Genomic DNA, 72,089 nt, shown 5'->3' with positions numbered 1-72,089 from the left:
TTTTGGATTATATGATTTTTTGTTTTATATATAAATCATTGCCTAAAATATGACAATAGCTGCAGAGAAAAATAAAGCACATTTCTCAAAATCAGCAATGCTGCAGTCAACATAAAATGAGTTCATATCCAGTGAAATCAAAGGGAATTATGCCTATGGTAATAATTTAGGCTACATTAATTGTGATGTTTTTTTCTACCTCATTCTTTTCAGTTGCAAACTTACATTATTTTGTCTCATCCCCTAAATAAATCTGATGTGTCAGTTGTGATTCTTGACAAGTTTGCTAATTATTTTTGAAACGTTGTAGAGTCTGATTAGCTTTTATTAGGATGTGTGTTGTAAACTGGATTGAGCCTGTGCAGTAGATGTGATATATTTATATTTTGTGAAAGCACTTAACAGTTTTCCACATAACATATTGGTACACTATATTCTTGTACTAGAGGGAAGTGAAGGGGAAAGGTTGGTATATGGAGAGATAACTGGGCTTAGTGGTTCTGTCCTACATCACTGTAGTCATGAGTTTGATTCCCAACTGTGACCTTATCTGTGCAGAGTTTGTTAGTGATGATGAAGAAAAAATAGAGCCTGCAGAGCATGGTGATGATCATGTAAGGCTTGATCCAAACTTTGAAGCTTCCTGTTCGTCTTCTCAACCAATTTTACTTACCATAGGAAAACTCAATGACCTTGTTTGAGATTTGAACCTATCTAAAAGGTAAGCATAACTTTTAGGCTTCAGATTGAAAGGTTGGAATCTCCTCCAGAAAAAAAACAAAAGTATGTGGGTTTTAGATAAAGGCATAGTTACTTTAACAATTTCTTTTCCTTTGAAGATGGAATGTGTTTTGCAATTCTGTTAACTCTGTTATGAAGCACTTGGTCACAAGTACAAAACAGAAAATTGGCATATATTTATCAACTCTTCTAAAGTTAGCTTTAAAGCTGTGCTTCTCCAAAATGGAAATAATTTGCCATCAGTACCACAAGCATGAAGATCCTGCTGGATAAAATCAAGTATGAATAATACAAATGGAATTTCTTTTTAACATTTTGGTGGGTGGGGGGGCCCAAGAACAATTTCATTTTGTACTATTTTACTTTATGACCTTGCTCCATTGTCTTGTCTAAAATGTCTATTGATCCTGCTATCTATCTAGTGAGTCCACTAGACAGACTCCAATTTGGAGTCAATATTTGCAGCCAGTCCATTAAAGGGGCTGCCAATATAGAGAACTGAGGATAAATATCCCATATTAGCCTGCCAGTCTTGTAAAGGAGCACAACTGATTTTTTTTGTACAAGGGACTGGAGCATTGTCTGGGACCCATACTTTATTAACCTGGAACTTTAGGCAACCACTACCCACAATGTATCCCAAATATTTTGTCTCTCTTTTTTTCAAGGCACATTTTTTAGATTAGCTATTAAACGTTCCTGTCGCAGCAACTGAAGAATAGCATGAATACGATTAAGATATGTATTCCAGTGTTCACTATAGATGAAGATGTCATCAAAATAATTTGCAGCATAATTTTGGTGAGGCCATAGGACTTGAAGTGAAGTCAAAATGGCATAGTCTCAAATAAATGCAAACCTAAGGGAGTATAAAATGTTGTTTAGTGCTTGGACTCATCAGTCAACGTGATCTGCTAATAGCATTTTGTAAGATTGAGTGTACAATGGCATGGGGCAAACATTGAATTTTGAAAACCATATTCATCTAATAGAAAAATCCACACAAAAGTGTTTACTTCCGTGAGATTATGGGACTAGTACAATGGGTATACATAATAAACTAGTGGATTCATCTAGGACACCGAAGTATAGCATGTCATGTACTTCCTTTATCATCTGATCTTGTGTCCTTCTAGGAAGTCTGTATGGCCTTGGGTGGACCACCACACTTGGTGGAAGTCACAATTTCATGTTGAATCCATTTAGCCTACCCTGGCATATGGAGTACACATCTGGAAACTCAGCCACAAGAATCTTTAAGAAGCCTTCTTGCTTCACAGTTAAACTTGGTTCTAATGGATCCTCATGCACTGACTCAGGGATTAGTAATACATAAGGTCCAAGATTAATGTCAGTCTCTCAGGGTGTATAAATAACGTTTCCAGCTCTTTCTAGGCTTTTTACAAATGTATATTGTAAATCTGTTTCCCTTTACGAGTGTCACAAGGTAGGGGATTAACATCCCCTACCTTGTGGACCAAAAGGTTCTTGCCATTTAGTCAACCAGTTTAGTTCCCCTCTGTGGCTAACAGCAAAACCTAATTGCCTGGCGCAAAGACATGAGTAATGCGAGTATATTGCCACTCTTTTGCCTCTTATAAATTTAATAAATTTGTTTTAGGCAGTTGATCAACTAAAACAGTGATTACTCATATTCACAACATATTGTAAGATGTACTCTCCCTCTACCAGCTGTTGCTCCCAAGACTCTTGAAAGAGTTTGTGGATACGGTTTTCTCCAATAAAGGAGTTCAAATGGCTAAAAGCCAGTTGAGGTCTGAGACATTTTGCGTACGACAAACAAAAAGTAGGTGAAAAGTTCATCCCACCACTTCTCAATTACAATAAATAATTTCATCATTAATTTTAAAATGCAATTAAACTGTTCAACTAGACCATCTGTCTACGTATGTTATACAGACATTCTCATCAAAGTTACTTTTAAGAAATCCAGGACCTTTTGTATCAACCGAGTCATAAAATTATTACCTTGGTCAGTGAGGGCCACCTTTGGCAAGCCCACCTTGGAAAATTATTCAATTAATTTAGATGTAACCTGTTTGGCCATGGCAACCCATAATGGGAAAACCTACAGAAATAAGGCTACAGCAACCAAAGTTAATTTAAAACAACTAGGTCCTGCTAGGTTCACTTCTAGGAACACCAACAATGGGGTTGAGAACCAGTAGAGCAGGGGCTGGATATTTCATAGCCAGTCTTTGACCATCATTGCCTACTACACAAAATCTAGCAACCTCTGCATAGATAACTGGTTAAAAATCCTTGCCATGATCCTATCCACAGTTTTATCCCACCCCAGGTGTCCACCCCAAGAAACTGAGTGGGCCAAAGTCAACAACTGTGTAGGGAACAGTGAGGAATTACAGATATAAGGATTAACAAACAACATAATTGTGGTAAAGGAAGCATAATTCTAACTGCATTGTAAATAGCCCTGCTATTACAGAGTTAATGTACTAACTCAATGTGGCCCTGCGGACCGAAGAGCTACAAGATAACATTGACACCTCTGTCAGCTTCAAAGGCCACCTGGGTTGAAGTATATCCTGGCATACGGAGTGGCTTTTGGCCGGTAAAGATACGTTAGAGAGACTTTAGTAAGCCGTTCACAGATTGTGGTCTTACACAAGGATGATGGCTTGCTATATTTTATATAGTCAAAAATAGTAATCCGCTTAGTGATTGATGTGTTTTTTTTCTTAATATTCTTACACCTAACAAAAGTTTTCTTACCCCTATAATAACCACAGAAAAAAAGAGGTTATTCTACCGCACCAACTGGAGAATTAGATCCCAGCACTAGTACATATATATTATAATAATAATGTGATAAGTAAATAAACTTGTTTCGCTGGGGTGCTACCTAGAAACATAATCATGTTATAATTGAAAGGAAAAAAAGAACAGAAGTTTCTTTTGATTAGGTGCACTCAATCCTCTGAACTTAACCACTTAGTTGAACAATTTCTAGTACCATCTTTAAAACGTAACTTTTATTGACATATATTAAAAAGCGAAATATAAAGTAAAAATTGTGCTCATAGATAAAAATGTGATTAAAATGATCTGGATGCACACGTTACAGCTGGATGCATATAATTTAATACTTGGAGGAATTGGCAAATGCAAATGCAGTTTATACCCCTATATATCCAGAGTTAGAAGGGGACCATCAGGCAGTTAGCAATTCACACCCCATAAACCGTTGTACCCTGTATGTCAGTGTGCCAATATTTTCAAGCTAGACATATAGGACACGAATTGCGAGAGTGCATATAGAGCTGTATACCGTATAGGAGCATGGAAGCAGTGTGAATTGTCTGCTTAATGTTATAATCATTAAGGAGCCAAGTGGCAATTAGACCACCTCAAGTTTAAGTTATCAGATATCATAGAATCGTTATAACAGATCTATGTAACTGCGGGTCATCTATACAACTGACCCTTGATTATATCTGCAGGTTTGCCAAATTTAAACCTCTATACCATATGGTCTATGTAATAAGACCATATAGGTATAATATTAGTGTGCATCCAGATCTTTTTAATCACATTTTTATCTATGAGCACAATTTTACTTTATATGTCGCTTTTTAATATATGTCAATAAAAGTTACGTTTTAAAGATGGTACTAGAACTTGTTCAACTAAGTGGTTAAGTTCAGAGGATTGAGTGCACCTAATCAAAAGAAACTTCTGTTCTTTTTTCCTTTCCACTATAATAACCACACAAGACACTTGTTTGGAAAAATAAAAGGTCAGAAATGTATTGAAACGTTAAATTTACTTAATTGGTGGGAAAAAATAAGCAGACCAATTAGCCTTAGACCACACCTATAAGCTGCAAACTTTGAACCAAATATTAGGACACTACTTGGCGTTAGAGGCAAAACTACCCCATTGGGCTCATTAGCTGAGGCCCGCCAGCCCAAGTGGAGTCCCATAACCTCAAAGGGGTATTCATGGAGAGTGCCTAACATGCCACTCAAATGTGTTCAAGTGGCTGCTGATCGGACTGCTTTCTTCCACAGCTAGGTTCACATACCCCAGGAACCTAAGCCCTCCACCAACTGACCTCTCATTGCCAAACAAGAGAGTGAAAAATCTGCTTAACAAAATATGATTCTCCCACATCCGACAAGTACACACCATCTGCCCTATAGAACTGCGTGAAACGGCCCTTGATTTCAGGATAACTGATAACTTCACCACCTAGATCCATGAATATTTTCCTCACTGCTCTATTAACTTTTGAGCTAGCCTTTTCCTCATGAACCAGTTTAACAGCTCTTCTCAATTTAATTCTAAGGATGATATGCGACCAAATGAAGTATACTGCTGGCCAATGCGATTTAATGACCTCCACATTTGCTTTAATATGGGCAATGAGGTCCAAACCTTTCAATTTACCAAAGTCACCCCCCCCAAATGAAATATCAGAATGTCTGGGTTGCCAAACTTGACCTTGCTATTAAAAATAATCTTTAAAAATGACGCCCAACATAACCCTCTAAAGCCTAACCATCTAACTAAAATCACACAGGGAAAAATGCTCGAGTCACGAGCAGGGCCACTTTTACTTGCCCAAAATACAAATGAATGGCTAACCATCCAAACAATCTTGACATTCCGCCAAGGACCTGTAACATGGTGAGAGGAGACATAAAACAACAACCAATACGAAAAACATATATACAGGATGACCCATGCAAAGGAACAATGGAAAACCTTGGGGTGCCACCAGCCAATCAGGCCCCCATTAGAGGAAAAATAATGGAAAATGCCTCATTTTAACAAGACAAGCGACGCATGCCATGGGTCATCCTCGCAATTAGCATTGACAGTAAGCTTAGTGCGCTATAGACGGCCTAATATAACTTTTGAAACACTTCAACTTTCATCTACCCAAAGCCTTGATATTTTGCTCAGAGACTCCCTCCTCAGCCGCTACTGTAGCCACGCCTATTCTAAAAGAATGAGTCCCATAATCTGCACTACTCAGACCAAGTTTACACACAAAATTCTTAAAAATAGCAGAAAACTGAAACTTCATCAAAGGATAACCATCATAGTGCCTAAGCCAATTACTACCAGGGGACAAACCCATATCCTGATACAACATGGCTAATTGCACAGGGCATACTTCAAGATCCTGACTGCGTTGTAAAGTGATCCACCGCCCTTTACCTAGCAGGTCAGTCTTAGACCTATGAATCTTACAATATATGCTATCGCCCTTGACGATAACATTTTTATATAGTAACCCCGAACCAATAGCCAATTAAGACAAAGCCACCAACTCACTTATTCTGAAAGCTCAGAAAAAGGCCATTAAGCAAGCTACATGAAACAAGGATGTTTCAAACCCATCAGTAGCAACTTCCGACACAGCATCCAACAAATTAGCTAACATTCCTCTATAAATTGGCCTCCTTCTATCTTCTACCATTGGCAAAAACCTAGCCCAACCCTTTATTGCCTTGCCAACTAGAAAAATCTCAGTGACATCACAAAAACCCTTAAGCTGCAAGAAAAATAAAATGCCTGAGAGGGCCGTCAACATATATGCTCTAGATTTTCCCGCTGTAAAACAATGCCAAATGAAAGACAGAATGCACTGTTCATCAGTCTTCCTTGATAAACAAAACCCTTCCCAAGCTGACCAGGCCTCCTTATATTTCTTCAAGGTACCCGGGGCTACCACATTTTTTTGCAAAGTCTTCTATACTGGACTTACAACCTGCCAGACATAATCAGGGCATGAAACACCAACATCATTAGCATCAGGGACTAGAGAAAAAAACTTCCATCAATCAAATCGGGACAAAGCCAGAGCACCAAATTATCACCCGCTATTCTGCCTAGAGAGCTTTCACTGGTATCCCTAGCATGGCGGCGGGCACCGCCCAACTTCCTCTCCAGCAGCCTTATTAACTTTTCATCCCCACTTATTGATCTCCTGGGAACCTCACTCTCAGAAGAAGAGGAGCCTGACTCCGAGCTACCACCACAAATATTGCTGCAATGCTCTTCGGCTACAACCAACCCTCTGCGATCACCACCAACCACTTGCGACAAAGATCCTTGAGCAGGTGTGGATTTAACTTCCGTATTAGAAGCACGCCTGCTCCAGCGTCTTGATGCCATCTGCCCAGTCGAACCTGCAGAGGAGTTAACAGAAATCGAGCTCCCAGGACCAGGAGCGGCACTCCAAGAAACAACTGGCCATGTTGAGGTAGCCAATAAAGGATTGAATTCTGACAGTTTGATCCGGCAACTGCAGGCTGAGCCAGTTGCTGAACCATACAAGTTAAAATTGATGCAACCGTGTAGGAAGTAACCAGTGGAGCCGCCAGGGTGGACGCATAACCCAACCCAGGACCTGCATCACCAGCAGCCAACTGCACGGTGCCATTGGCCCATGATACTGATGGGGTGAAAGCAGCTGCCTGCCTTACATCTGACCCCATTAACACTAAAGGGGATATAGCTGTTGAAGAAGGAGCACTTAAGTTTTATAACGTATTGCTTTGATATGTAGGAACATCAAAATAGGGGCCATAGGCAGAGAGAGGGGGATAGCAAGGAGGAAAACCAAAAGGTTGTCCCAGAAATGGGCAAGGTAAAGAGTGGGCACTCTGATTAAACGGCAAACAACCTGAACTAACATTCTGCCAGGGATATGCAGGCTATGAGAACGAGGGATAAGACACACCAGTAAAAGCCTGGCCTGTAAACCAGGGTGTAATGCTACGAGAAAGAGGGGCCCATGATGTAACTGATGGGGATGCATGAAAAGCATTGCTCTGCATAGGTTTTCTAGCTAACGTAGAGGGAAGAACCTGGGTGTTAGAAGAGAGAACTATACGGACTGATGCACCAAAAATTGTAGCTGATGATAGATTAGGGTGCATGGGGGTGGGGGGTGAGAATAAAAACTTGAAAGCAACTGAGAGAGGGGTGTTCCCATACTGGGGAGCAAGGAGATTTTTCACTACTGGCAAAGGAGGGAGGGTAGGTGCGGGCAGAGAGTTAACAGACTAGTTGTAAAGGTCGTGCAACAGTAGCTATGGATACTGAAGGAATATGTGCTGAATTTAATAGAACCATGTCAGATGTATGCACAGCAGGCACAGTGGAGGAAGCACTCATATCAGAATTTAATAGAACTAATTTGGGTGGGTTGGATGGTGGGACACCAACAGCGCTGCCACCGCTGTTGCCAGGAATAGAATTTAAGGAACAAGAGATAAGTGAGCTTTGAACGCAGGCCTGATGAATCAGCATGCTCCCCCCAGGGTCATGAAGGGTATATGTATATATATATATATATATATATATATATATATATATATATATTAGGGATGAGCGCACTCGGATTTATGAAATCCGAGCCCACCCGAACGTTGCGGATCCGAGACGGATCCGAGACAGATCCGGGTATTGGCGCCAAATTCAAAAGTGAAACTGAGGCTCTGACTCATAATCCCGTTGTCGGATCTCGCGATACTCGGATCCTATAAATTCCCCGCTAGTCGCCGCCATCTTCACTCGGGCATTGATCAGGGTAGAGGGAGGGTGTGTTAGGTGGTCCTCTGTGCTGTTTAGTTCTGTGCTGTTTAGTTCTGTGCTGTTTAGTTCTGTGCTGTTTAGTGCTGTGCTGTGCAGTGCTGTGCTGTGCTGTGCTGTGCTGTGCTGTGCTGTGTTCTGCAGTATCAGTCCAGTGGTGCTGTGTGCTGTGCTCTGTCCTTCTGAGGTCAGTGGTGCTGCTGGGTCCTGTGCTGTGTCCTGTTCAGTCCAGTGGTGCTGTGTCCTGTGCTCTGTGCTTCTAAGGGCATAGTTATTTCCCCATTATTCCCAAGTTTTTAAAAAATAAAAAAAAAGTAAAAAAAAATAAAAAATTAGAAATTAAAAAAAATATATATAATTATAACCAAATGTGCAAAACCAATCCAGCAGTATAAGTCCATTGGTACTGCAATATTACCAAGTTCACACATTCTGCAGTATCAGTCCAGTGGTGCTGTGTCCTGTGCTCTGTCCTGCTGAGTTCCGTAGTGCTGCTGGGTCCTGTGCCGTGTCCTGCTCAGTCCAGTGGTGCTGTGTCCTGTGCTCTGTGCTTCTAAGGGCATAGTTATTTCCCCATTATTCCCAAGTTTTTAAAAATTAAAAAAAAGTAAAAAAAAATAAAAAAGTAAAAAAAAAAAAAATAAATATAATAATTATAACCAAATTTGCAAAACCAATCCAGCAGTATAAGTCCATTGGTACTGCAATATTACCAAGTTCACACATTCTGCAGTATCAGTCCAGTGGTGCTGTGTCCTGTGCTCTGTCCTGCTGAGTTCCGTAGTGCTGCTGGGTCCTGTGCCGTGTCCTGTTCAGTCCAGTGGGGCTGTGTCCTGTGCTCTGTGCTTCTAAGGGCATAGTTATTTCCCCATTATTCCCAAGTTTTTAAAAAATAAAAAAAAAGTAAAAAAAAATAAAAAATTTAAAAAAAAAAAAATATATAATAATTATAACCAAATTTGCAAAACCAATCCAGCAGTATAAGTCCATTGGTACTGCAATATTACCAAGTTCACACATTCTGCAGTATCAGTCCAGTGGTGCTGTGTCCTGTGCTCTGTCCTGCTGAGTTCCGTAGTGCTGCTGGGTCCTGTGCCGTGTCCTGTTCAGTCCAGTGGTGCTGTGTCCTGTGCTCTGTGCTTCTAAGGGCATAGTTTTTTCCCCACTATTCCCAAGTTTTTTAAAAATTAAAAAAAAGTAAAAAAAAATAAAAAATTTACAAAAAAAAAAAATATATAATAATTATAACCAAATTTGCAAAACCAATACAGCAGTATAAGTCCATTGGTACTGCAATATTACCAAGTTCACACATTCTGCAGTATCTTGTGCTACATATAATGGAGACCAAAAATTTGGAGGATAAAGTAGGGAAAGATCAAGACCCACTTCCTCCTAATGCTGAAGCTGCTGCCACTAGTCATGACATAGACGATGAAATGCCGTCAACGTCGTCTTCCAAGCCCGATGCCCAATCTCGTAGTACCGGGCATGTAAAATCCAAAAAGCCCAAGTTAAGAAAAAGTAGCAAAAAGAGAAACTTTAAATCATCTGAGGAGAAACATAAAGTTGCCAATATGCCATTTACGACACGGAGTGGCAAGGAACGGCTTAGGCCCTGGCCCGTGTTCATGACTAGTGGTTCAGCTTCACCCACGGATCTTAGCCCTCCTCCTCCTCCCCCCCCCCCTACAAAAAATTGAAGAGAGTTATGCTGTCAGCAACAAAACAGCAAACAACTCTGCCTTCTAAAGAGAAATTATCACAAATCCCCAAGGCGAGTCCAAGGGTGTTGGTGGTTGTCAAGCCTGACCTTCCCATCACTGTACGGGAAGAGGTGGCTCGGGAGGAGGCTATTGATGATGTAGCTGGCGCTGTGGAGGAACTTGATGATGAGGATGGTGATGTGGTTATTGTAAATGAGGCACCAGGGGGGGAAAAAGCTGATGTCCATGGGATGAAAAAGCCCATCGTCATGCCTGGTCAGAAGACCAAAAAATGCACCTCTTCGGTCTGGAGTTATTTTTATCCAAATCCAGACAACCAATGTATGGCCATATGTAGCTTATGTAAAGCTCAAATAAGCAGGGGTAAGGATCTTGCCCACCTAGGAACATCCTCCCTTATACGTCACCTGAATAACCTTCATAGTTCAGTGGTTAGTTCAGGAACTGGGGCTAGGACCCTCATCGGTACAGGGACACCTAAATCCCGTGGTCCAGTTGGATACACACCAGCAACACCCTCCTCGTCAACTTCCTCCACAATCTCCATCAGATTCAGTCCTGCAGCCCAAGTCAGCAGCCAGACTGAGTCCTCCTCAATACGGGATTCATCCGAGGAATCCTGCAGCGGTACGCCTACTACTGCCACTGCTGCTGTTGCTGCTGTTAGTCGGTCATCTTCCCAGAGGGGAAGTCGTAAGACCGCTAAGTCTTTCACAAAACAATTGACCGTCCAACAGTCGTTTGCCATGACCACAAAATACGATAGTAGTCACCCTATTGCAAAGCGTATAACTGCGGCTGTAACTGCAATGTTGGTGTTAGACGTGCGCCCGGTGTCCGCCATCAGTGGAGTGGGATTTAGAGGGTTGATGGAGGTATTGTGTCCCCGGTACCAAATCCCGTCGAGATTCCACTTCACTAGGCAGGCGATACCAAAAATGTACAGAGAAGTACGATCAAGTGTCCTCAGTGCTCTTAAAAATGCGGTTGTACCCACTGTCCACTTAACCACGGACATGTGGACAAGTGGTTCTGGGCAAACGAAGGACTATATGACTGTGACAGCCCACTGGGTAGATGTATCCCCTTCCGCAGCAACAGCAACAGCTGCATCAGTAGCAGCATCTACAAAATGGCTGCTCATGCAAAGGCAGGCAACATTGTGCATTACAGGCTTTAATAAGAGGCACAACGCTGACAACATATTAGAGAAAATGAGGGAAATTATCTCCCAGTGGCTTACCCCACTTAGACTCTCATGGGGATTTGTGGTGTCAGACAATGCCAGTAACATTGTGCGGGCATTAAATATGGGCAATTTCCAGCACGTCCCATGTTTTGCCCACACCATTAATTTGGTGGTGCAGCATTACCTCAAGAGTGACAGGGGTGTGCAGGAGATGCTTGCGGTGGGGCGCAAAATTGCTGGACACTTTCGGCATTCAGCCAGTGCCTACCGCAGACTAGAGGCACATCAAAAAAGCATGAACCTGCCCTGCCATCACCTCAAACAAGAGGTTGTGACGCGCTGGAACTCCACCCTCTATATGCTGCAGAGGATGGAGGAGCAGCAAAAGGCCATTCAGGCCTACACAGCCACCTACGACATAGGCAAAGGAGTGGGGATGCGCCTCAGTCAAGCGCAGTGGAGACTGATTTCCGTGTTGTGCAAGGTTCTGCAGCCATTTGAACTTGCCACACGAGAAGTCAGTTCCGACACTGCCAGCTTGAGTCAGGTCATTCCCCTGATCAGGCTGTTGCAGAAGCAGCTGGAGAAAGTGAGGGAGGAGCTGGTAAGCCATTGCGATTACACCAAGCATGTAGCTCTTGTGGATGTAGCCCTTCGTACGCTTTGCCAGGATTCGAGGGTGGTCACTCTTTTAAAGTCAGAGGAATACATTCTGGCCACCGTGCTCGATCCTCGGTTTAAAGCGTATGTTGTGTCTCTGTTTCCGGCGGACACAAGTCTACAGCGGTGCAAAGACCTGCTGGTCAGGAGATTGTCCTCTGAAGAGGACCGTGACATGCCAACAGCTCCACCCTCATTTAATCCACATCTATGGCTGCGAGGAAAAAGCTCAGTTTTCCCAAAAGAGGCACTGGCGGGGATGCTGATAACATCTGGTCCGGACTGAAGGACCTGCCAACCATTGCAGACATGTCTACTCTCGCTGCATTGGATGCTGTCACAATAGAAAAAATTGTGGATGATTACTTTGCTGACACCATCCAAGTAGACATGTCAGACAGTCCATATTGTTACTGGCAGGAAAAAAAGGCAGTTTGGAAGCCCCTGTACAAACTGGCTCTATTTTACCTGAGTTGTCCCCCCTCCATTGTGTACTCGGAAAGAGTTTTTAGTGCAGCGGGGAACCTGGTCAGTGAGCGGCGAAGGAGGTTGCTTCCTCACAACGTTGAAAAAATGATGTTTATAAAAATGAATAATCAATTCCTCAATGAAGTACAGCACTGCCCTCCAGATACTACAGAGGGACCTGTGGTTGTGGAGTCCAGCGGGGACGAATTGATAATGTGTGATGAGGAGGAAGTACACACTGTAGGGGGAGAGGAATCAGAGGTTGAGGATGAGGACGACATCTTGCCTCAGTAGAGCCTGTTTAGTCTGTACAGGGAGAGATGAATAGCTTTTTTGGTGTGGGGGCCCAAACAAACCAATCATTTCAGCCAAAGTTGTTTGGTAGGCCCTGTCGCTGAAATGATTGGTTTGTTAAAGTGTGCATGTCCTATTTAAACAACATAAGGGTGGGTGTGAGGGCCCAAGGACAATTCCATCTTGGACCTTTTTTTTTTGCATTATATGACCAATCAACAGTCGTTTGCCATGTTCAAAAAGTAAAACCAAATTTAAAAAAATACAAGAAATTAAACCAAAAGTAAAATGCCGTGTCATAATTTAAAACAAGAGGTATTGACGTGCTCTAAAACTACTGTATTGTTGTTTATATTTTATAAACACTACACTTGAAAGTTTGAGTCTTTCAATAAAAAAGTAACTGTCCATTGCACGAATATTTGCAACAGGGACAATTTTAGGGTTAAGAAAGTCAACTAATAACACTTCGACGCTGTCTGTCTTTATAAACACTACACTTGGAAGTTGGAGGAGGTATTGTGGCCCCGGCACCAAATTTACTACCGGGGCCACTCCACTGTGCAGTCCATATTTAGGTGTATCAGATATTAAACAACGGTGACAGTTGATGCCCAATTTTTTAATTATATTGTGGCCTCGGTACCAAATTGTGTACCGGGGCCACCACACTACGCAGTCCAGATACTTGTTTGGTGAAATTCAGACCAGTTGAGGGTTTTATTATTATATTGTGTGGACCACTCTATCTATACCACACTACAACTCTATACCACTCTATTTCATACTTTAATTCTATTTCATACTTTAATTCTATTTCATACTTTAATTCTATTTCATACTTTAATTCTATTTCATACTTTAATTCTATTTCATACTTTAATTCTATTACTAATTACCATAAAGAGGAACAAAATAAACCAATTTTACCAAAAGTATAATATGACTTAGACTTACAAACACTACACTTGAAAGATCGTGCCTTTAAATGAAAAAGTCAGTCTTCATTGCACGACTATGTGCAACAGGGACAGTTTTTTGGGTTTACAAAGTCAAACAATAACACTTTGACCCTGTCTGTCTGGGATCTCAATGACGAATTGTCTGTACCATGTTTGGAGGAGGTATTGTGGCCCCGGTATCAAATTGGGTACCGGGGCCACCCCACTATGCAGTCCAGATACTTGTTTGGTAGAATTCTGACACGTGGAGGGTTTTTTAATTATATTGTGGCCTCGGTACCAAATTGTGTACCGGGGCCACCACACTACGCAGTCAAGATAGATAGATGCGTATTGTGTATCATAGATAAAGTACATTCAGTGGTGTGGGGCAAATTGAAAAATATTCAAAATGCACTGACATTATCAAAAACAAGAGGTTGTCACACGCTAAAACTCCAACATGTATATGATGGAGAGGATGGAGGAGCAGCCGTATGTGTAGTGTAATGCAGATCTGTTGAAGGTTTTTTATATATTTTATTGTGGTGCCCAGTGCCCACTCCTCTACGCAGTCCAGGTACATTTATTGGTGCGATTCATAAAAGTTCAGGGTTTTTAATATATTGTGGTGACCCACTCCTCTACGCAGTCCAGGTACATTTATTGGTGCGAATCATAAAAGTTCAGGGTTTTTAAGATATTGTGGTGACCCACTCCTCTACGCAGTCCAGGTACATTTATTGGTGCGAATCATAAAAGTTCAGGGTTTTTAATATATTGTGGTGACCCACTCCTCTACGCAGTCCAGGTACAATTATTGGTGCGAATCATAAAAGTTCAGGGTTTTTAATATATTGTGGTGACCCACTCCTCTACGCAGTCCAGGTACAACTATTGGTGCGAATCATAAAAGTTCAGGGTTTTTAATATATTGTGGTGACCCACTCCTCTACGCAGTCCAGGCACAATTATTGGTGCGAATCATAAAAGTTCAGGGTTTTTAATATATTGTGGTGACCCACTCCTCTACGCAGTCCAGGTACAATTATTGGTGCGAATCATAAAAGTTCAGGGTTTTTAATATATATTGTGGTGACCCACTCCTCTACGCAGTCCAGGTACATTTATTGGTGCGATTCATAAAAGTTCAGGGTTTTTAATATATTGTGGTGACCCACTCCTCTACGCAGTCCAGGTACATTTATTGGTGCGAATCATAAAAGTTCAGGGTTTTTAAGATATTGTGGTGACCCACTCCTCTACGCAGTCCAGGTACATTTATTGGTGCGAATCATAAAAGTTCAGGGTTTTTAATATATTGTGGTGACCCACTCCTCTACGCAGTCCAGGTACATTTATTGGTGCGAATCATAAAAGTTCAGGGTTTTTAATATATATTGTGGTGACCCACTCCTCTACGCAGTCCAGAAAGATACCTTGTTGCAACGTTTTGGACTAATAACTATATTGTGAGGTGTTCAGAATACACTGTAAATTAGTGGAAATGCTTGTTATTGAATGTTATTGAGGGTAATAATAGCCTAGGAGTGAAAATAAGCCCAAAAACTTGATTTTTAAACTTTTTATGTTTTTTTCAAAAAAAATCCGAATCCAAAACCTTAAATCCGAACCGAGACCTTTCGTCAAGTGTTTTGCGAGACAAATCCGAACCTCAAAAATAACGAAAATCCGGATCCAAAACACAAAACACGAGACCTCAAAAGTCGCCGGTGCACATCCCTAATATATATATATATATATATATATCTATATATATATAGATATATATAGATATATAGATATATATACACTCATATCTCATATATTTTTGCAAGTTGTGTTATGGAAGGAAGTTTAAATAATTAGAGGACTTATTATCATTGTGCATATTATTTTGTAACTTGTATGACCGTAAATGAATTTTAGTAAAATAGAGCTGAGTTTCCATGTCGAATTTCTTTTTTGGAATCATTAAAACTATATATATATATGTATATATCAAAACTGCATACAAATATATTTATGTCAGATTGCAAAGGCTTGGACAAATTACGCGTAGTCAATGAGCTAAGATTATATATCTGTGTATATAGTATATTTGTTATCACATTCACATTTAAAAACATATGGGCCAGGCATATGCACATACGTGATAAATGTGTTTATATAATATATGATTGGACTAGAATTATTTTTGCCCATTTAGTTTTATGAGCCAACCAATTGCAATCCTGATATAATAAATCTGCAGACGTGCATGTGAGACATATAAAATATATCCATGTAGATATATATTAATACTTATATGTTAATGTTATAGAGAATAAAAAGATATAAATAACGATTCCGTTTAGAGTGTTAACCCTTGGATTGCTGGTATGTGCAGAGCTCACCTGCGTGTAGCAAGGAGCATAGAATCCGAGTGTGGGAGGTGTTATCTCTATTAGCTATTAGAGCACAGAGTGTGCGCAATTGGGTAATTAAGTAATAGGTTTGCTACGAGCCCTATACGTAGCTGGTGCCAGTTGAAGAGAGGGATGGAATCATGTGCCTGTGTTGGGAAAGGGACCAGATAAATCTGTAGCCTTAGATATAGTAGAGAGTGGTAGTGAGACTGGAATCATGTGTGTTTCCTTACAGTAAACATTCAAGTCACAAGTGCACAGAGGGTGGTTTGTGACAGGTAATTGTGGTCTGGAGTGGTTTTCTGAAAAAATAAAGGTGATATATTGTTTGACTGTTTGAATATATAATTAGATATTAAATCAGGGTGTGGCAGAGGCAGCCATCCCTGACAAACTGCTTTCTAAAAGGGTTGGAAACGAAATGGGCAATTGTTGTATTATGTTTTATTATGCTTGTCCTGACGGTATAATATACAATTTTTCTAAAGGAAACAACGGTACTTGAGCTCTTTTACAATGTGCAACTTTTTCTTATCAGCAGCCACAACATTTTCAAATGCCATTTTAAGCGCAGGGTCTTTCCGGTGGACCTTTCTAAAGTTAAAGAGGGGAGAAAGGGGAACAGTTAACACCTCTTCATTAATATTATGCAAATCAACAACATCATTGCAATTAGTATAAACAGTAGATGGTACAACTCTCTCTACCACCAGAAATTCTCATGAGACCCAGTGCTTGTGGTCTTTTCTGCCTCTGAGTTTTAGGAGTTTTTACTCTGATTAAAAATAAATCAGCAAAACATTGAAGTGTCTCTCAGTGGCTGAAGAAGCACCTTTTTTCTTAAAATTTCCAAAAAGGGCAAGAAAGTCCAGCCAGTCCTGGACTATCAGGCACGGTAAACAAGGACAAACCCTCACCCTGAACATAATAGTTTTCCCTTCAATGGCTAAAGAGACCAAAGTGGTCAGATAAACCTGAGCATTCCCATGAAAACAACCAATATGGTTATAGTTATGTTGTGAAATTCTCTGTGGTGGGAGTAAGTCCTGCTGTATTAAGGTAATACTGGAACCAGAATCCACTATGCCTTTAACCTGCAACAGTACCTGTATCACCAGTGGACCTGCAATAGCAGAAGTGGTGGTGAGTGCCTCTGAAAACCAACAGTCCTTCTTTGGGCAAATTGTTTTGCTATAACCTTGGCCTCCACATGAATAAAAAACTTGAACAAGAGGTTCTGGGTCAAATAATGGAAAGAAAGCAATGGGTTTCAGAAACTACACAGCAAGACTCTTCCCTACTGATCTGGACATGGGCTGAAAGGAACCCCTGCGTGCAGGTAAATGGGTGGAGGTTACCCAGGGCCATTTCCTGCAGAGTAGACAGAACTCTGACGCCTTTAGTATCTGTTGATGTCTTCTTCTGATAGTATAGGTGAAGACTCTCCTCTCCAAGTCAGTGATGACAAGGGTTCTGTCACGCACTAGACATTCCAGATTAATTACCAGAGTCTGGTGCGCAAGCAGGGCTCCTCTGTTGGGGCTCCCATTTGCTGTTCTTCCAATGGATTTGGGTCTGAGCATGCATAGGCTGTCTGAGCCTCGCCCATTGGCAGAGGGACAACTCAATTAGCCAAACAGTCTCTGTGTCAAGCCTGCTCAAAGTGGTCAGGAAGACATCAATATCATTGTCAGTCCTCATTTTAGGAATTAAAGGAGCCATTGAAGGGTGAACAGAGACAGTTTCAAATCCATCTTTTAGCCTCCTGACCTCCTCCTGGTGAGCAGGGCTCTCCTCCCGGAAAAGCTTGTAGATTTTTGTTTAGTTTTGCCATCTGTTCCATTTAGGCCTTATGAAGCTGGTGCAGCTTCTGTATTCCTTGTACTTGCAGCTTTTTAAGTTTTGCCAATATCTGTTGTATCAACAAATCCATGCTGGCTTTCAAGTCTTCAAGGAAGAACCCTACTTGATCCAAACCTCTGACACCAACTTGTAGTGGGTTATTAACAAGTCACCAGACAAAGATCTGAGTCAGGCTCAAACACACATTAAAAGCTTAATTGTGAGGATCCACAGCATAACACAGCAATACAATAATATTGTGATATTGCTTGGAGAATCCGACCACTTTAAGCAAATTTATTTACAATATGCAGGTTCATCACAAAAATCTGTTTTTATGTTTTGCTATTGTTCTGAGCTTTGTGCAAGTTGCCATCTTAAATTTTATAAGTTACTTCAACACTGACATTTTTTGCATATATTATGAGTATTTTCTTATTTCAAATATTCTCCAAAATGTTTTTAAAAGTGTCCCCATTCACTTCTATAGAAATATATAAATAGAATGATTATAAACACATATAAACAAATGAGTATTTTTCTTTAGATACCACTTAGTTCCGAATCGAAAATGTTGCATGCATAACTTTCCACCCTCCTATATACAGCACCAGAAATAAAAATCTTAATTATTTACAAAAGAAGAAAACTAAAACTACTTTCTTGACATGACATATTAAGAGACACTTATAAAATATAATTTATGCGGCTTAATAAAGTAGAAATCAGGAAACAGTGTTTCCTTGAAATAAGACAGTAAAACATTTCTGTCTGCCTTTTTTTTCTATGAGGTATATTTGTGAAATTACATGTTCCAGTGGATCCTGGCTGTGAGGATATGCTGGTGTTTTAGTTCCACAAGCTCTCTGGTCTCCATTGGCAGCTATCGGCATCCTAACAGCTTTTATTCTGCAAGAGCAAGCTTACCCAGCAGGTAATGGCTGTCATGGCTTGCTGGGAACCTTACTTAATGTTTTAAAAACTATAACACTATATGCTGGCATCCATTGCCCACAGGTTCCAGGAGGATTGCCAGTGTTATTCAGGGGTCTGATTTCCCTAAGGAATTTCACCCTTTGCTGACCAGGCAGGGCTGGCATCACATTACAGACTGCAGGTATCCCTGTTACAGTGTGACCAGCCCAGCAAGGCAAAGCCTTTGATCCACCTCTGCTGCAAGTCCAGGCTGTAACTCTGGTGATGGTTATACATTTTTATTTATTAACTTAGTCTTGTTTTGGTTTTTTTAGAATGGCAGTCACCATCATCATCATCTTGATGCCCCCTAAGCTTTTACACTGGCTGATTCAAGATACACTTAAAGCATATCTTGATACAGTTGCATATTTATATGGTATAATGAGTTGAACGTATATTTCTATATTCGCAAATCAAAATACATTATTTTTAATCCTACATTTGGGCCTCATCATTGTGGCTTACTTGAATATTCAGATCTATGACCTTTTGACACTTATGACCAGAGATGTTCACTGACCCCCGTCTTTTGGTTTTGGTTTTAGATCTGGATTAAGTTTGTGTTTTGGTTTTGGCAAAACTGCGCTTGCATGTTTTGGTTTTGGTTTTTCCACAAGGTGGATCAGAGTTAGTCCTGCATCCAAGTTGGTAAGGCGAGATGACTCCTCCCCTATCCAGGACTCCTCAGAAGAATCCTTGAGCATTAGGCCCACTGCTGCTGCTCCTGGTGCTGGGGGTGGATCTTCAACTCAGAAGCAGACCAAGAAGAAGACTACTAGTAGTTTACAACAATTGACTGTTAAACAATCCTTTGCAAGAGGAAGCAAGTATGGCAGCTGTCACCCAGTCGCACAGCGGATCACAGGCGCCATGGCGACTATACTAGTATTAGAACTGTGACCAATATCCACCATTAATGCAGCAGGTATAAGACAGTTAATTGAGGTCCTGTGTCCCCATTACCAAATTCCATCTCAACACCATTTTACTAGACAAGCAATTCCTCATATATACCAGGAGGTTACAAAAAGGTAAATAATTGGGATACAAAATGCCATTCTACCCACTGTACACTTAACCACAGATATGGGGACAAACGGACCTGGGAACCCTAAACATTATATGACTGTGACAGCCCACTGGGTTGGTAAATCGCTTTCAGCAGCAGGAACAGCAGCAGCATCTAACAAACAGTGCCAGATCTTTCAGAGGCAGTCTACTCTGTGTATCATCTGCTTCACTAACAGGCATACTGCTGACAACCTGTTTGACAAAGGGATGTCATTGCAACATGGCTTATCCTGCTTGGACTTTCCTGAGGATATGTGATTTCTGATAACTTCACCAATATTGTTAGAGCATTATAGCAGGGGTAATTCCATCACATTCCCTGCTTTGCTCACACTATCAACCTGGTGGTACAGAACGTTTTAACAAATGACAATGACATTCCGGAGATGCTGTCTGTGTGCTGAAATATTTCGGGTCATTTTCGGGATTCTGCAACAGCCGCAAGAAGAATAGAATTTCAGGGGGAATGTACTTTAGTCCAGCACAGTAGAGAATAATTTCCGTGTTGTGCAAGGTGCTGAAACCACTCGAAGTAGTCACCTGTGAAGAGAGTGAAGACACTGTTAGCGTGAGTCAAGTGATTCCCCTAATTAGACTTTTTGAAAAGCAGCTAATGAAATTGAAGGAGGAAATGAAACAAAGCAATTCCGCTAACTATGTTGGACTTGTAGATTAAGTACTTTATTCGCTTCGCCAGGATCCAAGAGTTATCAACATCTTGAAATCGGATCATTACATTTTTGCAATTGTGCTTGCTCCTAGGTTTACAAGCTATGTCTTCTCTTTCATTCCAACTGACCCAGAACTCAAGAGATCTCTTTGAACGAAACAAGCTTTTTATTTACATTTTTGTTTCCTTGACTTAAATCCACTATGCACTTGAACATAGGATTTAGCACATGAGGTAGAGGGATTAGTATCATGATAACTCAGACTAGAGAGTGACAAGAACAATGTCACCCTTCCTGATTCTGTATGAGCTATGGCACAGTAGAATGTCACTGAAGACTTTTAAGAACACTGACAGCTCTATTATTACAATTTCTATTTCAGCACTGAACACTGCCACCTCTCCTGTTTCTGAGTGAGCTATGGCACAGTAAAATGTAATGGGGATTTTGAAGAACACTGCCAGCCCTATTATTTCTATTTCAGCAATGACAATTAGCAATAGAGAAATGAGCTCTCCTCTTTGTGTGTTACCTATATAACACAGTACAATGTGACTGCAAATTTAGAAGACCAAGACTGCCAGCCCTATTATTTCTATTTCAGCAATGACAATTAACAATGGAGCAATGGAGCACTCCTGAATGTCACTGATGTCTTTGAAGAACACTGCTTTCCCTCCTCTTTCTTTTCTACCTATGACGCTGCCCAACTGCACAAGAAACTGCTACCCCTTCTGTGTCCCTCTGTGAAATGGTGCTGGATCACTGTGGAGGGTGGTATTTATACTATTCAAAACTCATGAGATTCCACGACGTAACAATGACTTTTTGCCTCGTTTTCAATTCCGAGGGTGCGCGAAAGTACTCGGATCTGCTAAGTTTGGGTGTGTTCGGTTCTTGGGGAACCGAACCTGAGGATCTCTAGTTTCAGCACTGAACACTGCCACCTCTTCTATTTCTGGGTGAGCTATGGAACAGTAAAATGTGACTGCAGATTTTGAAGAACACAGTCAGCCCTATTATTTCTATTTCAGCAATAACAATTAGCAATTGAGCTCTCCTGTTTGTGTGTTAGCTATATAACACAGTACAATGTGACTGCAGATTCAGACCAAGACTGCCATCCCTATTATTTCTATTTCAGCAATGATATATAGCAATGGAGCAATGGAACTCTCCTGTTTCTGTGAGAGCTATAACTCAGAAGATTGTCACTGGAGACTTTGAATAACACTGCTACCACTCCTCTTTCTTTTCTAGCTATGACGCTGCCCAACTGCACTAGAGACTGCCAAGGACCGTGCTACCCCTTCTGTGTCTCTCTGCGAAATGGTGCTACTCGGCTCAGTTCTCGGATCTGCTAAGTTCAGGTGGACTTGTTTCTCGGAGAACCGAGCCTGAGTATCTCTACTTATGACTCATTATGCCTGAAGAGGCATAATGGGGAGGGAATGGGTGTTCTAAAGTAGGCAATGTACAATAAGGTGTTCGAGCAATTGCATTCACATTCAGACTAGGACCTAATAATAGATGCAATAGAAAAAGTATTTGCAGATGGTCAGTGGCAGGTGTAAGTAGCGAATGACAATAACGATGAACACCTGAAGTAGCAGAGCGCTTGTAATTAGAGGTTTGCAAATGATTTGCAGATGCTTATTGAGACTTTACTATATGCTTGGCCATAGTTTAGGATTTGCAGAACATATTGTATCAAAGATTACAAATGAAAATTGTACGCATGTAGGTAACTTGCTCCTGCTGTATTAGCTAGGTTATTCAAGTTCAAATACATTTTTCATAGCAATTGAATTCGTAACACATAAAATAAAAGGTATTTGTACATGTTCGCAAGTTGGAGGTAAGTGTTTGATGGGTGAGTCTGCTCTGTCTGCGGACGCTTCTGCTACTCATGCAGACCTGGAAGCACCTTCAAGTCTTAAGTCCTGTCCTTCTGCCCTATACCCCCTCTTTAATCCATTTTATAACTGTCAAATAAAGATAGCAATTGCATTATCCTATTCACAGAGAACCATTTTTGTTTCATGGTCTTCTAGTAACTAATAAGGCTGTCTAATGAGGTAGTCAAGAACCATTCTGTTTGGTTCCTGACTCCACAGTCTCTCTACTGTTAGATCAATGTGTAATGTATCTTCATAACTGACCTGTCTGTTACTAATAGTCTCATCTTGCATTGGCTCTATTATTGCTGCCATTAGGAAGACCTATAGGTTTTTATGTGACCTATTAGGATCTCTCCCTGTTCAAAGAAAAAAATTAAAATTATAAAGTTGCAAAAAAGTGTCAAAAATAAATAACTAAAATAATATTTGTTACTAGCCATATAACTATGCGTAAATTTGATTGGAATATACATATTTTTATATATAAACCAGAGAGAACTACATTCTGTGCTATCATAATGGGGCTAAATTAAAAGAGTAAAAGTACACAAGAGCATAAACTTAAAAATGCAGGTTTATTTACCTAATATCCCTTCTGGAACAAAGCCTAGCTATACAGCATAAAATCAACAATATAACATTTGTTTATATAGTGAAGAATGTATTGTTGAGTACAGGATTATTTATCACTCATTGATCATGTGTATTTTGTGTTTACTCTTTCAAATACTTTGCTGTGTAGTGCACTAAAAAATCCTCAAGGGTCTATTTATTATTAAACAGTCTTAGGACTAGTTTTCTATCGTTGCTTATCGCATTAATGGACAACTTCTTACTGCTGCAATTTACCAATGAGATGTAGCTCTCCAGCGATACTGATTGGCAGCGGTAAGAGGACTCTTTGCACTTTGCTAGTTAGTCTGGTTCTCTTTGTGCATGCATGAGCCCCCTTTGCTGGATCACACATGTGCAGTAAAACTGCAAGCTGGGACTTCCCGTTCCACTTTCACTAAAAATAAATATAAATCATGTTGTATAAGGATGTTTCTGAGGTGAGGGGGTCTGTGAAACAAATATATGTTGGAATAGGAGCGTTTCGCTCCATCTCCTGTGTGCCTGAATCCCTGGTGGTCTAGTGACCTGGAAGTGGAGCAGGAGGCCTAGTGTCCAATATGTGCTACTGCACATGCGCCAATACTGCAAACCCAAAGTTCGGCTTTTCGACGACACTTCCATTAATACCATTGAACGGACAGGTTGCAGCACTGTCAGCTGCATGCCCACATATAATATAGTCACTCAAAGCTAATAAAGGTGTCCCAGAGGCTCCCTATAAGCAATAGATGAGTCTGTGCTCACTGTAACAAGCTGCTGTATGGACATGCAGCATATCAAAGCACAATATCCTGGCTGCATGTATATTCCAGTGTATACTACCAAGCCTGCATCTGTATAACTGTATTACTTGATTGCTGCTGTACTACAAAGCATTACCAACTGTGAGTACCTACATAATCAAGTGTTGTTACCAAGTTCAATAAACAGCAACCTGTTTAAGTTAAAAGCATTTGTGGCCTGCATTGTTGCTAAAGAATATACACAAAAGTCCAGGAACGACTATTGAGAGATCTTCTCGCCTGTTGCCAGATACAGCAACCTAAGGTTAGTCATTGGCAATTCTACAATCCATGATTTGTTGCTGTACTAACTTGATTTTGACTCAGCACTCCTGAATGGGGAGTTAGTAGAAGAGATTTACATGGAGCCTAAACAAAGTGGTATATACAACTGGAAGAAAATATTGACAGTGATAAAAATTGAAAACATGACTATCCTATTATAAATTCGTGAAATATATAAAATGCAACACAATTTTATTACATAAAAGTAGATAACATTGTAAACATTATATATATATATATATATATATATATATATATATATATATATATATATATAGATAGATAGATATATATATATATATAGATAGATAGATATAGATAGATAGATATACACACACACACACATATGTATATATATATATATATATATATATATATATATATATATATATATAAATATATATATAAACACACATATAAATATATATATATATATATATATAGATGGATGGATGGATGGATAGATAGATATACATACATAAATAAATAAATAAACTCTATTCAGTGCACTGATTTCACCATCACTGTCTATAAATCGGCAACTAATCATTTAGAACATCAGCACAGATGTATAATTCATAAAATCGGCTGTCTGGATATATATAGTACCAACCACAAACCTTGCAGCACAATTATCAATATATCCTCTTTAAACCGTGAGCGTTTCTACAGTCTCAACATGGCTATGGTATTTCAAAGTACTCAGACAATCCTTCTATTAGATAATATTCCAAGTTGTTAAATATAAATCAAAGCTTTCTCAACTGAAAATACATATGTCCATACCAAATGTTTATGATAGCAGAAACACACCATGTATGTGAATCTTAGATATGTTTGTTGGAATCTTCCAGGCTATAATCGGGACGTATCAATCTCTTACATTCATTAGTGAACTTCCAGGTTTAGCAAGTAGATAGTAAATGCATACAAATACCATATAATGCTGCGGTACTGTCCTGGTAGATAGAATTATGTCTACACCAATTCAGTCCACACGAGTAATACTCCTACCCGCAGTGAGTGAGATGCTTCCTGTCCTGTCCTTATGCTGCAAGCTATCTATGCAGCTGCCCTGTATGCAATATTGAGTGGAAATTCAGAGCCCCCGAAAGCTGGAATACACATAATAGCTGGAATACACATAATAGGTTTCTCTTGTGGTGTTTAGAAAACCAGTGACCTCCTTCCCCTGACGTGTTTCATCACCTATAAGTGATGTCATTAGTGTATACTACAAAGCCTGCATCTGTATAACTGTATTACCTGATTGCTGCTGTACTACAAAGCATTACCAACTGTGCTCTATTCTCTTCTACCTACTACTATCACCATCCCCTTGTAGTGTTGGAAGAAGCCCTAAATCTGACAAAAATACCCATTTAGAAAGTTGACTGGATGCATAATGTAGAACATTTTGGTTTTGCACTGGTGCATCTTTATGGTCCACCGAATAGACTTTTAAATGCATGCCTACTTGATGTTCTCTGGAATTGCCTCTGCAAAACATCAGTGCACCCTGGTGTGTGGGGAATCCAAAAAATCTACCCGAGGAACTGTCGTGAACATAGAGAGCTTGCAGTTATTTAAAAGGGATAATTCATAACTGCAGTGTAAAAAGGTTATATCAAATGAATCCATTGATAAGTTTAAAGTGTAAAATTTAAAGACAGAGAGTCTGATGTAAATGTCTTTAATGGCTTTGCACATCCCAGTGTGAGAAGATAAGTATGCCACCTTTAGCAACTTCAAAGATCTGTTACTGTTAGTTTTAGACACTTGAATAGACTTTGTGGGGCGATCACAGCTGGAGATCCTGGTAGGCAGCATGTGAAAGCCTATACAGGTATATAGAAATATGAACTTCAAAGGAAAATGTTGTCATAGTTCATTTTTTGGGAAATCTGGATGGCACTCCATACTGAGGAGCAGAAATCACACCAGGATTGTGAATGACAGGTACGGGTGGTATCCGTGAACAGCTAAAATCACATATCTTTGGAAAAGGTATGTCACATTGTCATAATTCCATCATGTTTGTTATTTAAATGTGCGGGAGATTATGACCGGTTTATTAAAGGGGGAGTTATTTCTCTGGGATATAACTGTGAAGAATTACCCACAGGTCAAGACTTTGGTAATATTTGTGAGCAAAGTACAGTGACACCTAGGAGACATCCCTGCCTCCCTATTAGCATTAATAAACACTGCCCCTGTGAAGACCATCCCATTTGAGGTTGCTTAAAAACCTGTGTTTTGAGGGGGCGAATTGTCAGACTTTTTGGGGAAATCAAGTTACATTGATAAGCTGTCCATCTTCCTAGCCGATTCCCCATGGTACAGATTATGCAACTCACGTAAGTGCTATTCTGAATGTAACCCTTTTTATTTTAAACTGTTTTGCTTGTTATGTCAATATATTAATATTAATTGTTATTTATTATTTTTTTTAACTGTATGCCCTGTATTTTTGTATATTAAATCTATAATTTAATAAGTTGCGTCCTTGATACTCTGAAGAATCCATGGAATGCCAGTGTGTGATTTGTTGATACATTTGATTAACAAGCTGTGTGTGCTTGCATGTACATTTGTGTAACAGTCTGGAGTTGTGAAGAGTTAACCCTGTGTGTGCTGGTGTGGGTCTTGCTGGTTTGTGGATAACTAGAAGCCTGTGTGCCAGTGTGGGACAGTATATTGGGGTTCTATTGCCCGTACTCAATAGGTGGTGGCAAAACCTGAAGTGTGTGGGAGTGTGAGAGCGCTGTGTGAGGGGGCGATTCCGTAGGTCTATAACCTGTGTGATAGGTAGAGAGAGACTGCGGGCTGTAATCGTGTGTGACGTCATACAGCGAACACCCCAAAGTCACGGCAGCTGGGAGTGTGTTTGTGACAGGAACCTTTTGCAAAAGTGTAAACCTCACATTAAAAATCCAGCCTCCTACTACCTTAGTGCAACAGATTTCATAAAATCTTTACAAGATTTCATTATTTAAAGTATGTCCAGAAATATTCTTCTTAAAGGTGCAAAATGGAACCACTAAAGTATATGACAAGACCGGTAGCTCTGATAATGATAAAACTTTTGAGAAGTGAAAATGGCCAAGCATACCACCACAAATCAAAGAATGCCATTACAAATGTACCAGGCATATCAATAGAATCATTTACCCATCTTAAAATCTATGTACAACCTTGCAAAGGAAGGGAACACATCTATCTTTTTTCTGTAAAATTTAGCCTGAAAATGGGCAAAATGTTGTGGTCAAAAGCAGAACAAAGCAAATACTTTGAAGAACAATTTAGAAAATGTTGCTTATTTATGTTGTTGTTCTAGATAATCTGAAATAATAATCATGGCATTAATACATGATTGAATATCTCCTGTTCTTATGGTGTACTGGGGTGGACCGCTAAGCAAAAATATATAAGAAAAAAGTGAGTAAACAAATATAAAAGCATTTTTTTGATGCATCCTCCTTAATAGTGGTGCCATAGGCTACATGGGCCTGATTCATTACCGTTCTTATCTGGCAATTTTGTGCGGATCGTGCGAAAATCCACTCTGCGCATGCTCAGAACAGGGAGATAAGATCGAAAATCTGTCACTTAAGAGAAATCTTTTTTAAGTTAAGGCCGCAATCGTTTTTAACTGCACTTAAGAATCTCTCGGACCTCGTAAGAAAAAAGGGCGGGCAAAGGGTGGGGAATGGGCAGAGATCGGGCAGAGATCATACTGACTTAAGAAGAGTAGGCGTTTACCTCTGGATCCGCCGGATGGATAAGAAGCAGTACTTAGTGTTTTTCTTAAATTCATGCTTAACACGTAAGGAAGCTCGGGGTCATGTTTAAGTCCAAAAAATCTATAGCAGCGCTGAAAAACAATATTAAAGTGTTGAAAAATCATTGTTTCTTTAAAATACCCTAATCACAAATAAATACTTCATTGTCAACCGTGGCACGCTAAAGTAACACGAAATTCACGAAAACTTTCTCGTAAAGCAGAACATCACTGGCGCAAATCCTGTACCCCTAATAATTTCAACGCATATACTGCTGTCTACCACTCCTATTGAAATGCTCTGGACATTGCTAAACAAGCTTACTTCCAATCTCTCATCTATGCTCAGGCTTCTAACGTCTTTTTAACACATTTAAATCTCTTCTCAATCCTCTCACTCCACACCCTCTGACTAACATCAGTGGCCAAGATCTTGCCTCCTATTTCAAGGACAAGATTGATGAGATCAGACTTGAAGGGGTATCATCTTCCACGACTAGCAACCAGCACAATTCCTTCCCAGCATCCTCTGACACCCTCTCTTCATTTTATCCGACAAATGAAGAGGAAGTTTCTACTCTTTTTTTATCTTCCTACTCTACCTCTTGTCCTCTTGATCACATATCCTCACAAATTGGTAGGTCCTTGTTTCGTGTGCTCAATCCACCTCTAACTAAAATCTGTAATCTGTCTCTCTCTATTGGTATCTTTCCATCACTATTCAAGCACGCAGTGATTACTCCTATTCTAAAAAAACAAAATTCTGACCCAAACTCTCAAATTACTCTCTTAGCTCCCATGCCCCATCAAACTTCTTGAGAGAATTGCCTACACTCGCCTCACATATTTCCATTCTGCAAGCAACCTATTGGATTCTCTTCAATCAGGCTTTCTCTCTCAACACTCCACATAGACTGCGCTGACCAAGATTGTCAATGGTCTGATCACAGCTAAAACTAAAGGTGATTACTCTTTTCTATTTCTCCTGGATCTCTATGCTGCATTCGACACTGTTAGCCACTCTCGCCCCATACAGACTTTACAATCCCTAATTCTTCAAGACACTGCCCTATCTTGGTTCTCATCCTAAATATTTAATCACGGTTTCAGTGTTAATTTCTCTGGAACAACCTGCACTCCGCTTCCTTTATCAGTTGGAGTACCACAAGGCTCAGTCCTAGGTCCGCTGCTATTCTCTTTCTACACCATTTCTCTTGGAAAACTAATAATCTCATTTGGATTTCAGTATCATCTCTATGCAGATGATACACAAATTCATGTATCCTCTCCTGATCTCTCACCAGCTGTGTTGTCTTGCATTACTGACTGTCTTTCTGCCATTTCATCCTGGATGTCCTCTCGCCAACTCAAGCTCTATCTTTCAAAAACAGAATTAGTAATTTTCCCACCCAACAATAGAAGCTTCCTGCCTGACATTTCTATTTCTGTTGGCAACATGACCATAAATCCCACCTCGCAAGCCCGCTGACTCTGTGTAATGCTTGACTCGCAACTATCCTTTGTTCCCCACATCAACTCTATATTTACATCATGCTGCATACATCTTACAAACATTTCCAGAATACGTATATATCTTACACAAGACACTGCAAAAACTTTAATTCATGCACTTATCATCTCCTGCATTGACTAGTGTAATTCCCTCCTTACTGGTCATTCTGAAATCAGACTTGAGCCCCTACAATCTATTTTGCATGCAACGGCTAGATTGTATTTTCGTCTGCTAACTCAGTCTGTCAGTCTCTACATTGCCTGTTTCTCAAACAATCCAATAAAAAGTTCTTCTACTAACATACAAGGCCATCAACAAAATTGCACGGATTTACATCTCCTAACTTGTCTCAAAATATCTCCCAACTAGACACCTCCATTCTGCACAACATCTGCGTCTCTTTTCCACTGTCATTTCTTCCTCCCATTCTCGGTTACAGGACTTTTCTTGGGCTGCACCCACTTTATGGAATGCACTCCCTCACATCACAAGATTTTCCTCTAGTCTTTAAACCTTCAAGCGTTCTCTGAAAACCCGCATCTTCAGACAAGCTTATAATATTCCTCCACCACACTATTAATCTCCCTAGGTTACCCTATTATCACCCTCTACACAAGACAACAACCCTCTGACCAACATAGTTGTGTGACTAAGCATACAGCCCACTCAATACTTTGTAACCTTTTCATTCTAGCTGGACAAGTATTCAAATATGATGTAGCACTTACCCTTGTGTATCAAACCATTGTCCCATATATTGTAAGCTTGCGAGCAGGGCCCTCTTTCCTCTCTCTATGTATGTATTGCCCAGTATTGTTTTATTACTGTTTGTTCCCAATTGCAAAGCGCTAAGGAATCTGCTGGCGCCATATAATTAAATGTTGAGGATGATGAAGATGATGAAATATGCACAACATATATCTGCATACACTTCACTCATAACAAAAAAATTTTTTTTTATATTAATGTCAATAATTAATGTCCTAAGTTTTTTTTAAAAAAACATGGTGGATGCACAGTTGTAAGAAATTGCAATGTGAAGTGGTTGATGTGTTATATCTAATAGCCGATACCTTGTTTAATATATTTTTTTTATTACGGCTAATAATGCGCTAGTATAAATAAAAGGCATTACAGTTCAATTTGTTTAAACTATGTATATAAAATGTAAGTAGATATACCATGCGAACTCTTCCATAAGCAACAATACACCATGCCTACAAGTCATATAAGTGCTCCTTCCTTTAGCTCGTCCTCCCTTCTCTCCTCTTGCCTCAACTGGCTCCTCTTGTGCCTGGTCTGTTTACCCTCCCTTAGGATGTAAGCTCGTATGAGCAGGGCCCCCTCCCCTCCTGTCTCCATACCTGTTCTTCCGCTCCGTCTTTACTGCATATGACTGGCCGGAGTGTCTGAAGTATTGGTACTTTTTGTTCATTGTTCTGTATGGTTTCACCTTGTATAGTCTACTGTTAGTACTGTGTGATGCACTGCGGATACCTTGTGGCGCCTAACAAATAAATGATAATAATAATAATAATAGTGGCAAGCTCAAGTGTTACTGAGAAAAATTAACAAAATTGCACTCACCAGCAGTGACGAATAAGCCACAGCACTAAACTGTTGTAAAACCAATGTTTGCTTTAAATACCCATAATCACAAATAACCATGCACAACATACACCTGCATACACTTCTCTCATAACAAACATTTTTTTTTTTATTAATGTCAATAATTACACAATGTACTATTTTACCCCTAAATTCATGGTAGATGCACAGTTTTAATAAATTGCAATGTAAATTCATTGATGTATAATATAATAAGAGTAATAATAATAGTATTAATAATACTTTCCTTATGTGCTAAATACTACACTAATACTATCCCTTGCTAATTAAAAACATCTGATACTTCGGACAAAGCTCCTCTTGTGTTCCTTTCCTTGTTGATGTAGGCCCACAAGCTGCACACAGATGCTAAGGCCATGTTGGGTATTCGAACTAATGATGCCAGTGTTGTCAGACAGAAGTGCTAGCCACCAAGGTAACATTCTGATCTTAACTCCCATGTATTTATAGTAATAAGAAAGTTTGTGACGAGGGTAGCAGGTATCCCCAAACTTTAACATCCTCTCCTTCTTATGAGTGCAATGAATGAGGTGGTCTTTCCACACATTCCCTTTGACGATGTGGGCCTTTCCACCCCCCTCCCTACCCTGTGATGAAAGCACTCTAGCCCTTTGTGTGTTTGCAATTAATATTAACAATAACACATTAAATACATTTGTCCAATGTAATATAATTATATAGATGCTAATGCGAATAATTAGGTAACAACAATTCTACGCAATACTTTCCAGATTATGTTGTAACATTTCTAAAAAAAAAACTTCGCACCTCCCACTTTTCCCATTCCGCAATACGGATTTATCTTTAAGTAACAAACTGTTCGTAATCTGAGTTAAGAACTTCTTAAGTTCCATAGTTGTTCTTATCTCCATGTTGCATATTTTTATCCGTTGCGAAAGTCACTTAATTAGGGATTTATTTTCATTCGTATCTTCACTTCCGTTCCTTGTTTAATCACTACTTTCTTATCTCTCAGTTTTTTCTTACAATATTCTCAACTTCCGCACAAGATAAGATCGCTAATGAATCAGGCCCTACATCTGTAAGTCAACAGGATAAATAGAGGTATGTTTACAATACAATATTTCTGTGAAATATCACTGATAATTCTATTTAATGCTGCCAAATTGTTCCACTTTCTTCCCATGAAAGACTTATCATTGATTCATAAACAAGGTGCCAAAAGAAAGCCCATCAAAGTTTAAACAACGTCTCAGCTCAGGTTGTTTCCATGAATTTTCTACATTTCAAAAGATACCAAGAAACAATTATCTGTGAGTATGAAGCAAACATTTAAAAGCTTCTTTCATCTTCTTCTCTGAGTAGATCAAAAGGTACACAAGAGTTAAATCTTTTCAACTAAAACGGCAATGTCTGATTATTTTTTTTTATTTCTAAATTAATACACATCTGTTATTAAGGGTGTAGGCAGAATGGGAGCAATGAGCTGAGATAAAAGGTCATCGGAATTCTCATCAGTCCAATGCTGTGTGTATGATTATTAATTTTAATAAAATTAAAGCCTCATTGTGTTATTTTACTTGGTTTATAAATGCTCAAGCATTTTCAGACAATACAATATACAATAAAAAGTAAGACAGAAATATTTACATGTTAATTTACATATTGGAGCTTTCTTTCAAGATCATACCATAAATTGATGAGTTAGCTACGCAACACATCTGCCATCGTTTAACTTGATTATTATATTGCTTAAGGACTTTTTAAATATGTGCCGCAAGCCAAAGTTTAAAAATAACAAATTCGGCAGAGTATGTAATTCATATTGTTTTGATATGCACTAGTTTGGAGGACAAAACAGAGATTTTCACTTGAGTTATGAGCAAGTATAGAAGCATAAATCACCTCAGAAATCATACGTATAATAAAAAAATTATATATCTCTGAAAGCAAAAGCTGCTAAACTCAGTGAATGATGAGAATAAATAGAGCTACCCGTCATTCCATGTATATTGAAGTTTTATGTATGACAGATTTGATTGCCACTTGCACTGCTGTTTGAAGGAGGAAGATGGGATATAGCTGCATGTTTACTTTGCAGAAATCAATAGCAAACATTGGAGCCTGAGCAGACAAATGACAGAATTCGGTACCAAGAGCACGGTAGCTGGCACTTTGTTGCTGTCACATCTAATGGATGTGAGGATGCTCAGGGATTATGGAGTGTTGAAGCATTTACTCCAGCACTGTGTTTGTCTTCTGGGCAATGAAGAAGAACTATGCAGCCTGCACTATATAATGACTGCCACATATTGATATTCCATCTTGCAACATCACACTATTTGGAGAGAAGGAAACTGATATAGAGTTTACACAAAACAACACTGGGTCAGCCATAGCAGTTCTGTAACAACATTGTCTCAGAAAATGGAGATACAAAGAGCTAAAAATGAGAGCATGTGTGTGGAATTTATGTGTTTGATTTTTCACCGCTTGGGTAAGATGGTAAGATCTTTTTTTTAAAAATCTTTAAATAACAAGCAGTACAATAATTTATATTGGCACTTAGAGCAAAACATGTATAGTAACCTAACCCCACTTACCCAGAGCCGGTGCTAGGGTCCTTGGCGCCCTAGGCACACTGTGAAAATCAGCGCCCCCCCCCCCCTTTAAAAATCGGCGCCCCCTGCCGTGGGTACCCTGTTAAAATTGGCGCTTCCCTCCCCTCCCCACGTCTTTCTTTATCTTACCTGCATTAAGCTGCTCTTCTCTGCTCTGTCTTCTCCCCTCCACTCACAGACACTGTCGGGCCGTGATGATGATGTCACGCCCGACAGTCAATGAGCGGAGGGGAGGAGACAGAGCAGAGAGGAGCAGCTTAATGCAGGTAAGATTCATAGCCCCTTCCCCCCTCCCCTCCCTGTGGATTTCTCGGAAGCTGTGCAGAGCCTGGCGCCCTAGGCAATTGCCTGACCTTGCCTAATGGGAGCGCCGGGCCTGCACTTACCCTATTCATTTGGGTGCAACAAGAGTTTGAATTACTGAACTATGATTCCTGACGTCATCTGATTTAAACTGACTAGATGCCACCACTGATGACCAATAATTGGTACTCAGAAAAATTCTAGTTCTCATTTAGTGCCACTGCGTCTAACAATGTGCTTAGGAAACAGAGTTAGGCATGTGCATAAAAGTGCTTATTTGTGAGGACCGTGGTGAACTGCCATTGCACCTTTAAGCTGTGTAGTTAATATTGCCTATGTTTCCATTTGAATTTCTCTATTAATTGGATTAAAGAATTCAAAGAAGTAAAGGGACAATAGGGTTAGCTTTACTTCCAGTGTCACCACACATCTTAATGAATAGTGTTTTATGCCACTTTGAGCTGGCATTGAAATGAAGGCTTTTTGCGCAATACTACTTCTTTACCCAAGTATCTTGTATTGCTCCATTGAAATTCATGCACCATTGCTGTAGGTCATTATAGGTATGGAACACTCTGATGTCCTGTGTACCTCCAATAAAGCCATTATCTTGACTTGCCAGACACAGAGGAACAAATTATGGAATAGAGGTGCAAAGTGCAGCACAATATCACAAAACATTTTTAAAAATGGCTTTTACACTCTGCTACATCACCCTATTGTAAATGGTACAACATCTGATTTACATGCCTGAATTTTACCAGAGGCACAGAGTCCTGACAAACATCAGTAAAGTCTTTGAAGTCTACCTAATGGTTTCTACTTGGTTGCATAAAACTGAACACTTACTGAGGTTTCTTAGTAGTCATGGTAAATGCTTGTCTAGTAGCTAATTAGATTCATTGTATTTTTAATACAGATGTTCACTGACCCCTGTGTTTTGGTTTTGAATCTGTATTAACTTCGTGTTTTAGTTTTGGCAAAACCACCCTTACGTGTTTTGGTTTTGGATCTGTATTTTTTTGGCAGATATGATTTTGACAGATAGATACAATTTGCTAAAATCACATAATTTGGCTCTTTTTTTGTTCCTACATTATTATCAACCTCAATACCACTAGTTTTCCAGTCATTTCCTGTCAATTTTGAAAACCTCACAGGTCACAAATATTATTTTCATCCACTTTCAGCCAAAGACTACAGCAAGCTGGCTGGATACTAAGAGACAGAGCAATGGCTCAAACACACAGTTGAAAGCAAATCTAGGAAACATTGCCACACAGCAGTGGCAGAAAAGAAAAGTGGTGCAAGATGGTATTGTCCTTGGGCCATTCCACCCACCACTATGTTTAAAATGTTTAACAAACTCACACAGAAACAGAAGAGGTAGCAGGTACAGTTTAACAAAACAAGCACTTCAGCGACAAGGAATGCCACTTTTGTGGATGAAGTGCTTTTTTTGTTTGAGCACCCACAAAACAAGCTACCAATGAGCTTAAGGCAGGCAAGCTAACAGTGCTGTCAATGAACTCTAAGACTGCAGCAAGCTGCCTGGTTACTCTGTCGATTAGTAAGGGCATAATCACACAGCAGTTCATAGAAGATTTAGGAAACATTGCCACACAACAGTGGCAGAAAAGAAAAGTGGTGCAAGAAGAAATTGTCCTTCAGAACTTCCACTCACCTTGATTTTGGATTGACATACTATGATTGATGGGCAGCAGAGTAGACAAGGTTATAAAGTCGACAATATAATGACATTGACAGTATTTTCAAGACATCAATTGCAATGTAGACAGTATTTATAAGGTTGACAATTCAAATGTAGAAAGTATTATCCCTAACTCTAACCCTGTCCCTATCTCTAGACCTGTCCCTATCCCAAGACCTGTCCCTATCCCTGTTCCTATCCCTAGACCTGTCCCTATCCCCATCCCTATCACTAGACCTGTCACTATCCCTATCCCTAGACCTGTCCTTAATCATATCCCTAGGCCTATAATAATACTGTCCACATTTGAATAGTCTACCTAATCAAACTGTCCACCATGTGAGTTGGCGACCTCATAATACTGTTAAAACCTGAATTGCCGACTGTTACACTAGCTGATAGACCAAGGCCAAAATGTCATACAGGAAAAGATGGAATTGTTCTTGGGAAATATGTTAAAAATGTTTAACAAACTCACACAGAAACAGGAGGGGTATCAGGTACAGTTTAACAAACCAATGAACCCTAAGACTGATGGCTTTTCGCTATTCCTCCATCCTCAGAAGAATATAAAGGGTGCAATGCCACCTTGTTACCTCCTCTTGCTTCAGCTGGTGACAGGGCAAATTAAATTGTTCTTGCAGCTGCTGCAATCTAATCGACAGAGCAATGGCACAAACACAAGGCAGAGGCAGAAAAGAAATGTGGTGCAAGATGGAATTGTCCTTGGGCCCTCGCACCCACCCTTATGTTGGATCTTAAAAAGGACATGCACACTTTAACAAACCAGGCACTTCCGAGACAAGGAGTGCCACTTTGTGGCTGAAGTGCTTAGTTTGTTTGGTTAGGCATTGCAAAGCAAGTTTGTACATTGACCTCCAAATTCCCTTTTGTTTCCTCCCAGTATGTAAAGGGACTGCTTGTCATGTCTATTTGTAAGCAGTCATTAAAATAATCCTTCACCATTCTTTGGATGTTGATCAGGTGGAGTTACGAAAGAGGTGTCATGGTTTTGGTCAATTTTTGGTCAGCAACAGCTATACAATTCTTCTGAGGAATCCTGGATACTGTAGGAGTCATCTAGCCTTAGCGACTTGGATGCAGGACTAACTCTGATCGCTAGTGAGGATATTGATGAAGACGGTGTTGTGGGTGTAGATTCCAGGTGCCGGGATCTAGGTGAGAGAAGGGAGCTAGCTGATGCTGGACTGCTTGTTGTGCTATTTTTTTAGCATAAGTTTCTGACTTTCCCAAAAGCTTCCCATGAACTCGCTTCAAATGGCGTAACATGGATGAGGTTCCTAGATGGTTAATGTCCCTACCTCTACTGACTGTGGCTTTCCAAACGCTACAAATGGCAAGAAAACTGTTGTCTGGATTTGGGTAAAAATAACTCCACGCGTAAGAGGTGGATTTTTTGGTCTTATGCCCAGGCATGAAAATGGCCTTCTTCTTTTCACTGGAAAGAGCTACTTCCACTGGTGCAGGACTTACATTAACATCATCATTGTCATCATCATCCTGATTAGCGCCGTCAACTACACAAAAATATCCCCCCTAATTCTGTTACAATTCCAAAGTTGCATCCTGTTTTTTTCCAGCTCGGCTTTTACACTTAAAAGTATTTGGGCACCACTTTGAATGACAAGGTCTTGCATCGTCATTACTGACCTTACCAGAAGATGCCTCACTCACAGTTGCAGAACTAGTACTCATACTAGCAAAGACCTGATTCTTTCCTTGCCACTGCATGTTTAGAAGGGAATGTTGGCAATTTTATGTTTTTTGCAGTTAACTTTGCCTTGATTTCAGTTTTTTGGAGACTGCAGAGTGACAAGAACACTGCTACCCCTGTTTCTGTGTGACCAATGGCAAATGGCAATGTCACTGGAGACTTATATGAACACTACTACCCCTCCTGTTTATGTGTGACCAATGGCACTGAGACTGAAGAGTGACAAGAAAAATGGGACTGGAGAGGGACAAGAAAACTGATACCTGTCACTCACCGGACGGTTAGTGCCTCTGGTTTGGGACATGGGCCTCTCTCTCTCTCTTGCCGGCACCTGTTCTGCGCCACGGCCGTCCGCCATCTTGACCAAGGATTGCGCATGTGCAGAAACCACGGACTGTTGATTGACCTTGCTTGCATTGGTCAATCAATCACCTTTCACTACTTAAGGCACCTGTTACTCTATTACCGTTACCTGTTCTTGGTTCTCATTCCCTTGTGACTCCGAGGTGTTTCCGGTTTCTACTCGTGCTCTCTGTTTGCTGTAGAACATACCTGCGCCTGGACAAGCCTTCTCTCCATATCCAGGTACAACTTGCCAGCCGCAAGACCACTCCACGCTACCTTGTTACATACCTGCACCTAAACAAGCCTTCTCTCCATATCAGTGGTACAACTTGCTAGTCGCAGACCACTCTACGCTACCTCGTAACATACCTGCATCTGGACAAGTCGTCTCTCCATATCAGTGGTACAACTTGCTAGTTGCAGACCACTCTACGCTACCTGGTAACATACCTGCACCTGGACAAGTCGTCTCTCCATATCAGTGGTACAACTTGCTAGTCGCAGACCACTCTACGCTACCTGGTAACATACCTGCACCTGCACAAGTCATCGCTCCATATCAGTGGTACAACTTGCTAGTCGCAGACCACTCTACGCTACCTGGAAACATACCTGCACCTGGACAAGTCGTCTCTCCATATCAGTGGTACAACTTGCTAGTCGCAGACCACTCTACGCTACCTGGAAACATACCTGCACCTGGACAAGTCGTCTCTCCATATCAGTGGTACAACTTGCTAGTCGCAGACCACTCTACGCTACCTGGTAACATACCTGCACCTGCACAAGTCATCGCTCCATATCAGTGGTACAACTTGCTAGCCGCAGACCACTTCACGCTACCTTGTAACATACCTGCACCCGGACAAGTCTTCTCTCCATATCAGTGGTACAACTTGCCAGCCGCAGACCACTCTACGCTACCTGGTAATATACCTGCACCTGGACATGTCTTCTCTCCACATCAGTGGTGAGACTTACCGGTCACAGACCGCTCCACGCTATCCAGTATTACACCAGCATCTGCACAAGCCTTTACATTTACCAGCGGGAACATATGTCAGGAGCAGCTTACCCTACTATTTTGCATGGTACCTGTTATTAGGACTAAAGCCTATAGTGCCTCTGAAGTATAGCTGCGAGTCGCTGACTTTCCTGCTGCATTATTGATTGGTCCTTCCATAGACTTTATCCAGTTGTCATATATTGGTCTGCTGTATGCTACCTGTGTGCTAATGCACTTTGGAACGTTCTCCTCCTTTTATTACTGCTCATCAGTCTACCGTGTTACCATTGATTCCATTGTTCAGAGACTCTGCATTTATATCATTGACATTCCCTTTCCTATTCAGTTGTACAGTTCCGTATATTCATCACACTTCCCAGAGGGCCGCGACCTGCACAGTGGCAGCCGCTAAAACCATACTCCCTTGCGGGAGTTCCTGGAGAAGACCAGCCACTGTGTTAGACTCCGCGCCTCTGGTAAAGTGAAATTCCACCTGGTGAATTCTGTGTAAAACTCCTAGTGCCCGTGACAATACCCCTGTTTCCGTGTGACCAATGACACTGAGACTGGAGAGTGACAAGAACAATGTGACTGGAGACTGGAGAGTGACAAGAACACTTATACCCGTTTCTGTGTGACCAATGGCACAGAGCAATGTCACTGGAGATTTATAAGAACACTACCACCCCTCCTGTTTCTGTGTGACTAATGGTACTGAGATTGGAGAGTGACAAGAACAATGTGACTGGAGACTGGAGAGTGACAAGAACACTGCTACCCCTGTTTCTGTGTGACCAATGGCACATAGCAATGTCACTGGAGATTTATAAGAACACTACCATCCCTCCTGTTTCTGTGTGACCAGTGGCACTGAGACTGGAGAGTGACAAGAGCTATGTGACTGGAGGCTGGAGAGTGAAAAGGACACTGCCATCCATCCTCTTTCTCTATTAGCTGTGATGCTGGCCCACTACACTAGAGATTGCCAAGAACGCTGCTACCCCTTCTGTGTCTGTCTGTAAAATGGCGACATGACAATGATGTTTTGCCTCGTCTTCAGTTCCGAGGGCGCGCAAAAGTACCGACCTGGCTTGGCTCAGTACTCGTATGTGCTAAGTTCGGGTGGGCTCGATTTCCAGAAAACCGAGCCCGAGCATCTCTAATTTTTAATGGGGCTAAGATAGAAGGTCTGTAGTTCATGGGAGTACTGCTTGCTATTTAAAAGTTTACTGCAAAAATTTTTATTTAAATGGTCCATGAGCATGCCTAATAATTATAGATGTGTACAGAACCTCATGCTTTGGTTTTGGATCTTCGTGTTTTGGCCAAAAATCTTTATGTGTTTAGGTTTTGGGTCTGGTTTGAGCTATTTTTGTTCCTCCATTTCTATTTATAGCATTAACATTCCTTTAACAGTCATTTAGTTTATTTTCTTATGATCTCTTCACAACAGCCAACCCAGAACTGAAATGGTTTGAGAAAATCAATGCAGCATATAAAGTGTGGAATTCTACCTCGTTACTAACTCTTAATGGGTGTGATACATATATTCGACAGTTACATGATCAACATTTATGTGGTCGACCATACTATAGACAAGGTGTAACGGCTGACGGTACTGGCATAAACTCCAAGAACAGATATAATAGGTCTTCACTTATAGCAGTTGCCTTTCCCATAGAGCCAGATATGCTCACAGGTACCTAGATGTCCCTAGGTCTTAAACTCAGCGTAGTGGGAGCTTATGCACAGAAACCGTAGCTCAGTAGTTGGAAGAAGATATTGACGTTCAGGAGGTCAAACGGTATCAGGCAACCAACTGTGATTCCTTAAACAGGCAGAGGTCAGGGCAACAGGCAAATGAGCAGAATCCAGTAAAGAGGCAGAGGTCAGGGCAACAGGCAAACAAGCATAATCCTGTAAACAGGCAGAGGTCACAACAGGTGTCAATCATAATAAAAGGCAATCTATCCACAAGGAGCTGGTCAGCAAGAGAGGAAACAGAAGCTATAACCAGCAGAAAGGCTAAGCCCTCACTGCCTTATATACATAGGAGGACCAAACAAACAGAGGACACATGAGGAGTAATCAGTCTCAGAAGGCTGTTAATTAATTAGACCATTGTGCATGTGCTGACTGCCCTTCATGCCGGAATGCAGCGAATTAACAGCAGTGCATCCCAGCCGTCTCCAAGGTGATGGTTGGGACGCACTGTTGTTACTTTGGAGACGGCCGGGACGCAGCGGGACTGTAAACAGTAAGTCGTGGCCGCTTGAGGAACTGCCACGGCTCGTAACTCAAGATTTGAAATTTTACAATATTATTAGGTGGACAATTCAAATGTAGACAGTATTTTTAGGTTGACAATAATATCCCTAATCCTATCCATAAAATACTATCTACATTTGAATTGTCCACCTAATAATACTGTCAACCATGTGAATTGTTGACATAAATGTCAATGTAATAATACTGTCAATATTTGAATTGTTCACCTGATAATACTGTCGACCATGTGAATTGTCAACCTTATAATACTGTCGACACTTGAGATGTTTACCTAATGTTGTCAACTTTCTGAATGTTGACAAAATGAATGTCTAGCCATCGACCGCATACCCTTTTGCTTCAGTTGGTGGCATGGCAGGTAATATTTTTTGTAGCTGCTGCAATGATCTACATGGGGTCACTGAATGCTGAAAATGCCCAGAAAATTTATGGGCCACAGACAGAAACTCCTGCACCGTCCGCTCATAATTTTTATGAAATTCTGAACCACCAATTTTATTGTGTGCACAGAATGGTACATGTTTGACTAACCAGTAGCAATTCACACACTATGTTCACGCTATTATCGACAATGAGGAATCCTGGAGAGAGTCTTAGCGGGGTAAGCCAATTTGCATTTGACAGCACAACCCAAATAAAATAAAGCATTTACTTTAATAAACCAATTATATTAATTTGAATAATATTTTGGAGCTGTGTCTACATTGCAAGGTAGCAGTCCCACATTTCCCTAGCTTAGCTTATTGGGCAATCATAGGATGTGGTGGGAGCCACAAGTAGATTGATCTTTCATACAATTTTAAATAATGATTTAACTTAGTATTAAAGGAAAAGTTATTGCTGAATATGGCAATTTGTCTAAAAAAATTAATTAGCTAACATTCCATTTGTCACATGCAATGACAAGAAAAGGCTCAGACCATGTTAGATGTAGTAGAATGTCCATTGGTATTTAGAGTGCCTAACATGATCATGCATTTCCTGTGACTTTTCATGGACCACCTTCTTGCTCTGAATGTATGACTGTCACCTTAATGCATGAAAAGATCACTAAGGCAGAAGAACAAATTGGGAGTACACAGAATCCTGAGCAGAGTCTAAGGCTGGGTACACACTACAGAAATGTTCTCCCGAGGCGATATCGTTAATGATTTTACCAATGACTGAAAGTCCAGATCAGCATGTCGATCCATGTGTACACACTGTACATGTTTTACAAGATTTACCTTCAGATCTGTGCCCTTCATCTGTCATAACCATCAGCTGAAGAGATCATGACTCTAAGCACTATGAAGATCTGCCTACACTGCTGATCATGAGTGCATACACACTTCAGAATTGGCACAACATCATTCCATTGTTTATCAAGATTTTTAGTTTGCTATATTAAATCAAATCAAATGATACAATGTGTTGTGGAACGATAAAACATGATTGTGGGAGTGTACATAGTAATGCGATATTGGACCTAATACTCGTTTATCATGTGATTGGCACGTCCATGAATGCCAACAATAATGATATCAAGAGTATTATTAGGTTAAAAATTCAAATGTAGACAGTATTTTTAGGTTGACAATAATATCCCTAACACTATCCCTGATATTATCCCTAACCTTATAATACTGTCTACATTTGAAATGCTGACCTAGCAATACTGTCAACATTTGAATTGTTGATGTAAAGTTCTCGACTTTCCGAATGTCGATGAAATGAATTTTAAGCCATCGACTGCATAACTTTGGATATGTGAGGATGAGTAATGACAATGATTTAGACATATGGATGCTACTTTGGAACTTGATAATGTGCAACAGGATGAGGGAGATAATTGTGGATCCGAAAATTTTACATTGTGTTGTATTTAAACAAGACAAAGTGGAGAATGATGTATGTGCCAAACTTTGCATCATGGCACAGTGATGAGGAGAGAGGGGGGGAGCACCATGGCACAGTGAGGAATGAGAGGGGGGGGGCAGCATGGTACAGTGATGAAAGAGAGGGGGGGCACCGTGGCATAGTGATGAAGGAGAGGGGGTGGCAGTATGGCATAGTGATAAAGGAGAGGGGGGAGCACCATGGCACAGTGTGATGAAGGAAAGGGGGGCAGAATGGCACAGTGATGAAGGAGAGGGGGGAGCACCATGGCCCAGTGATAAAGGAGAGGGGGGAGCACCATGGTACAGTGATGAAGGAGAGGGGGGACAGCATGGTACAGTGATGAAGGAGAGGGGGGCACCATGGTACAATGATGAAGGAGAAGGGGGAGCACCATGGCAAAGTGATGAAGGAAAGGGGGTGCACCATGGCACAGTGATGAAGGAAAAGGGGGGCAGCATGGCACAGTGATGAAGGAGAGGAGGGGAGCACCATTGCACAGTGATGAAGGAAAAGCCGAGCAGCATGGCACAGTGATGAAGCGGGGTAAGCAGCAAGGCACAGCGTTCTGAATGGGGGCCAGGTGAATGGGGGAAAAGCAGCATGGAGGACGCAGTGTGATCATAAGGAGGTACAGCGTGGTGGTGATGACGGGGCACAGTAATGTGTGTGTGATGGCACAGGAGGCTTGTGGTAATGTGCACATGTGTATGATGGCCCAGGGGGCTTGTAGTAATCTGTGTGTGTGATGGCACAGGGGGCTTGTGGTAATTGTGTGTGTGATGGCACAGGGGGCTTGTAGTAATCTGTGTGTGTGATGGCACAGGGGGCTTGTAGTAATCTATGTGTGTGATGGCACAGGGGGCTTGTGGTAATTGTGTGTGTGATGGCACAGGGGGCTTGTGATAATTGTGTGTGTGTGTGTGTGTGTGTGTGTGTGTGATGGCACAGGTCTAATTATCAAATGTGACTATGAATCATTTAATGGCAGTGATGGTTGCAGGAAATAGGTATATTTCTGAAATGTAAATACTATTATTTATTGCTGAGGCTGTTTGGAGGCAGGGAAATAGGTTTATTTATTAAATGGGAATAGTATTATTTTAATGTTGGGGCTGGAGGAAGGCCTAATTATTACTTGTTGGTGCTATTGATTTAACGCCAAGGCTGGTTGTAATTTTCTAAATGTACCCATTTTTTTTTCCAAATAGGGCCCCCAACATTCCAAAATCTAGACAAGCCGCAAATAAGAATACAGCAGCCACAGGTGGTGAAAGTGAAAAAGGACAGATAGGAGGAAGCAAGAGAGTCTGTGAAATGTTGTGATTCTAGTGGGACAATCCCAATTTTTGGCAAGTGTTCTGCCCAAAGTAAGGGGCAGGCCAAGAGTGTGAACTCTTTATGTACACACTGCATTCTTTCTATGTTACTTGATGGTGCTAGATGTCCTGAAAGTCAGGAGTGCTGGGACATATGTCACGCTCCGGCGAGCAGTTCACTGCACCCTTGTGGCAATGATGTACACTTCAATGCAGGATTTTTTTTGTAGGAGGGTTGTCTAACTGTTTTCATCTGCTAGCCACGCACTAATGATGCATAGCCACACCCCCAATTGTATGAATGCACCCACAGAGGCGCAATTTTTTTTGCAATGCTCAACTATGGGGGTAAGGGGGCCTGAAGTTGTTGTACCAGGGCTCTGAAATCCTCTTGGCAGCCCTGATGGTCAAACAAATGACTACATGACTGTGACAGCCCACTGTATAAGTGTATTGACTTCAGTAGTAGCAGTGCCTGTAACATCATCATCATCCTCATAATCCTTTCAGCATAGTAAAGCTAGACCAAAGTGCCAGGTTATTCACAGCCAGGGCCTGATTAAGGGTTCTGGCCGCCCTAGGCTAATACGGCCGCAGCGCCCCCCCCCCCCCCCTCCTCCGAATATATAGGTGTATAGGAACACTCCTGAATATGAATGTTCAGGTGTATTCTCCAGCATTCAAATTTAGACAGATTGTGCCATTGTCTCTTACCTGTTCTTGCTCTTCTCTCTTGCAACTTTGTTATCCTCTCGCTGGCTTCTGGAAAGTTGGCGTCCTGTTTTGAAAATGCAAAAATGTATTATAATGCAAACCCTGAATGATTAGGCCCTATAGTTAAAACAAAACACTCCATTATGGCCAGCTAAAAGTACCCCATTGGACAGGCATATATAAGCAATATCTTTATATTTGTTGTCAATCAAATACAAACCTCTACCAGCCCCATCTCACTAATATTTAGTATTCTAGTGATTGCTGAGACCACCCATGTGACCACCACACAATCATGAGATTCTGCCCCCCAAAGCTGCTCTATTTTTTAAATACCCCCTGCAGCCATTTTCCTTAACCACAACCCCCCCACAGCCATTTTCCTTAACCTCTGCTGCAGCCATTTTCTTTACCTCCCATCCTGCATCCATCCCCCTTGCAGCTATTTTCCTTACCTCCACTCTGCTAGCTAGCTATCCCCCCCGTCACATCAAAACTCCCCCAGTCACATATATCAGCCCCCCTCCTCTGCCCTCCTTCATACATATCAACCTCTCTCCCTCCCTATAGATTTTCATGGCAGCCCCCCCCCCCCCTCCCACCCTATAGATTTGTATGACAGCCCCCCTCTCCCTCCCTATACATATGCATGACAGCCCCCCCTCTCCCTCCCTATAGATATGCAGGGTAGTCCCCCCTCCCTATAGATATGCAGGGTAGTTCCCCCCCTCTCTATAGATATGCAGTGTATTTCCCCCCCTCCCTATAGATATGCAGGGTAGTTCCCCCCCTCCCTATAGATATGCAGGGTAGTTCCCCCCCTTCCTATAGATATGCAGGGCAGTTACCCCTCCCTATAGATATGCAGAGCAGTTCTCCCCCTCCCTATAGATATGCAGGGCAGTTCCCCCCTCCCTATAGATTTGCAGGGCAGTTCCCCCCCTCCCTATAGATATGCAGGGCAGTTCCCCCCCCTCCCTATAGATATGCAGGGCAGTCCCCCCCCCACTCCCTATAGATATGCAGGGCAGTTCCCCCCCTCCCTATAGATATGCAGGGCAGTTCCCCCCCTCCCTATAGATATGCAGGGCAGTTCCCCCCCCTCTCTATAGATATGCAGGGCAGTTCCCCCCCCTCCTTATAGATATGCAGGGCAGTTCCCCCCCCTCCCTATAGATATGCAGGGCAGTTCCCCCCCTCCTTATAGATATGCAGGGCAGTTCCCCCCCTCCCTATAGATATGCAGGGCAGTTCCGCCCCCCTCCCTATAGATATGCAGGGCAGTTCCCCCCCTCCCTATAGATATGCAGGGCAGTTCCCCCCCCCCTCCCTATAGATATGCAGGGCAGTCCCCCCCTCCCTATAGATATGCAAGGCAGTTCCCCCCCCCCTCCCTATAGATATGCAGGGCAGTTCCCCCCCTCCCTATAGATATGCAGGGCAGTTCCCCCCCTCCCTATAGATATGCAGGGCAGTTCCCCCCCTCCCTATAGATATGCAGGGCAGTTCCGCCCCCCTCCCTATAGATATGCAGGGCAGTTCCCCCCCCTCCCTATAGATATGCAGTACAGTCCCCCCCCTCCTTATAGATATGCAGGGCAGTTCCCCCCCTCCCTATAGATATGCAGGGCAGTTCCGCCCCCCTCCCTATAGATATGCAGGGCAGTTCCCCCCCTCCCTATAGATATGCAGGGCAGTTCCCCCCCCCTCCCTATAGATATGCAGGGCAGTCCCCCCCTCCCTATAGATATGCAAGGCAGTTCCCCCCCTCCCTATAGATATGCAGGGCAGTTCCCCCCCCTCCCTATAGATATGCAGGGCAGTTCCCCCCCCCTCCCTATAGATATGCAGGGCAGTTCCCCCCCTCCCTATAGATATGCAGGGCAGTTCCCCCCCCCTCCCTATAGATATGCAGGGCAGTTCCCCCCCCTCTCTATAGATATGCAGGGCAGTTCCCCCCCTCCCTATAGATATGCAGGGCAGTTCCCCCCTCCTTATAGATATGCAGGGCAGTTCCCCCCTCCCTATAGATATGCAGGGCAGTTCCCCCCTCTCTATAAATATGCAGGGCAGTTCCCCCCCTCCCTATACATATGCAGGGCAGTTCCCCCCCCTCCCTATAGATATGCAGGGCAGTTCCCCCCCCTCCCTATAGATATGCAGGGCAGTTCCCCCCCTCCCTATAGATATGCAGGGCAGTTCCCCCCCCTCCCTATAGATATGCAGGGCAGTTCCCCCTCCCTATAGATATGCAGGGCAGTTCTCCCCCTCCCTATAGATATGCAGGGCAGTTCCCCCCCTCCCTATAGATATGCAGGGCAGTTCCCCCCTCCCTATAGATATGCAGGGCAGTTCCCCCCCCTCCCTATAGATATGCAGGGCAGTTCCCCCCCCCCACTCCCTATAGATATGCAGGGCAGTTTCCCCCCCCCTCCCTATAGATATGCAGGGCAGTTCCCCCCCCCTCCCTATAGATATGCAGGGCAGTTCCCCCCCCCTCTCTATAGATATGCAGGGCAGTTCCCCCCCCTCCTTATAGATATGCAGGGCAGTCCCCCCCCTCCCTATAGATATGCAGGGCAGTTCCCCCCTCCCTATAGATATGCAGGGCAGTTCCCCCCCCTCCCTATAGATATGCAGGGCAGTTCCCCCCCCCTCCCTATAGATATGCAGGGCAGTTCCCCCCCTCCCTATAGATATGCAGGGCAGTTCCCCCCCCCTCCCTATAGATATGCAGGGCAGTTCCCCCCTCCCTATAGATATGCAGGGCAGTTCCCCCCCTCCCTATAGATATGCAGGGCAGTTCCCCCCCCCCTCCCTATAGATATGCAGAGGGCAGTTCCCCCCCTCCCTATAGATATGCAGGGCAGTTCCCCCCTTCAATTACCTGTAGTTGTGCCAGCGTCGCTCCTCTCCTCAGATCAGCAGATAGGAAGTGAAGACGTCCTGCTTCCTGTCTGCTGCACAGCAACAGGCAGCCTGGCGATTGGCTGTGTGTTGCTAACCACTGACCACCATTGCTTTTGATTGTCGAGCCCTCCACCCCACCGCGGCGACCCCCCCTCCCCCACCCCGAAAAAAATAATGAATGAAGAAAAAAAAAATTTTTTTAAAAAAAAAAAAATACATTTTTTTTTTTTTAAATACCCACAGGGCAGCGCCCCCCGGGACCCAGCGCCCCAGGCTGCAGCCTGGTCAGCCTAGTGGTTGATCAGGCCCTGTTCACAGCACTTTGTTCACTAAATAGTTCAAATGTCACTGATAATTTCCCTCACATAATTGTTTTCAGAAAAGGATTTTTTTGGGGGGATGTGCTGCTTAGAGTCATACAGCACCCTGATTTTTCTCCACTAAATAGTTCAGATGTCTATAATATATATAGTAGACAACTTAAACAACCAATAACCACTGCTTGTTTTCTCTTCACTCTCCCATACCCAATTGATCAGCACACAGTTCTAGCAGACTGATCTCTAAATAAACTGCAGTAAAATCATAGCTATTTCAATTTACATAGCCTCTTTCACCCTGTCCAACCTTCTACCAGCGATTTTCTGAGCACAGAATTCCAGCATACGTCCTACCCACATGCTATCACTTCTGAAATAGCAGCTGAGAACAAAGAGGAAGGCTATATATAGAGGATATCAATCCAAAACTTGTGAGATATAACATTTTCCCGAAAATTATATTTTGTTTCGATTTCAGATCCGAAATTGGCACAAGGATGCAAGTCATGGATCTTTGAATCGGTACCCCAAATTTCGGATTTGTCAGATTTCTCTGAATCCAAACTGCTCCTCCCTACTAATAATATCATAACCTTTATGTCTTAGAGTTTTCCATAAAACCATTGTTTAAATATATCACCTTTTAAAATTATTTTTAACTTTAAATGCATAGACAATGAACAAGGTCAAATAAAGGTTGTCCAGTAATTGTAGGCAATGCTTCATTTTTAGCATGACGTCAAATAATGCACTCTTCCTATTTATTGCAGATAACGGGCACAGTTCTAAATGAGAAGAAATATAACCTAACCACATACATAGCTTAATCTGTAGACTGTTCTCTTTATTCTGCATGTGCCATAGTCCTACTTCCTCTCATCTTTTTTCACCTTGTCTAATCATCTGGTTTCAAAATGGCAATTAAGAAATTAATACTTCCTGCCTGTATTCAGCACAGCTGAGCACTCAGCTCAGATAGCTTCTAGTAGCTGTAGAAGCTAGATGATCAGGTAACGCTGCAAACCACAGAATTCTGTTATCTTGTCACTCTAATTACCAAACTGACTTTGGCTGAAGTGCTATGTAGACTTTGCATTATATTCTGATTTTGTTGCTGATTAAAAAATAAGCCACATGTTTTGTCATCAAGTGGCTTTATCTATAGATTAAGATGTACTTTGAGAGAATTTATGAGCCCCAATGGAGTCTCGGTGTTATGTTTCAGGCTGTTGGGTTCTTAAAATAGGTAAAAAGGGAAGATATAACAATCCACAAAATCTGTACACCTGTAATAATTCTTAATGTGAACAAGTATTAACATCATCATCTATTTATATAGCGCCATTATTTCCACAGTGCTGTACAGAGATCTTACTCACATCAATCCCTTACCAATTGAAGCTTACAGCCTAAATTCCCTAACACACACATAGAGAGACTAAAGTGAATTCTAATAGCAGCCAATTAACCACTATGACGACTTGTTCATTTAGAGTATTTTAAGGTGCACACCCACTTCAGTTTGTGCCTATATTTTTGGTGTGGCAGATGCTCTGGAAAATGTATTTGGAGCAAAGAGTAAACTTGTCACATGAAAGTGGAAACTACTACCACTTTAAAAACATCCCCTATATTTAGAAACAGCTGTAAATGCATCCTCTCTACCCATATCTTAGTTAAATAATATTCTTGGGCCTGATTCATTAAGGATCTTAATTTAAGAAACTTCTTATTTCAGTCTCCTAGACAAAACCATGTTACAATGCAAGGGGTGCAAATTAGTATTCTGATTTGCACATAAGTTAAATACTGACTGTTTTTTCATATAGCACACAAATACTTGATAGCTTATTTGTACACTGAAATTTAAAGTTGATATTTGTGTGCTACATGAATAAACAGACAGTATTTAACTTATGTGCAAAACAGAATACTAATTTGCACCCAATGCATTGTAACATGGTTTTGTCCAGGAGACTGAAAGAAGTTTCATAAGTTAAAATCCTTTATGAATTAGGCCCCTTGTCCTCAAATCTTTGTAGCTGTAGTTGAAAATCAAGTGGCTGAACTTTAGTCTATTCATTTTCCTTGCAGCTTGAGAATAGTAAATTGTATTGGTAGAATATTAATCAACAGTACAGGTAAAAGCTATATACATGCAAAGTGAAGTAAAGGCTGTGTTTGGTAACATCAACTAGCTGCAATAACCAAAAATTGATTTTACAAAGTCCTGACATTGGATCCTTCAGATACGTGCAACTCAAAATACAATGTAAATACAGTATAAGGTTGCATCATGATATGCTCAAACCATAGCTGGATGTGGCTAGACTAAAGATATAGTCGTCTTCAACATCAAATTGATTACAGGCATTGTGTTAGTTTTGGCTTTGATCAATTGATAATTACAGGTACAGTTTTCTGACGATTTATCTATACCAGTGCATTACATAAAGTGATGCCAGGTGCCAAATTACCAGAATAAAACTATAGAAGCTGTCTAGTCATAGTCTTTGCCATTAGCAGCCCACCTTCTCTCAGAGTTTGATGTGCTCACCAGTACTCAGTTGCCCCAAGGTATTGTGCATGCAGTAGTAGCAATTTATTCTGAGATTGATTGACACGAAGGAGTAAATGTATCAAAGTGCGATTTTGCAAATCCAGCGATTTTCACGGGAGAGTTGAAACTTGCAGATGTATGAAGCTGAGATTTCATGCAAAATCGCCAGAGTTGTGCTTCTGTCAAAATCGCTATTTGCAAAATCGCCAGAGTTCAAACTCCCGACTGTTTGCCACTGCAGCTATACAGCTCTCAAATGTATGAAGCTGCGAGTTAGCAAACTCAGGAGAGTTTGCTTGTAAACACCCCAGATACAACACGCTGCTTGATAGCAGCGTGTTGTACAAACACATCACTGTTACACTGCCCTGGCAGTGTTAAAATGGTAAAGAATATAAAAAAAATTTTTTCAAAAAAAGCGTGGGGTCCCCCCTCTATTCCAGCTTAACCCTAGTGCTCACCTAATACTGTAAATAGAGCTTACGCAAGTAGCGTAGTTCATTGCGCATGCGCTACGCTACTTACGTAAGCTCTATTTACAGTATTAGGTGATTTCCCCAATAGCGTGGGAAATTCACATAATACAGTACATAGAGCTTGCGCAATGAACGTAAGTTCATTGCGTACCGGACCTCCTATTAGGTAGGAGGTGTTTGCGGCGGCTCCTGCTTTTTTTATTTTTCTTCAAGCAACATTAAAGAGTCGTGGGATGTACAAATATGGCGCCCTCCTGGCCGAAGCAAAAAAGAGTTCTAGCAACAAGGGGTCCCTCCTAGGCGAAGTCCTGAAGAGATTTTCAAGAACAAACTTATGGATGGTATAATTAATCTGGGACTGGGGCAAGCCGGACAATTGGATGGTATAATTAATGTGGGACTGGGGCAAGCAAGGACAGTTTGGACCAGAAAGAAGACATCTTTGGTGAGTGTTTGGGGTGTTATTATTTTTAATAAATATATGTGGTGTAAATGAGGGTGTTTACTGTGTTTATTGTGGGTTTTGTTTTTTTTATTAAATTAATGTGGTATTTATCAGGGTGTTGTGGTTTATTTAACATTTTTTTTTTTGTGGAACACAGGTCCCAGCAAGCCAGGGATGTCAGGGTATGTTGGCACTTGTGGTTCTCCAAGTGCCAACAAGCCCTGGCTGCCGTGGGTATGCTGGTGCTTGTAGTTATACAAGCAGCAGCATGGCCACACTATTTTTGGCAACCTGGCTGGCTGGCACTTGTAGTTCCACAAAACAAAATGGCGTCCGTTTGTTATTTTAACTCTTTATCCCCATATTACCCTACTAACCACAGCCCAGGGGTAGTAGGAAGAGCCCTAGTGCTATCAGCACTGGGCTTGGGGTCTCTAGGGGGGAGGCCCACTCATTTTTTTCTGCGGACCCCACTCCCTAGGGAATCCAGCCCAGTGCTGTACAGTCTAGGGTTGGTTAGTCATTATGGCAGGGGGACCCCTGCTGTGTGTCCCACTGCTATAGTGCCGCCAACCCTGGTTGGTTTGCCTGGTGCTGGTAAAGTGAAAATCGTGGGGACCCCATGCAAAATTTTACCCCGATTTTCACCTGACCAGCACTAGTCAGGCAGCTGTAGAGTCGGAGCTCCGGCAGCTGTATGACAGGCAGTGTAACAGTGATGTGTTTTACAACACGCTGCTACAACACAGGAGAGTTAGCTAAACACGGAGTGTTTAGATCGCAGCAATTCACCAGAGATGACCAGCGATTTTGAAGATCTGTGTGAAAATCGCAGCTTGATACATTTCTGGGTTTTTTTCATTAAAATCACGGGTAAACACTCACGATTTTCCGCGATTTTAACACGCTGGCAAAATCGCACTTTGATACATTTACCCCCAGGGGGTAAATGTATCATAGTGCAGGTTGCACAAGTCGCCGGAAATCGGCGAGATGACAGCTTAAATTTAAAGCGGCGCTGCCTTGTAAAGGGAAACAGTCAGTATTTAACTTATGTGCAAAACAGAAAACTAGTTTGCATCCCTTGCAATGTAACATGGTTTTGTCCAGGAGACTGAAATAAGATACCTCTTCATTTAAAATCCTTAATGAATCAGGCCCTAAGAGAGCAGAGAGCATAAACATCCCTCTTAGTAAGCGTTGAACTGGGATTTAGGACAAATGTATTTTTTTTTATTAAAAAATCTTCCTATGGGGTTCAGGCATGATTTCAAAAGAAACAATAGTAAGACATACAGGCAAGATCACATATTGCTCTTTTTGAATTTTACTCCATCTCATTATTTCCCCCCAAATTCCAATTAATACTAAGGTTGTGCATTGCCCACCACAGATAGCCAAAAGCTATTGGAGAATATGATAATGTATAAGGACAAATGTAATTTCCTCCATATTCCAACTATACACTATTATCATTACATTCGCTGTCCTGTAACAAACAACACCCCCAGACAAAGGGTTACCAACTAATTCAGAGATACTGACTCATGAATCCAAAACAATGGCAGATATATTCAAGTGGGGGCTACAGTAAGATTTTTTTAAAAAAAGCCCCTTTATCAATGAAACCAAAGTGAATAGTCTATCTTGTGCCAAACTTTATTTTAGCTGGTAGAAATAGATTTTGATTTTTTGATGGAAATGCATGTGGACATACAGTCATGGTCAAAAGTTCTGAGAATGACACAAGTATTGTTTTTCACAAAGTTTGGTGCTTCAGTGTTTTTAGATCTTTTTGTCAGATGTTGCTATGGTATACTGAAGTAAAATTACAAGTATTTCATAAGTGTGTAAGGTTTTTATTGATAATTACATTAAGTTTATGCAAAGAGTCAATATTTGCTGTGTTGATCCTTCTTTTTGAAGAACTCTGCAATTCGTCCTGGCATGCTGTCAATCAACTTCTGGGCCACAAACTGACTCATTGCCGCCCATTCTTGCCTACTCATTGCTTGGAGTTTGTCAGAATTTGTGGGTTTTTGTTTGTCCACCCGCCTCTTGAGGATTGGCCACAAGTTCTCAATGGGATTATGGTCTGGGGAGTTTCCTGGCCATGGGCCCAAAATTTTGATGTTTTGATCACCCAGCCACTTAGTTATCCCTTTTTCCTTATGGCAAGGTGCTCCATCATGCTGGAAAAGGCATTGTTCATCACCAAATGGTTCTTGCTTGTGAGAAGTTGCTCTTGGAGGATGTTTTGGTACCATTCTTTATTCATGGCTGTGTTCTTAGGCAAAATTGTGAGTGAGCCCACTCACTTGGCTGAGGACCAAGTTGCTAGATAACATAATAAAACAACTCCAACGTCCTGGAGGCAGGAGCTGCCAAAAAGCAGCATGCGATGCAGAGGGCTACAGGCAGATCCTGACAGTGCTTCCCCCCCTTTAGGGCGAATTCCAAATGCCCTTATTACTAGAAGTGATAAAAAACATCGGAATCATAGACCACAATGGGGGGTCTGGCAGAGAAGTCCTCGTCCACAGGCGGGACTGTGAAAGAAGTCATGCCAGAGCGAAGTTGAAGTACCATAGACCCTCCCCTCCTCTTCGTCCTCTCTTTTTGCGGGATCTCCTCGGAATAGGGGCCTGAACCAACTTGGTGAAGCACAAAGGTAGTTCTTGAACTGACGAGATGGATGATACTACAGAATGCACAGATGTCCCGCTAGATGGCATTGCAGGTGATGGAGTAAAGTTGCAAATTACTGCCCCAACAAAGAGTTGCAGGTCCGTTAGGATAGGATAGTTAGTCTCTATATAGGAGTTTACCCATTCCAAGGCTTCGTTCTAAAGTGAGATATCAAAAACATTACCTATCTGTACCTATTGGTCACTAACGAGACTAGGTACAGAGTAAATATATGAGAAGCCTCAGAGCAGGGAGCACTGTGAGAAGCCTCAGAACAGGCAGCACTAAGTGTCAACTCAGGCTGAACCGAATTAGGCGGCAACTCAGGATGAACCGAATTAGGCGGTAACTCAAAGAGGAACAGAATTAGGCAGCAACTCCGGGAGGAACCGAATTAGGCGGCAACTCTGGCTGAACTGAATTAGATGGCAACTCGGTTTGAACCGTCAGCAATGTTTCTGGAGGAGACTGGATGGACAGGACCCTCTCTGGAGAGGCCTGTAGAGGAGGCGCCCTCTCGGAAGGAGGCTGCAGGGGCAGCTCCCTCTCAGAAGCAGGCTGTAGGGGGAAAACCCTCCTGGAAGCAGGCTGTAGGGGCAGTGCACTCTTGGAAACAGGCTGTAGCTCAAGAACGGAGGCAGCGGCTGGCGACTCGTAACTGGAGGCAGCGGCTGACGACTCGGAACTGGAGGCAGCGGCTGAAGACTTGGAACTGGAGGCAGCGGCTGGCGACTCGGAACTGGAGGCAGCGGCTGGAGACTTGGAACTGGAGGCAGCGGCTGGCGACTCAGAACTGGAGGCAGCGGCTGGCCACTCAGGACTTAAGACAGCGATTGAAGACTCGGGACTGGAAACAAATGGCAGGAGGTTCAAGACTGGAGACAATGGCAGGAGATTCAAGACAGGAAGCAGAGGCTGGCACCTCGGACCTGGAAGGAAGGGGCTGGTACTTCGGAAGAGGAGGCAGAGGTTAGTGACTTGGAACACCTTGGAAATGGAGGCAGAGGCTGGCACATCTGGATTGGATAGCAACTCATAAATGGAGATAGAGGCTGGCACCTCAGAACAGGAAGCAGATGATGGCACCTTGGAACAGGAGACAGAGGCTGGCACCTCGGAACTGGATGGCACCTCAAAACTGGGGGCAGAGCGTGGCGACTCAGAACTGGAGACAGAGGCTGGCACCTTGGAACTGGATGGCACCTCGGAACAGGGGACAGAGACTGGTACCTTGGAGCTGGAGGCATAGACTAGCACCTCTGGACAGGCGACAAGAGCTGGCACCTGGGGACAAGCAGCCCAAACTGGCACCTCGAGACAAGTGGCTGGAACTGGCACCTGTGGACTGGTGGTTCAAACTGGCACCTCCAGACGCGCATCTGGACTGATGGCTGAAACTGGCATCTCGAGACAGGCAGCTGGAACTGGCACCTCTGGACTGGTGGCAGACACTGGCGTCTCAAGACAGGCAGCTAGAACTGGTATCTTTGGACTGGCAGCCAAAACTGGCACCTCGAGACAAGCAGCTGGAACTGGTACCAATGGACTGTCATAAGGGACTGGCATCTCAAGATAGGCAGCTGGAACTAGCACTTTTGGACTGGCGGCCGAAACTGGTGCCTTAGGACAGGCTACTGAAACTGGCGTCTCAGGACAGGCAGCTGGAACTAGCACCTCTGGACTGGCGGAAGAGACTGGCGTCTCAGACAGGAAGCTGGAACTGGCACCTTTGGACAGGTGGCTGGAACTAGCGGGTTAGACCACATCCCGGGAAGCAGAACAGACTGTAATGTGGGAACAGGAAGTGAAGCACAAACAAATCCAGAATGAAGAAGGGAATAAACAGAATACGGTTCTGTAGGCTGACGTGGTCAGCGGAGAGGACAGTCTTGTAAAAAGTGTAAATCACTGGCACAGTAGAGACACAATTTATAAGTTCTTCTGCTCTGCCACTCCTCTTTGGTCAGAGTGGGGTGTGAACCACCTGTGAACTTAGAGTTTGTTACACCATAGTTCTTGATAAAGAGTAAATTTGTAGCAGCATTATTAAAAGATGATGTTTGCACTGATTCAGCAGCAGAGACAGTTGGTTGAGGCAAAACAACAGTATTAGAAATGTGAGAAACAAAATCTGACAGTCTCCTGAATGGGTCCATAAATAAGGGAGAAAGCTGAGCCAACAGAGATCATAATAAAATTATATCTGCTTGTAGAGTCTGTAACTGAGGTAGCTCAGAAATTTGTAAGGCAGATATGTTGCAAGGAGACAAAATGAAAAACAATTGCAGAAAGAGTCCCAGAATGTAGAAATCACAGCTAAGGTGCCTGGAATATTATGAAACACACAATGTTTATTGCTGGAAGGTACAAACCGGATGGTGTAGGAGTGAGTATTGCAGGGAGATGCAGAAAGCAAATATCAATTAAACGGCTGATGCAGGTAAGCAGGTAATATGAAGAAATCCCAGGGAGCAGGTGAACCAGGAGCACAGTAGGGAACAACAAGGAACAACAGGGAACAACAGGGAAGAGTACAACACAGCAACATGGAACAGCAACAACAATGCCCAGCAACAGGAGAGGGTGAGCGGCAGGTATAAGTAGGGAATACCCAGGTGCAGGAGATAATAAGTGAGACAGTTTAACCCCTAGTAATAACAAAGGAAAAGGCACAAGATATGCCAGATAACATAATAAAACATGTCCAATGTCCTGGAGGCAGGAGCTGCCAAAATGTAGCATGTGATGCAGAGGACTGCAGGCAGATCCTGATACCTTGCCCCTGAAGCCCTTTTTGTGCAAAGCAATGATGAATGGACATATTTCCTTGCAGTAACCATGGTTAACAGAGGAAGAACAATGACTTCAAGCACCACCCTCCTTTTAAAGCTTCCAGTCTGTTATTCTAACTCAATCAGCATGACAGATTGATCTCCAGCCTTGTCCTTGTCAACACTCTCACCTGTGTTAACGAGAGAATCACTGACCTGATGTCAGCTGGTCCTTTTGTGGCAGTGCTGAAATGTAGTGGAAATGTTTTTAGGATAAAGTTCACTGTCATGGCAAAGAGGAACTTTGAAATTAATTGCAATTCATCTGATCACTCTTCATGACATTCTGGAGTATATGCAAATTGCCAACATAAAAACGGAGGCAGCAGACTTTGTGAAAAATAATATTTGTGTCATTCGTAAAACTTTTAGCATGACTGTAAATGAACTTCCATCAACATATCTATCTTTCACTTCCAAATTCTTATAACAGAGATGAGCTTCATTGGTAGTAGGAATGAGAGAAATTGTTGCACAATTTTGTAGTCATTTGATTTTTGTGATGGAATAGTTCATTTTGCAGAAGTGCAAAGTTCCAGCTATGTAAGTTCTGCTTTTAATTTGACGCAAGTACAGTGCCGAATAATAATGGCATTTATTAATATTGATCCCCCCAGCCTATATATATATATATATATATATATATATATATATATATATATATCAAAATATTTAAAAAAAATACACATGCAATTTTCAAATAAACATTAATTGAATAAACAATTCTCCTCATCCACCACTTTAATAAATATTAAATAAAATGTTTTGTTTTTATTTCTCAATTCATCATAGGTCCAATGGTAAATACAAATTTATTTCATTATTTCTTCATCTTTGGTCCATTGTACTTCAAAAGGGAAGAAAACACTTAATTGACTGGCAAAAATGGTGAGTCCTGTGGACTCTTATCTCATCATTTTACTTTGATTGTTTTTAATGTGCAGATGGATCTTTGTTTTGGGGGTATTTTTCTCCACAGGGTTGGGAATGTTGTGTAGACTAAAAATTATAGGAGGAATTCCGTAGGGAACACTGAAAGCAGTAAATATACAAATTCTTTTGAAAATAAGATGAATTTTCCATTTAACAGCTTTTAACATTTTGCTCATAACTAATTGTTTTTCACTGTCAATTCAGTAAAATACTTAGATTGTTTTTTTTGTTTTCTGTTGATATTTTATTATTATTGTTATTATTATTATTATTATTATTATTATTATTATTATTATTAATAATAATAATAATAATAATAATAATAATAATCATCATCATCATCATCATCATAATAATAATAGAAAAATATATGCAACATATAAACACAATATTTACCAATTTTAATGCAACAAATAAATCTTGTAATAAAGCATTAGTCAACATACTTCATATTGCAGTTTATTATGTCACATTGCAGGGCACCAAAACAAATGTCTTAGATTATATGTTTTTTCACTTTACTGCCCTCAAAAGCGTGAGTATAACAACATCTATAAATACTGACCATGTTTGTAATAAAAGTTGATGCTAGCCGCTACAAAATCAATGTTCATTGTAAACAATGTTAAGATATTGTTGACAACGGGGTTAATCTTCTTATCAATGCTCTATTTGGTATCTAAATATGGTACCTAACAGCAATAGGGTAGAAGCGTAAATCATCATTATTTTAACTTACTGGGCAGGAGGGTGGATGTAACACAGAACATATGCTAAGCTGTTTGTTCAAGGAAGTGAAGACATACTAATAAACACCATGAATAAATCTGGCTTGGCAGTAACAATTATTTTCCTGCTTAATACATATTAATACATTTTTTTTTACAATAGATCACAATATTAAGCAGAATAACATTTCTGTTACAATAAAATACGTCTTTCACAACTATTTCATACTAGTGCATGTTTGTGTACATTGCTTATGCAACACACAAAGAACATTTTTACATGGAACTTTGTTATATTTATGACCTTCTATTTTATTTCAAAATAGTTTACTTATATAATTTAATCTTATCATAATAGGAAAAGGAATTAAAAAAATAAATAAATATAATTTTTTATTATTAATAATCCTCCCATAATTTTTAGGCTTGGTTCTAATAAGAATTGGGATATCAAATTGTTTCTCTGCCAAACAATGTTACACTTTTACATTTTTCATGTAGAAACATAAACAATGACTGCACAAATAGATGATGTGTATTTTTTTGGGATAAATGGTTCACTCCAGCACTTGACAACACTGGTCCGGAGAGCATTGATTTATCCTTGTCCACTAACCTCTATGGGAAAGTGACAGGAGTTCCATAAGATTTTCAAAACCCCACCACACTGACAGTCACCAAATGTGCACAAATACACTCAGTACAAAGTTAAATGCAAAGAAGACTTATCTATTTGTTCTATTTTTAAAAAAAAAAAAAAAAAACTGTCATAAATGGGTGCATCTATTTACTGGTTATATGTTTACGATAATGAGGACTTCACTATGTCTTTTCCCCACAGAAGAATGACCAATATATATGTACTCTATGATTTAGAAGTGGACACAAATTCAACTATGTACATTATCTAGTAGAGTATTGTATTTCATATTTTAAAGAACATTCTGACATATGTTTAGCCCATTATTGATAAGTATGAATCAAGACAGCAGCTCTGCCTTGGCAACAAGCACGTGATCATGCCAGTTGCCCAATTTATGATGTTTCATCTGAATTTATGAAGCAGAGAAGTAAAGACATGTGAAAATTAAAGAAAACATGAGCTATTATAATAAGCAAAAAGGTCAAAATACTTGTAAAGTGATATGAAAACATATAGTTGGATGTAATTTGTTCTTAAATTCTCTATACCTCTTTTGTAGTTTAAAATAAAATTCTACTGTGTTTGTACTTCAATATGAAAGAAAAAACCCACAAAAGCCAACACAACTATTAGGAACGAGTATCCACCACTGGCGGCTTGTGATTAGCTAGTGTCTAAGGCAATTTAATTGGTTTATACATCAGGCTTGATGGTTTGAACTTTTGGGTGCAAAAAGATGTTGGATTTTCATATGAAAATTTCACCTTACTGTGCCACATTGAATTAGTTCCTTAGAACTTATTAATAAAACATGTTATCTGAAAACAATTAGTCATGCAGTTTATGGACCTATGAGATGGCTTTAAGCTGTAAAATAATACATTGTTCATTTACAAAAACTGCAATAATGTGGTTATATGCAAATAACTCACACTTTTCTATAAATATAAGTTGAAATTAAAAGCAGTATTTGGTCTTCTCTATTCTTTCTCTGTTAGTATACAGAACATTTGTTTTTCGTTCTGAATTTAATACTGTATGTCATTTAAATCAGAGAATATAAATAAATGGGGTTGACAAAATTATTGAAACCCTAGACTACATTTGGTAGCACATCCTTTGGTCAGAATAACTGCATAACAGTGTTTCCCACAGTCATGGATGAACTTCTTGTACCTCTGTTCTAGCAGTGTGATCTACTCTTCTTGTGAAAACTGCTCCAGTTTTCCTAGATTTTAAGGGTGCTTTCTCCCAATTGCTGTTTTCAGATCTCTCCACAGGTGTTCTATGGGATTTAAATCTGGACTCATTTTTGGCAACATCAGAGAAGTCCAGAAGCTTGTTTTTAGCCATTCCTGGGTATTTTTGAAATGTGTTTGGGCTCTTTGTCCTACTGAAAGACCCATAACCTTTAACAGAGATGCAGCTTTCTGACTGGGTCAACAATGAGCCCCAAAACAGACTAGTGATCTCAAGATTCCATGATGTCATATACACAATCGAGAAACCCAGTGCCTGATGCAGCGTAGCAACCCCAAAACATCATTGAACCCATTCCATGGTTAACTGTGAGAAAGGTGTTATATTTATTTTTCTTCCTACAAACATAGGTACAATGTTCTTTGCCAAAAAACTTTAATTTGGCCTCATCTTTACAGAAGACATTCTCTCAGAAGTAATTTGTCTTGTTCAGGTGAGTTTTGGCGAACTTCAGCCAGGCTTTCTTATGTCTTTCTCTTAGCAATGTGTCCCTCAGCAGTGGAGCCGTCACTGAGAAAACAAACAAAGGAGATTGCACACGTAAGTGGGGTATTACCAGTTTATTGGCTGATGGCAAAACCTTTGTAAACCTGCAATATAATTTTAATTTTATAATTGAGGGATGGTGAAAATCAAATAACTTTATGTGGGAAAACCCCTCACTCAAATGGAAATGAACATAGTTTTGATTTTTTAAATGAGAAAATCCGAAAATCTGTAATAAATGAAGGGGTGGTTAAAAAGTGCTAGTAGCTAGGACTGAAAGTTACACTTTCAGCTTATATTTTCCTGCACATGCAGCCCAATCCCTATTACTCTCTCTCTCTCTCTCTCTCTCTTACTGTCTCTCTCATCCCTCTCTCTCCATCAGATAAAATGGGCAGACAGTGCCCATTGTTTTCTAAAACTGTGGAAAAATACTGTGATTGCTGTAATTTATTAACACAGCTATCACATGACTCTGAAAGCACCCCTCCCCCCTGCCCCTCTCAAAATATCTTATCCAGTCCCAGTGTTGCAAGCCTAGGCCTGTACTATTAAATCAGAGGGATTGAAAGTGCGCGGTCCCTACAAGTTTACTAGTGCCAGCACTAGGCTTTGTCAGCCAGAGCCAGTGGCGCTATAGTAGGGAAACTTGCAGTAAGGGGTCCGTCTGCCAAAATGCCAAATCAACCCTCAGGGTTTGAGTTCAGGCCATAGGAAAGCCTCAGGATATGTATATGACTATACTGCCACTAAGAGCTCATTTGCAACAGGAGCTCTTAGTGAGCTAGTACAGCATTGCCGTTTTTTTGCTTTACAAGCTCAGGATCCATAGATTTATTACAGATGCCATGGCTGCCAGGATGGTTATAGATGAGCAATAGTGGGTTACCAAGGAATGTGTAGGGGTGTTTTTTTATTAAAAAAAAATCTATTTTTAAAACGGTGTGTCTGTTTTATTAAAATTTCCCCTGGTGCACTACAGCTCCCAGTGGGTTCCCCAAGTACCAGAATGCCCTAGCAGCCATGTAAAATACAGCTCTTTACTGACTAGCTTAGGGTTGGTTTTGGCAATATGGCAGGGGAACACATTGCTATAGGTTACAATATTATAGTGCCTCCAGCCCTTTTGGCAAAGCCTAGTGCTGGTACTATTAAAATTATCTGAACCCCATGATTTTTGTGCCACTATTGTTCTAGTACTAACCTAGCACTGTTTTTATTTTATTTATTTATACTACTGCAAGGTTCGTGCAGAAGGTTATTATCATCAGCACGTATCTTGTACAAGGGGGAAGCAGCCATTTCAGATTGCTTCCCCTCAGAATAACATGTAAGAGCGCTAACACTCCCCTACTATCCTAGGCTTGCCCACTACCTTCCCCCATTCCATCTCTCTAAGTATGAAGAGGCGCACAGGGGAGCTACAACTCAGTCAGAGAGCAGACTGAGACATATCCTTGCCTACTGCACATGCGCTGTTTGAAAAAGTGTTTTTTTGTACTTACGTGTTGGACTTACGTTTGACTATACATGAGGCCCACATTCCATATATATTTGAGCGAGCAAAAAGAAATTAAAATGATTTACAAAGGTAATGAAGAAAGGAGCCTTGTTGGTGGAATACAGCTTGCCTCTTAACAATAATTTAATAGCACAAATTTTGTTTTAGATGGATATTCCCTTTATATTCACTAGTAAGGCAGAAATAAGAAACCACATAAGCTGTATTGATGACCAGAGAGTGCGGTATTGATAAACAACCATCAGACCTTTGTATATGTTAACATGGAGAGAGTTGTGAGTTATCTTCCTGCTAAGCTTTTCAATTGGCTAGGATCACCTATACACAAGGTAATAATGTGATGTATTCCCAAAGAAAATAAATGTGCAATGATAATCAATACAAGCCTATTACTGGAGATCCCAGATATATTTCATTCTAAGATTAGGTTTCAACCGTTCATGCCTGGTATAAATAATGTGCGGCATCTAGAATTGTTTTGCTCTTTTTTTAGAAGCATGACCTAACATTAAAGCATGGCAACAACAATGAAAAGCTAAAAATTAGTGAAAAGAACTGCAGTCTTCAATATACAATATTTTAAAGACACCTCCATCCACTCCAACTCTTCTGTCCCCTCTGCCCCACAACTAGTTGGATCACTGGCACCCCATTTGTTGGCATCATACCATAATGGAGATGGAGTTATTCAATATATACCCTCCAACTCCAATAGTTGTACAGTAATGTCATGCTTTTATGAATGACACTTTGTAACAGAGTCAAAGTCAGCTTTTATATATATATATATATATATATATATATATATATATATATATATATATAGCACTGAGATCAAGAGCACTTCTACTCCTACAGATGCAACTACTGGGTGTGTTATAGATAAAAATGTATTGGTACCATCAGAAAAGATCATTTTTAGCAAACAAATAATGGTACAAGCAAACCACTCACACTACTCAACACTGTTGTTAAATCAATTGGGAGAATAGTACTAGTGCTAATATCTCATAGCATACAGCCATCTATTTATTTCACCTTTTTTTGTGTAATCTATTTTCCTAAAGTCACTAAATGATATTTATAGCAAAGCAGCACATTTTAAATTTGAACATTGTTAGCCCCATAGCACTTTCTTTTGTTCTCAGTGCACACTTAGGTTCTGCCCAATGTGAACTGTGTGATCCGTCAGTTTTGAACATTTTGCTTCTGCTGTGCATGAGTTCAATCAGGCCTAAATCTGTTAAAGGCCACATAGACTTAGGCCTAGGGCAAAGCATTGGTGGTGCTCTGCTTGAACTGCATATCATTGTTTCATTTAATTTATGTCTTAATCATGAGAGCGAGCTGCACTGTCTTTTTTATGTAGTATATTTGTGTGTTCAAACTGTTTTACCTGCAAAATGCACTTTTTCATTAATGTAAAACTGAAAGGTGCAAAACACAGCCCAATATAAGTGTAATAAATCAGGCCCTTAGTGTTATAGTTATTATATCTCAACTTGGCTTAAGGTTTTTTTTCTGTTTAAGTATGTGTTATATATATTGTGTTATTGCAATTTGTTTTTAGCTTTCTTTTCAATTAGCCAGATAATATTAGTAAATATGTTTCAAAGTTAGCAGCTAACTTCTTTCAGGAAGCGGAAACTCTAGCAAGCCATAAATATTTGTATTATATTTTTTTCTTGCTTTGCTGTTGAAATAAGTTTAGTGGAAGATTTCTGATTAAAAAATAGATAAGCAAGTATGCCTTAAGGTTGTGGCTTTTGATAGAGAGAAGAGGATAGAATGAGTTAGTGAAATTCATTATTGTTAACATAAAAACACCAATGAGGCTTATACCATGTTGTGTTCAGTCGCTGGAAGTGCCAGTGAAGCTGGATCTCTTTTAGCAGTGACAAGCAGAAGTATTGAGAAGAACTCCTAGTACAACAGTCACAATTTACTGTCATTGTTGCCAAGTCATTTCAAAAATACTGCTTGGGTCCCTTATATTTCATTTGCCTCACATATTCCACACTTTACAGTGATTGCAGGAATAAAAATAGACATGGCAGGAGGGTGTGGTTTGAACGCCATTGTAGACAGCTTGTTGAGTTCTTAGATTCTTGCATCACGGAGCTACAGACCTCAAACTACAGGGTATTCTCAGCCGAATCTGTCCCTCATCACATCCCACTTCTACTATCCAGGACATTTCTGAGACCCTTGAAGCTGACAAACATTGGGCACCTGCCCATCTACTGTCTGGGGACTACTCACCACTCAGCCACAAGCTGCTGAAGTTTCACCCCACCCCTTTCTTGAGATGCCACACTGCCTGCTTCCCCCACTCTGCTTTACGCTGATTGGCTGACACCAAGGTCCGACAGCAGACACTCCAACGGCTATTTCTTTTCTTTGGGCACCAATTGTAATCGGAGGACACAGTAAGCGAGTTTGTTGCACCAAAAGAAGTGGGTCTTCAAAGGTGCACCAGAGCACATTCGGGCCTCAACCACTCCCGCACTCCACTGTCTGGCAGATGCAAGCCTCCTCCTCATCATTGACACCTGACCTGGTTGAGCGGTGGGTGACAGATACTACCAGAGAAGCCCCCTGCTCTTACAGTTGACGATAACTTGGAGGAGCCTCACTGTCATCTGAGTCCCAGCTTGTAATGAACTCTGTACACAAATAATATCACCACACAAGCGCCTTGCTCCAGCTACACCAATTCCTGGAGCCCCGCATTGCCTCACAGCATCTACCAGGGAGATATCACATGTAAGCTAGCTACATTCTCAGTGGCACACGTCGACTTCTGACCAGCTTCTCTTCCTATGTCACCATGCTCTGACTAGGGAGTAACCACCTCTTTGCCTGTGTCACACTTTCTGGAACCGAGATGGCTGCTTGCTGGTATTGATGCTACTCTACAGTGAGGTTAGGAGTTTAACACGCCTCTGGTCTTCTCCAGGGACCCCCCACAAGGGAGTTTGGGTTTTGCTGCAGGAGGCATTCAGGTTGCGGTCCTCAAGCAGAGCTACCAATGCAGCAATAGATAGCGATAAGGTCTGGCGAACCGGGTCAAATTGTGCAGAAAGAACAGACCCAGGGTGATCCAAAAGTGAGGTCAGGCAGGCCAGGTCTAACACAGGAAACCGTATAATGCCAATATGGAAAAGCAGAAGCAATGTCACAGGGAAGCTGAGGTCAAACAATGTAATCATACACAGGTGTACAATAGTAAGTGATAGTGTAGGTGGACACAATACTCTGGCACCCTACTGGTGCCAGAACCGAGTATATATAGAGAAGGAAGGTCACATGATTACCGGAGGTGGTTTGCGTCCAAGAATAGTGTTTAGGTCCTAGAATAGTGTCCTGTTGCCTAGCAACGGGACGCGCATGCTCAGAGGGCGATTTTGGATGGCCGGGAGTATGTGTCTGACAAGGCCATGTCATAGGAGGTGGACGCCCGTCCCTGTACCAAAGCAAAGACACAGGGAAAGCACCTGACAGTGCGCCCTCTCCTCTTCCATTCCGGAGGGAGAGTTGCACATCTTTTGAGAAAATTGTTCAAGAGAAGTGGAGCATGGAGATTCTCCTTATTGAACCAGGATCTCTCCTCTGGACCAAAACCCTTCCAATGGACCAAATACTGATGACATACAGGAACCCAGAATTCGACTGACCTCTTACTTGTCACCAGCACAAGGCTGGAAAAGGAGGGGGGCGAGGAGGAAGATGGAAGAATTTAATTAGTTAATTGTTAACGGCTTTTAAAGATAAATGTGGAATGTATCGTTATTCTTAGGGAGGTAGGCAGGTGGAGTTTACAGGTAACCAGAGTGATAAAACGAATCATGCAGAAGGGTCCGATGAAGCATGTAGCCAACTTTAAGGAGGAAACCCTGAGTTTTAATTTCATGTGGACAACAAGATCTTTTGACCAACATGGAGCACAGGCAGAAGCTTGCGATGCCAGTCAGCGAACCATTTATAATGTTGGGACGACTTACTAGGCGTGGATTTAGTCAGAGACCAAATGCGAGCAAAGTCCCATATAAGATTTTTCTGATCTTCTCTTTAAGTAATAACTGAGATGAGCAGGGTTTCAAAATATAATATTTCTATTCTTTATTAAAAGATATTATGCAGAGATACGGCCATTACTCGACGAAGCAGACATACGCCCAGGCAATTGACAATCTATATTTGATAAAGTCATTGTTTTATAGAAAATGTTACTCATCATTGCTTAAAACACACCTTCACAGCTTACATCACTGCTGACACTCTAACTCTCTATCATTAATCTTCATTAAATTGACATATTTTTGGAGGGGTCTTTTAGAAGGGTCTTCTTGACCTTATTTAGAGCAAATATGTATTTGGCCTGCTATTGTGGTATGAGGAACATGTGACTATTATATAACTTGTTGCTCTCTGTATTGTGCAAGACATGTTTTTCTTTTCTCATAAAAGCACAGACACATAAAATTCAAGTTCATTAGTTCATTCTATTGAACCAATTGGTAATATAGGGTTTTTGTTATTTATTACTTCAACACCGGCACCACATTATCTGCGGCCAGAACGGCAGAAGCCAGGTTAGAAGAAAAGTCCAGGACAGTGGGTTGGAGCCCAAAAACAGAGAAAAAGGGGGAAACACTAGTGAACTCATGGACATGAAAGTTATGTGAAAATTCCGCCCAAGGAGGGAACTAGCCAAGTTTGCTTGATTATCAGAAGAGAAGCATAGAAAAAAGACCTCAAGGTCCTGGTTCACCTGCTTGATCTGCCCATTGGTCTGCAGGGGATAGCCGGAAGAAAATTTCACAACCAGATTTAAATTTCTACAGAAGGCCATCCAAAAATTAGATATGAATTGGTCACCCTGCTCCGAAATGATTTCAATAGGACATCCATGCAATCTGAAGATCTTCTAAATACAGATGAGCTCTAACTGGTAAGCAGTGGGAAGGCCAGACAGAGGGACAAAATGTGCCATCTTACAAAATCTGTTGATGACAACCCAAATAATTTTAAAGCCAATGCTGGATGGAAGATGGATATACTATGTCAAGAAGTGTCAGGAACTGAAAGAGGATGAAGGCTCCCAATTGTGTATGTCTGGGATTTTTATGCTGAGCACAGACTACACAAACTGCCACAAACTTTCGGACATCGGCATAGAGAGTGATCCACCAAAAACGTTGAGGAAGCTAATTTAGAAGTGTGCCCATTGTAAGTGAGGCTCTATGAATGTGCAACATTGGGGTGGAGTCTTAGTGACGGTCTTGGTCAGAGCCACAGTACTGGTGGGATCCAATATGAGATGAGGTTTGGTTGGAAGAGAGTCATCGGAATTATTGAAATAGCGAGATATTTCACCGGCCTTCTTGGATCCTGGACGGTAAGTAAGGTTTAGGTTAAAACAAGTGAAGAGGGATGCCCACCAGTTCTCAGATTCAGGCATTGAGTCTCTTGAATAAACAAAAGATTCTTGTGGTCAGTATAAACCGTGACCAGGTGAAGGGCTCCTTCGAGCAGATGATGCCATTCCTCTACCACCAATTTAATTGCCAGGAGCTCTGTGTTACCAATCCCATAGTTTTTCTCATTGGGAGCAAACTTCTTAGAGAAACACCCACAGGGGCGATGGACACAGCAGAAGACTTCTGAAATAACACTGCTTCTACTCCTATGGAGGAGGTATCCACCTCAACAAAGAAAGGTCTCAGTTGGTCCAGCTGAGAGAGAACAGGTGTGGGAAAAGGACCATGCCTGGGAAAAGGACCTTGCCCACTCCAGATGACGAGGCCTAGGAGAACATGAGACTGGAATAAGCTAAAAGTTCCATATCTACCAAACTCATAGAAACTGCCTACAAATTTTATTATCGCTGGTACTACACTCCCTCCATAGAATGTTACCCTTCGCCTCACCCAACTGCTGGAAGGGCTGTGGCCAGAGGAGCACCATGCTCCATATTTGGTGGACTTGTCCACTCATCACCCCCTTTTGGGACTTGAACCATGGCTTTTTAAATACCCTATTTGAAGTAAATACCCCATTCCAAAGGACTCCTGGATATTTCTATTATGTTACCCTCCCCAAGACCTTACAAAAAAACAAAACAAATACAGCGCTGACATGCATATGAATAAAATCAATGAAAATTAATATGAAGCAGTACTAACTATTCCTGACAATGCAATAAAATAGAAACATCTGAATAAAGAGTGGTCCGCTAAAAAACAAAAAATTGACAAATTCTCCAAGAAATTGACCGCCCACATATTGACGACCGCAAAGTACATTATAGTTCTCAACTGGAAGAACACTGTCCCTCCCCCCATCTCTCTCAGCCTTAAAAAGCAGGTCTGGCATGTCACAACCATGGAAGAGATTACATATTACCTCAACAACAGAGGCCATGCCTTTAACCAAGTTTGAGCTTCATGGCTATTAGTGGAACATACGTTTCCTGCCCAAAGCATTACTTCCTTCATATTGATGCTCCCTGCAACTCTCATCCTCCTTATTACTCTATTTGTTCTTTGAGTATTTGCTATATCCTACCTTGTGGTCTCCCCTTTTCCCGACACTACTATCCCCCCCAACACCTTCCCCCGATTTTTACAGTCTATTTTCAATAACGCTTGCCAATTTTAAAAAAATGGTAATTTTCCATCCTACGATACCATTGAACACAATATGACTAACTCGCTGTATTATTGTCTGCTTCTCTATGTTTGTAATTCTGCGTTATTGTTATGTTCATTCTATATTCCAGATTGGCTCTTCAAAATAAAGAATTATAAAAAATATACACATGGCAGGTTATGCAGCAATTGATTAATTTGCAAATATTTTTTACTAAGGATTTCAACTCATGGTCATAAAGATTCATCTGTATGATTGGCAGTTTCTTAGGGACAATCCTTCCTTTAATACAAGGCATAGAAACTGGACAGCTACAAACACAACTGAAATGACACATTTTGGGGGTGACATTTAACATTAGCATTGTAGAAACTAAATGTTATATCTTATTGATTAGCAAACTAATTGATAAAATGCCATTGAAAAATCCCCTTAAAATGTATTCACTGTTAAGACTATTCACAGTGGCTTCCTAAAGAGGACCCAAATAATGACAGGCTCTAAAAAACAATCTGCAATACCCACAAAGAGAGACAGTTATGGCACTCACATATAACTTTATGGGGGCTATAAAGCTATACTCAAGCCTTCATAATTTATGAGGAGAAAGACAGTAAGTTGGATGACGCAGGCTGACAAACATATCTGGAAATTAGTGGAAATTGTATAGAACTCTGAGCCCTATGACATTTATATTATATATTTGAGCATCACAATACATTTGGTGGAGAGAGGAGTGGTAAATCTCACGGCTATGGTTATCTCATCTTTTTTTCAGTTTCTCAAAAGTAGTGACTCCAAATGAGTACATCTTCAGTGTTGTAGATCTTGAAAAGGTCCATCAGCAATTGACTCAGGAAACCACTGCCCAACTCTGTACAAATAATTTGTTTCAATCCACTCACTCATACTCGCACACCAGGTAAAGGAGACAAGCCAATTGGCACATTTCATATGTGCCAATTGGAACCTGGTATGTAGTGGGTTACATATAACAAGTTTAATATCTGATAAGGATATAGTGTTTAAGATCAATGGAGCCATGAAATGAAAAACCGTACAATAACATTGATGCAATCTCCTTGTAGAGAACAATTAAATGAACAATGGGATTGGTTGATGAAATTTAAAAAACAGTTAATGATTACAATATCTGATACCAACACTCAATAAAATAACATTATTAACAGTTGTGAATTAACAGGTTCACAATGGCAATACATTTAAACCACGTAGTAGTTGATCCAAATGACCCTTTACATAATGCCCTTGACAAGTGTCCCCTTAACTTAAGAAATAACAACAAAGGAGACTTGCTTTGCAGAGAAATGTCATTTTATAGAGATAAGTCAATTAAAATGGTGGCAAAGCAAAAAAACATGGCCAATCAGCTATCAGCCTTTTCTCATACCAAGAATATGGCAACCAATCATCCTGAGGCACTTCTAGGCCATGAAGCCCCACCCTCTTTCATTTGGCTCAGTAGCTGGGACCGCCCACAGAGGCTATTCCTCATAATCACCCCAGAAGTGTGACAAACAATATTCCTTCCTTTTGAGGAGAGTGCACCATTGCCACATTTATGCCTGTGTATTGTCATGAGACATTTCTGAAAGAATAACAGGGATTAAACAAACAATTCATAAACTAAAATCCATTCTAAGTGGATGAGCAGGGAAATAAATAATGACAAGAAGTAGAAAAAACTGACACTGCTTAAACTTATATAACCTCCCCTAACTCAGGATGTGCCCAAAGCTCAGTTATGATTGAACTGTGTGTATATAGTAGTGTTGGGGTGTTGACGGCCAACTTGGTAATGGAACCTAGAAATGACAAAAGTGGTAATTACATTATATGCCACCCTTTCATAGGCTACCATGCCCATTTTACCAAAAGAGGGAGATAGAATACATATGGCGTGCGATGGACAGGGATCACAGCAGAAAGTAGTGATGATGCAAAACTGATAGACAAAAGAGAGAGAGAAGGTGTAAAGGGGATGAGTGACCATAATAACCTTAGAATAATGTAAGACAATTTTACTGTATGTCCCCAAGCTTTTATAACTAAATTGATTTAGTGCTCTGCTAAGGCCTACATGTATAGATTATGCAAACCATCTGTAAATATACAGATGGTATGTGAGATCTAAGTGGACTCACTTAGATCTCACATAAAATATAGGATATGTAATCTGATTCCTATTGCATATGAAATAGCTGTACCCTTATGATAAAACATAATATAATATAAGGACATCCATGTCGTCTGAAGTTTTCTCCTGCCATAAAACCCACCCCTGACTTCCTTGTGGGGCCCAAATAAGGTAAAACAGTTATAGAAACCTATCCCAATGTATTTTATTAATTTATGTACATTGGAAATATGAATAAAGGGCAAAACGTTTTTTGAATGGAAAAACCAGAACACACGGGAGATCTAGATTCACCTTGTCAGCAAAAAATTTTCTGCAAATAGCAAAAAAATCCTGAACAATCAAAAACCGTTTAGTTATCTCAACCTACACTGTACCACAGTATAATTGTACATCAGTATTCTCCCACCTCCGTGAGTTAATGATTAGATGCTCTAAAGGGGCTGACCTTCTGAGATTATGCAATTTTTAATGAAATTATTAAGGAAAATAATGGCATGAATTTTC

Source organism: Mixophyes fleayi, chromosome 2, assembly GCF_038048845.1.
Source record: "Mixophyes fleayi isolate aMixFle1 chromosome 2, aMixFle1.hap1, whole genome shotgun sequence".
Classification (NCBI taxonomy): domain Eukaryota; kingdom Metazoa; phylum Chordata; class Amphibia; order Anura; family Limnodynastidae; genus Mixophyes; species Mixophyes fleayi.
Note: the sequence above shows the minus strand (reverse complement) of the source record.